The sequence below is a fragment of the Lepus europaeus genome, chromosome 8, assembly GCF_033115175.1.
Source record: "Lepus europaeus isolate LE1 chromosome 8, mLepTim1.pri, whole genome shotgun sequence".
NCBI classification, from domain to species: Eukaryota; Metazoa; Chordata; class Mammalia; order Lagomorpha; family Leporidae; genus Lepus; species Lepus europaeus.
Window position 1 is genome coordinate 123,868,985 of NC_084834.1, and position 71,564 is coordinate 123,940,548.

The window sequence follows — 71,564 nt, forward strand, 5'->3', positions numbered from 1 at the left end:
CCCCACCACACACTGCCCCAGGACCCAGGCCTCTTGGCTTCAGCCTCAGCTCCCTAGAAAGTGCCTTCCATGTCTCTCCTGCTGCCCCAGGCCCACCGACTGACCCAAAGTGGGAAGCAGGCGCTCCCCATAGGTTGTGGCTGGGGGGGGGGTCCTCCTGCGGGGGTGCTATCAGCCTGGCCTGCTCCCAGGGAGCCCCAGCCCCCAGAACAGACTCAGCTCCTACCTGGCCCGGGGACATTGGCCAGGCTGTCTCCTGACCCCTGGCACCGGCCGGTGCCCCTCTCCCTCCCCTGTCCCACCCAACCCTTGCACTTGGTGGCTCCCACCCCTGCTCCACCTCTGGCTGAGCTTTGCATGTTCCACTAACTTGAGCTGGTGGCAGGTGGAGACACCAGGGTCATAGTTCCCCCCAAATTTACTAAATCCTTGGGTTGAGACTTGTGCCCATTTCCACAAGTGCTATTGTTGCTGAGTCTGCCCCACCACTGGAACTCCCTGCTTTTCCTTGGGTGACACCTAACTTGTGGATATGGCACAGTCATCACCATTACATGTCTCGAGATGGAGGGAAACACTTCCTCTTTCATTCAATTGCTCCTAATCCTTCACAGAGTGACACCTCCCTCTTCCAAAAAACATATGGTGGTCCTGAGACTCTGCTTTGTGCCCTTGGATGATGTGAGCATCCTCCTGACCACACTGACTGGCTAGATAGCACATCTGTACCATTATATTGAAAGTTACCCTGTTCCATTCTGTTTTCACCCAAAGCCATATTATTTACCTCTCCTTGAGGAGGTAGAAGATAGAGAAGAGAGGCACATTTCAACAGGTGAACTGGTGGCCATGAGACTTCCTATTCAGTTAATTTAGGGAGAGATATGTGATGTGAAGCCTGATATCCCTGGCACGTGGTATTCACACCTGTCACGTTCAGTATAGGTTCAATTGTTAGTCTATTCAGCACTGATTTGCAGAGCTCTCACTCTGGAAGTCTTCCTGAGGAACTTGCTGGATATTTTAAGTCTCATTCACCGATCTCACAGGTCCTTACTAGGCAATATTTATTGCCAGCTCATCTATTACTGAAGTTAGATAACACTCATTCCTTCTGGGGTACAACACACACTTGATACATCCATAGTTTAGACTCCAGCAAAAGTGTGCCACATAGCCACAGATTTCTTCTCCAGTGCACAATCTACCTAGTGTTTTCCAACTTCCTCACCCCGCACAATGAGCAGACCTCAGGTCTTCAGGAGGTTGGACAATCAGATTCCAAATTCTCTGAGTGTGCATTGGTGTTTTCACCCTGCTCCCTTAACAAAGAATATACTACAAAGAGTGAGACCATGGTTTCCAGTAGACTTTGATATTTTCTTGATCCAAAAGATTCAGCCTAGGCCAATGGCCTAGGCATCACAAGAAAAATAGTGATTGCTGCCTAGGCATGCACAAGGCTGACCAATACAGACAAGAAGTCCTCTGCTGAGCCCCGTTTTAACTCAGTTTCCTGAAAAACTGCCGAATGGTCCTGTCCCCAGAGTTGCTTAAATTGCCCAATAGGAAGTAAACTTAAGAAATCTTGAGAAAACATCTCGCTCCAGGAGATTCTTAAATAGAAGTCCTGTGCTGCATATGTGAGGTAGCTGCTGCTCCTGGAGACCTGGGTCAGAGGACTGCTTGCTGCGTGCCTCTCTCTGATCATCCCACAAAGCCTGAGGATCTGTAAGTACTGAAAAGCTATCGGCTCTCACTTGGTGGTTGTGCCATTGAATCAGCAGTAATCTGACCCTAAAGGTGAGTCTACCCAAGAGGAACCCAGGCATGTACTCCCTGCTTCAGCTCATCTGAAGGGCTCTCGTGGCTACTGGGGACAAGAGCTGCCCTGTGAGTTAATAGAGAAAGGTGAAATGATTTGTTCGAAACACAAATATCCTACTAAACACGTCCAGTGAAGACAATAACGGCTTCTTCAGGTGTGCTTCTATTTTGCCAATTGTTGATCCAGAACCTTTGTATTTTCTAATCAGGTAATTTATTTTACGCTATTCAGATGTTTGCTGTGATGCTATTATTTGGATATTAACCCTTATCAGATATTCCTTGCTGTTTATTAGTTTGCTCCTTCTGCTGCTGATTGTTTCCTTTGCTCTGTAGAAGCTTCACAATTCAATGCAACACCACTGTCCATATGCAAGAAGATCCACATCAAGAAGTTTAATCTCTATCTGATCATTGAGTAGTTTTATGGTTTCAAGGCTTGAATCCACTTTAGTTTAATTTTCCTGTATGATTTGAGATGAGGGTACAATTTTGGATAAATACATCAGATCATCAGATTGGGCACTTTCTTTACACGCAATTTTAAATTGTCACTGCTGCTTCAATAAAACAGGAAAAAATAAACACTCCTCTATCCTTTGACCACTTATTTCTGTAGTACCAACTAAGTTCACTTCCACTACCAGCAGCAGGAACCTACCTACCCCATAACCTTAAATTCCTCCTTCACGACAATAGAAAGCCCTAAGCACTGCAGTGATCAACTCTCTACTCACAGGGTCCAGGACTGGGAACAGGTTTCAGACCTTCAGAGAGCAGCAGGAGCCATCTCCCAAAAATAAGAGGCATTTGCTACTTGATCTTATTAAATGAGAGCACTGCTTCTTCTCCATCTTGAATATTAAAGGCATATGCTCGAACAAGTTGAAATAGGAAAATTTAGCAGAGTCGGTATAAAAACTTTGAGCCCCAGCCCAAAGGAGTCAGTAAACACACAGACTTGTGTTCACTGGGGCTGCCAGAGCAGAGCAGCATCATGAGGATTTGAGGGCAATGGCAGCTCTCTCCCTCCCTATCAAGGCACACCTTCCCTTCCAGCTGCAGGGTTGTGTCTGAGCCTCCTCTAACAGACCCACAAAAACAGACTGATGCCTCACTGCTCACACTGTCCTGCTCTCCCATCCTGCAGGTGCCTCCCAGCCATGAGGACCCTCATCCTCCTTGCTGCCATTCTCCTGGCAGCCCTGCACGCCCAGGCTGAGCTCTTCTCAGTAAATGTTGATGAGGTTCTAGACCAACAGCAGCCAGGGTCAGACCAGGACCTCGTCATCCACTTTACAGGGGAGGAAAGCTCTGCTCTTCAAGTTCCAGGTGAGAGATGCAACATAGCTGAGCTGGTAGAGACTCTAGGGAACGAACAGGACATGGACTCTGGAATTGCCTGGGAGAGTAACTGAGATGATTTTTATTTAACCTCCCAGGCTGGTGATAGTCAAATCTGTAAATTGAATACTGAAAGCCAAATGAATCTGAGAGTATCTTTTGCAAAGACTTTTGAATCAGATTTGTGTGTGCTATTCTCAGGTTTTAAGACATGGAGAGGCACATGGACTAGTTAATCTTATCTAAATAAGTACAATTAATTATAAGGTGAATATTGAACTCTAACAATAAGAGGTTTAGAAACTGGAATCAGAAGTAAGGTTGCATTCATGTCTGTGTGTGATGGGGTCAGAGCACATAGAAGTGAACACAGTGAGAACTGGTCTCAGGCTCCACATGTCCAGCACTTGCTTATATATTTATTCTTACTGCTGAGAGTTGGCCAGGCTGCTGACTATACTGGAGCCAATTTGATGATCCCACACAGTCTACATGCAACTTCTCCAGCATGCCTTTTGGCACCCACCTGTGACTCAGTGCCTAATGCTTTCCTTGTGTCCTCAGATATAAAGGGCATCTGTGCTTGCAGAAGATACCATTGTCCGAATTTTGAACGCTTTTCGGGGTACTGCAGAGTTAATGGAGTCCGCTATAGACGCTGCTGCAGCAGAAGATGAAGAACAGAAAAACGGGTTCCTTATTTGCTTTTACAATTCAAGGGAAACTGTTTTTACTCCTCTGCTATGTCCTTTGCTTTCCTACCCCAAATAAAATTCTTGAAGAGAATGCTCTGCATGTGCTCCTATGATGCTCGCATGTATCCTAGTCTGATCTCTTTGAAAAGCAAGACCCAGAATCTTAAATTCTTTTAAACAAAAGTCTGGCTCCAAATTCCACACATCTGACTTGGACTCAGGCTTCATGCAAAAGTGATATGAAAGCTCCAGTCACAGGTCTGATCTACCAACCATCTTCTACAGTCCCTTTCCTCACTGAGATGAGATACACTTTCTTTTTCTTAATATTTATTTATCTGCTTGAGAAACAGAGTTACAGACAGAGAGAGGGGGATTCAGAGAAAAGACAGGTCTTCCATCTGCTGGTTCACTTCCTGAATGGCTGCAATGGCCAGAACCGGGCCAATCTGAAGCCAGGAGCCGGAAGCCAGAAGCTTCCTCCGGGTCTCCCACATGAGTGCAAGGGCCCAAACACATGGGCCATCTTCTGCTGCTTTCCCATGCCATCAGCAGAAAGGAGCAGCTGGGAATCTCATCCAGGCCTATATGGGATGCCGGCAGTGCAGGCAGAGGCATAACCTACTATGCCACAGTGCCTGCACCAAGATGTACTTTCAAAGTTTTAAAGACAATTCTCACATTTCCCACAAGTAATGCAAGGGCTCACTGTCAGCTTCAGTGGAAGCAATCATGAAAGCTGCTTTGCTAACTTCTCTTGTACCCATGTGGATGTTTATGGATGGTTTTAAGAGTACTGGAAATATCCATAAACCATCTGTTCAACATGGGCTGGAAGGTTGGAAGCCTCTTATAATGCCAGTGCATCTAAGAAATGTCCTGGGCAATGGGTCTCCTCCCCTGAGTGAATGAGCATCTGCCCATCACTACAGACTGGTGTGAGGGTGGAGGGGTGCAAAGAGGGAGAAAGGCTTCCCCTCCTGCTATGCTTGTATCCCTTGAAAAACAAATACACTCCAAGCCTATGGCAGTTTTCACTTGCCGGTAGATACTGCTGCCATTGAGGAGGGAGGCAGAGGGGCGCTGACAAATGAGGGCATCGGGCATGGCCTTGAATAGACAAATACTCAGACTGCAATCCATAGGAGAAAGAGGAATGAAAGGAGAAGGAAAGCTTTTATTTCCCCCTAGACTCCTCAAAACACTTTAAGAGCAGCCAGTGCTGTGATGTAGGGAAAGCCACAGCCTTCAGTGCCATCATCCCATATAGGTGACAGTTCGAGTCCCAGCTGTTCCACTTCTGATCCAGCTCTTTGCTGTAGCCTTGGAAAGCTATAGATGATGGTCCAAGTACTTGGGCTCCTGTACCCACATGGGAGATCCAGAAGAAGCTCCTGTCTCCTGGCTTTGGATTGGTGCAGGTCCAGCCATTGTGGCCAATTGGGGAGTGAACCAGTGGATGGAAGACCTCTCTCTCTCTCTCTGCCTCTCCTTCACTCTCTGTGTAACTGTGACTTTCAAATAAATAAATATATCTTAAAAAAAAGAAATACAAGTAAATTAAAGAACTTATGTTGGGAGATCAATAGTAGATGGGAACTGGCAGAGGAAAGTGTTAACAAACTGAAGGACACAGTAATAGGTATCATGCAACCCAACGAATAATGTGGGAAAAAGACTAAAGTTTCTGAGAAAAGTGGGGTACCACGAAGCACACTGGCTGGGTGTAACAGGGTACAGAGAGTAGTGGAGAATGGACCAGAGACAGAGAGACTCACAGAGCACCTGAGGCAAGGACGTGGAATCCTGCATTTGTGAACCTGAATGGTGACGGCAGAGACCTGAGTCAGCCAGTACACTATGCTGAGCCCTGAAACTGGTTTCCGGGAGCAGGACTTTTAAGCACACCTCAGACATGGCCAAGAAGAGAGCCGCCATGGGCAAGGAGGCATCTCCTGTACCTTAAGGAGGCACAAGCTTTATGTCTGAGGTTCACTGAGAGTAACTGCTTCTCCCCCTTTCAGATCACACACCCTGTGGGAATGTGTGTGGGAGGCAGTGCACCTGCTTAGTCATTGATGACGTCTGTGACCTGCTACCAGGTCCTCCTCAGTTTTCAGTGAGGTATTCTCTAATTTTCAACGTGATTGATGACCACACATAAACCAGCGTTGTTTTAAACTGGCCCAGGGTATGTACTCACCCCATCAGAAAAGTATAAAACCTGAACCAAACTCAGGAAGGGAGAACAACCATCCGAATAAACTTCAAGTTTGATTTTTTTTCAAGCAGTCTAAATTCTGAGTTAACACATTAGAAAAGGAACTTAAGAGCAGATCAGAGTTCTTCTGGGTGAGTCTGGGCATGGGGCTAGTCAGAGCTTTCCAAGGCAAAGATAGGTATGAAAGCCTCCTTATGATACTGAGTAACTAGGAGGAGGCAGAGCTCAGGGAGAGGCCTGGGAGTGAAGTCGGAACATGGCCCCCTAAAAGTCCCATCTGGGGTGCCACATGATATCGGACTTTGGGATGCCATACAATATCACTATGTGCTTATTTATAAATTCCCAACATTAATAAACCTGTGTGGGTTCTTGCCTAATATTCAGAGAAGAATTCTGAATATCGGCATAAATGAGCAAGGCAGCATGATACATTTTAAGCTTTTAGTCAGTGAGAAAGATGCACAGGAGAGTGAGGGCCCTACCTAAAAGAGAGATAAATCTGGGTTCATACAGAATACCAGGAGATAACCATGCGGAGGAGCATGCAGGGCAGGAAGCATGGGGTGAGTGACCCAAAGGCCACATGCCCTGGAGGCACTGGGCCACAGGGGCCCACACTGGCAAAAGGACAGAAAGCCAAAAGAAGAGGGCAAGCCCACCGTGTCCCAGGCTTTTAATCCACCTCCAAAGGGGAGTGGTTAATTAACCTGATTGGCCCTTGGGCACACAGGTGTGGTCAGGTAGGGGCATGAGGTCACACAGGGGCATGGTTAAGGAGTGTCTTCCAGCTCACAAACCTGATCGATTTTATTCTAGATGCCTGCCTACAACAGAAGGACGGGGGTGAGGTTAGGGACCAGGAGCTCTGGACTGGATCTTCATAGAGGGAGAATTCCAGGAGACGGCAAGACTCAGGGTGAGGCTAAAGAGTGGGAGCCAGAACAAAGAGAATCAAAGGTCATTATCCCAAATAGCGTTAAAGGACTGAGAGTTTTGGGGGCTGGGCTGTCAGTCATGAGAGGATCAGATTTTTTTTTTTATGAATTCTGAGGTTTTGATGGCAATGGGGGGGAAAAAAGAGCCCAGAATGAGAAAAAATGACTGTTTTAAAAAATCCCCTCCATTCTACTCTGGTTGTCAGCAGAGTTTGAAAATCAAAAAGTCGAGGTTTGCTATCGTGAAAAAATTGCACCAATTTTTGAAAAGAGCAGAAAAAGCTTCTTCAGAACTGTTGTCAAGGGGGCCAAGATATTGCAACAGGGTGAGCAGTTGAACTGAACTCTTTTGAAGCAAACAGCAGGAGAATTTCTAATCCCTGAGCCAGTTGGTGGGAAGTTCCCCAGAGGTTAGTTGGGAGGTTAGGAAAGGCGATTACACCATCTGTGTTCCTTAACGTGCACTAACTGAAGTGAGACTCCAACCTGCCCACAGAGACGGCAGTGCTAAGGCCCTGGGCAATTACAGCTTCAACAGATGGCTCCTTGTAACTTACCCTCCATCTCCTTGTCTTAGCACAGGAGCAGCTGATCTAAGGTAGAATGTGTCTTGTGGGTCTGCAGATGATGCTTAGTGTGTGTGTGTGTGCATCCTACTAAAAAGATTTGCATCATAAGTGAGGTTCAGCAGGTGCCGTGGTTGTGGTAGCCTCCTACACATCATGCCACCATCTCTGCCCCTAGGTTTGCGTCTGCCATTGCCCAGCCTGGATTGTAGCAGCCACAAGCAAATTTGATGCTCCCTATGTTCCATCATCCACACAGTAGACAGGGATGTCCCTTCCCTCAGTTGTCCCTTTAATTGGTAGGCAATTCTGAGTATTCTGAGTACATTTACATTGATCTCTGTCTAATCTTTCTCTCTTGTAACATCAAATTCTAAGGGCATATTCCATGACCCTGCATTTGTCTTGTCCTTATATAATTCTATCTACCTACAATTCTACTCTATCCATTCTTTTAATCAATACCTGTGATGTTTAAGCTTAGGATTCACAATGAAATCCCTCGTGTATACTCTAAATCATAATGGTTTCCTCTTTCATTCTAAATCAGAAGGCATCTTTTTAAAAAAAAGTATTTATTCACTAGAGACGTAGAGTTATGGACATAGGGAGAGACAGAGACCTTCCATCTGATGGTTCACTCCCCAAATGGCTGCAATGGACAGACCTGGCCTGATCTGAAGCCAGGATCCAGGAGCTTCCTGCGAGTCTTCCTTGTGGGTGTAGGGGCCCAAGGACTTGGGTCATCTTCCACTGCTTTCCCAGGCACATTAGCAGAAAGCTGGAATGGAAGAGGAGCAGCTGGAACATGAACAGACACCCATAAGGAATGCCGGCGCCAGAGGCAGAGGCTTAACCTATTACATCACAGTGCCAGCTCCTCAGAAGCCATCTTGAAGTCACATTTCCTGTTACATTCACCTGTCTTTCAGACTTAAGTTACCCTTCAGGTGTTTAAAGGTCTATTCTCACATAATATATATATATATATATATATATATATATATATATATATATACATATTTGAGAGGCAGAGTAACACAGAGAGAGAGAGAGAGAGAGTGCTTCTGCCTGCTGGCTACTCTCCAAATGGCTGCAATAGCCCAAAGCCAGGGACCTGAAAATCCATCCAGTTTTGCCAAGTGGATAGCAGGGGCCTGTGTATTGAGCTCGTTAGCATGAAGCTGGATCTGAAGAACTGCCAGGTTGTGGAAGTCAGTATCCATTTGTTCTTCCAGATCATAGAAGAAATATTCTTGATTTTTTTTTCCTTTTCAATACAATTGATGTTGGCTGTGATTTTGTCATATATAGGCTTTACTGGGTTGAGTTACACTCCTTAATACCCAATTTGTTGGGGGTTTTCATGAGAGAATGTTGAATTTCATTGAGTGTTTTCTGCATCTATTGAGATGATTCTGTGAATTTTTGCTGGATTATTTGCTTCTGTTGAACCATCCCTGAATCCCTAGGATGAAGCCTCCTCCATCAGTTCAGTGTGTTAGTATTTTGTGGAAAATTTTCATTTGTGTTTATCAATGATATTGGTCTGTAATTTTCTTTGTGGTTGCATCTTTACCTGGCTTTGATAGCAAGGTAGTACTAGAAATGTTGGCTTCATACAAGTTTGCAACAGTTCTCTCCCTTTCAACTCCTTGGAAACATTTGAGAATTATTAGTGTTAGTTTTCCTTTAAAAGATTCTATAATTCAGCATCACTTGTGGACTTCCCTTTGCTAATTTTGAAGTTTACTGACTTAATCTCACTACCTATTATTGCTCTTTTCAGGTTGTTTTTCATGTCTTCACGGTTCAATTTTGGTGAGCTTTATGTGCCTATAAATTCACTCTATTCTTCTAGGCATTCCAGGAGATTGGGATGTAGTTGTTCATAATACTTTTAATGAGGCTTTTTATTCTTTTATTATCAGTTATAATGCCTCATTTTTAGGCTCAGATTTTAGTTATTTAGATCTTCTCTTTTCTGCACTTCTAGTTAGCAATTTATTGAATTTATCTTTCCATAAAAAGGAGCTCTGTCTTGTTGATCTTCTTGTTCTTTTCTAATTTTAATTTTTTATTTATATAAGGTGAACAAATTTCATGTATTTCATATCTACAGATTTCAGAGCATAATAATATTTCTCATGCTACCCTCCCTCCTGTCTATGCTCCCACTCTCCTTCCCCTCCTTTCTTTCATATTTTTTCTTTTAAATTTTATAATGACCTTCTTTGTTTATTTTATAATCACAAGCTTAACCCTTCACCAAATAAAAAATTCAACAAGTACTTAGTAGAGAAAGTGTTGTTCCTCTATAGACAAGTGCTGTAAACAATAATCAAATCTCAAAACGTCAATTTCACTCACATAATTACATTTTTGTGTTCTGTACATTAATGACCACAAATCAGGGAAAACATATGATATTGGTCTTTTGGGGAATGAGTTATTTAACTAAGCATAATGGCTTCCCATTACATCAATTTTATTGCAAAAGACAAGATTCCATTCTTTTTTGTGTGAATAGTATTCCATAGTGTATATATACCACAATTTTTTTCATCCTGTCATCAGTTGATGAACATCTGGGTTGATTCCAATCTTAGCTATTAATTAAGCTGCAATTATTCTCTATCAATTCCATCCTTCTCTTTTTTTATTTCTTTCCTACAAAGTTAAGTTTGGTTTTTCTGGTTCTTTGCATTTCATTGGTAAGTTGCTTATTGAAATCATTCCAATTTTATGATGTGGGAATTCACTCTTTTTTTAACTTTTATTTAATGAATATAAATTTCCAAAGTACAGCTTATGGATTGCAATGGCTTCCCCCTCCTATAACTTCCCTCCCACTCGCAACCCTCCCCTCTCCCGCTCCCTCTCCCCTTCTGTTCACATCAAGATGCATTTTCAATTCTCTTTATATACAGAAGATCAATTTAGTATATATTAAGTAAAGATTTCAACAGTTTGCACCCACATAGAAACAAAAAGTGAAACATACTGTTTGAGTACTAGTTATAGCATTAAATCACAATGTACAGCACATTAAGGACAGAGATCCCACATGAGGAGCAAGTGCACAGTGACTCCTGTTGTTGACCCAACAAATTGACACTCTAGTTTATGGCGCCAGTAACCACCTTAGGCTCTTGTCATGAGTTGCCAAGGCTATGGAAGCCTTCCAAGTTTGCCGACTCTGATCATATTTAGACAAGGTCATAAAAGACAGGGTGAGGATAGTAACCAATGATCCTAAGAGTGGCATTAACCAGGTCTGAATAATTATACAGCATTAAGTGGGGAAGAAGACCATCAGTACACACAGGTTGGGAGTAAAGCCATTGGTGGTAGAGTAGAGGTTATGATTATGAAGGAATGAGGCCCAAGTGCACTAGACAGGGTCTAGAACAAAGGTCATTATTAGAGGAGCTAAGAAAGGCGCTGTCTAAGCTACAATTAAGTTTTCTGATTTAGAAGCAAATAGAACCTGGCAGAAGGGGCTTGATAATAATCTGGTGGTCTTTAGGCCTTGTAAGTTAAGAGGCTCAGACCTATCTATCTCTTCGCATGGGGGACATCCTAAGGGAGCTGTGAACCTCCTAGGGGAAGGCACTCTGCTGACTTTCATTACTTGGCTGGCCTGGGAGGAGAGCTGGCCAGGTAAAGGCAGGTGGCATCTCTAACAAGAAATTTACAGTTCTGCCTGCAATGTTGCTGACCCTACTTGGCCGTCCCCTCAGCTGCAGTGGTCACTTTGGAAGTTGGGCTGAGTGAAGGGCTTTTCAGCTTAGAGCCAATAAGATCTGTGACTCTGACCTGGGCGTCCTTCGACTCCAGGGCAGGTCCATTTCCAGTGATCCAACTCTTGGCAGAGCTGCCAGGGCTCTTCACAAGCTGACTTCTGCTGAAGCCCAGGCTTACCACATTGAAAGCCACTGCAGTGGACTGGCCTGTTGGGTCTCCTTGAGGGCGGGAATACACTCTTAAACTTCCCTCTCAGTACTTATTTGCTTAATCACATAAGTTTCTGACTTGTGATTACATTTTCATTTGATTCAAGAAATACTTAATTTCTCTTGTGATTTTTCCAGTGATCCGTTGCATTCAAAAGTATACCATCTAATTCCCTCATATTTGTATAATTTCTAAAGTTCCCTTTGTATCGACTTCTAGTTTTATCACACTATAGTGAGGGTAGACATGTGATATGATTTTGGCATTTTAAATTTGTTGAGACTTGTTTTGTGGCCAGCACATAGTCTATCCTGGGAAATGTTGCATGCACAGATGAGAAGACTGCTCATTCTGCATCTATTGGGTGAAATGTTCCATAAATGTCTTTAAGTGTCCATTTGATCAATGGCATCAATTAACTTCAAATTTCCTTGTTGAATGAACTGCTTACTAAGGAAATTATGATGAGGTCCTTAAATATTACTGTTTAGAAAAAAAAAAACCCTTGGTGTTAAATTGGAAATTACATAGAAAAGTAATCATTCTTTTTTAAAAAATATCATGCAGGATCTCTGTCATTAATGTGATGTACACTGTTATTTAATGCTATAACTAGTACTCCAACAGTATTTTTTCACTTTGTGTTGCTATGTGAGGGCAAACTGTTGAAATCTTTATATATACTAAACTGATTTTCTGTATATAAAGAGAATTGAAAATGAATCTTGATGGGAATGGAAGGGGAGAGTGAGTGGGAAAGGGGAGGGTTGCGGGTGGGGGGGGAGTTGTGGGGGGGGGAAGCCTTTGTAATTCATAAGCTGTACTTTGGAAATTTATATTCATTAAATAAAAAAAAAAAGATGTACTCTCAAAAAAAAGAAATCTGTATCTTCCCTTATAGAAAATATTTATCTCATATATGTGACCCATTTTTGAGTACATATATATTCACAATTGTTATTTCCCCTTCTTGAATTGACTCCTTTATCATTTTAGTAGCTTTCCTTGTGTATTTTTGGTTTCTTATTTTGTGTATATTTTACTTGATGTAAATAAAGCTACTCTTCCTTATTAGTTTCTATTATACTGAATAACTTTTTCTACATATTCAGTTTTAATATTTTTGCATCTTTAATAGTTTTTCACTTATGAAAAGTGAAATCGGTTTGTTACAGGCAGAAGGGAATTATATCTTTTTTTTTTTTAATTTTTGGTATCCATTCATTCATACTATATCTTCTAATTGTGGAACTGAATCTCTTTACATTTGATGTTATATTTTTCCAGAAGCTGTTGTTATTTTTCAAGTAGTTCAATGACCACACTAAATTAAATTTTTTAGCATTTTGCCAATTTCATTTCATGTGTGAATAGGATATAAACACCATGAAAATATTTTTCCTGAAGCTGTTAATATCACATAACCTGAGATTCCTGGCCAAGATTAAAAAGGGAGGAAAGTATGGTATATTATTATTTAGTAGAGATAACATTTATGAATATCTATAAACCAAATAATACAGAATGTATATTACATATGATATATATATGTGATATATTGTTATGTATTATTTGTTATGTCTTTTAATTCCATTCTTTTGCAATCATTTTGAGGACATTCATGATTATGCATTAGTGTATTAGCTGCTTCGACTAACTTAGGGGGTTGCTGAAAGACCTTCTCCTGGAATTGTACACTGTGGGGTCAGTTTGGCACCCTCTGTTGGCATTGGTTTCAGGTGCATATGGCAGTATAGTCTCTGCATCATTTATGAGATGTAATCAACACTGAGAGTGCCTGAAAATACAGACATTCCCCTGATCCCAGTAACTGGGTTTCTGTGTTTCATCTTTCAACTGTAAGCATTTATATAGAAATTGCTTATGTACCAGAATATTCAGAGGTTTATTGGCAATGATAAAAGTGTGGAAACACAGGCCGGCGCCGCGGCTCACTAGGCTAATCCTCCGCCTTGCAGCGCTGGCACACCTGGTTCTAGTCCCGGTCGGGGCACCGATCCTGTCCCGGTTGCCCCTCTTCCAGGCCAGCTCTCTGCTGTGGCCAGGGAGTGCAGTGGAGGATGGCCCAAGTGCTTGGGCCCTGCACCCCATGGGAGACCAGGAGAAGCACCTGGCTCCTGCCATCGGATCAGCGCGGTGCGCCGGCCGCAGCACGCCTACCGCGGCGGCCATTGGAGGGTGAACCAACGGCAAAGGAAGACCTTTCTCTCTGTCTCTCTCTCTCTCACTGTCCACTCTGCCTGTCAAAAATAAATAAATAAATAAATAAAAAGTGTGGAAACACATAGGCTATTTTATTTACCAATATTTAATCAATAAATGTAGTTCAATATGGGACAGGTGTTTGGAGTAGCAGTTCAGGTGCTATGTAGGATGCCCACATCCCACATCAGAGTAGCTGAGTTCAAGTCCCAGCTTCACTCCCTGTTCAGCTCCCCGCTAATGCTCACTCTGGGAGGCAGCAGAAAACAGCTCATGTAATTGTGTCCCTGCCTGAGTTCTGGTCCCCCAGTTTCAGCCTAGTCCAGTGAGTCCTGTGGTAGAATTTAGAGATTGAACCAGAAGATGGAATCTCTCTCTCTCTCTCTCTCTCTCTCTATCTCTATCTCTCTCTCTCTTTCCCTACCTCTTTCTCTTTTCTCTTTCTTTGAAATAAGTGAAAATATATGAGTAAACATTTTACAAAAAAGGATTATAATATATTTCCTAAAATTAAAACTACCTTTTAGAATATCATATTCAGATTTCTGTCCATATTTTTATCAGTTGATTTGTTTTTTAGTATTAAATGGCTTGAGTTCCTGACATATTTTCAATATTCATACCACATCTTTCACTAATCATATTTAGTAATGCATGAAACATAACTGTTAGTATAACACTCCGCATCTAATGATTTTGCTAACAAATTTATCAATTATACTGTTGCTGATAGTTTTGAATTTTCTTTAAAAAGATGCCATCTGTGATTAAAATCATTTTAGCTCATTCTTTTGACGGAACATTAATCCTTGCATATATGTTAGGTGGCCTGAACACTAACTGAGTGTTTCCCTTGCTGCATGGCAGTTTCACATTTCAGTGCAATCCCATTTGTTCACTGGCCTTTTGTTACCTGTGCCTTTGCCTTCATGCATCATTAATTTCCCAAAGCCAAGCAGGCCAAGTGAAAGGCCACAGTGCCTAGTTTGAGAAACATAAGAAAAACTGCCTTGAAGAAGATAGGGAACAGTTGCCATGTCACATCTGCGGGGCTCCCAGTAGACCAGTGTGAGAGGGAATGGAAATAAAGTCGAGACCCTAAGCCTGAGACCCAGTACCACGCCCATTGTGATGAAACTTAGGGGACACTTCCCCAAGCCAGTACCTGCAGACTGAGCCATGAGATCCTCTTGGCCAGGTGACTAAGGAGCTGCCTCTAACAGCCCTCCACCAACCTCCAGTACGGAGCTGAGGAAGACTCCAGCCACGTAGAAGAGGTTGGAACAGAGAACACAGCACTTTACCTGAAGTTCAGTCCCTGCCTCAGGTGGACACCTGTGTCTCAGGGGGACAGACTGGCTTTGACCTGCATCACCACCAACAGCATGCAGGCCTAGCACACACCCTGCATCTGTGCAGCAATGGGTAATTATAACACTTAGAGTGATTCAGCTTAGTGTAAGTCTGGGCTGGGATTAGCCTGTCCATCTCTCTCAAAACTCTGGCAGACAGCAGAATAAACTCCAGCAACTGGGAAGTAGAGCAGGACAGTGAGCTTAGAGCTCTGCCTGGACACAGAGCTGGGCCTACTGTGCAGAAATCCAGCACCAGGAAAACCCTACAGGTCGCTATACTCCAGCCAGTGCTCAGAGGCACGGTTCCCAAACCTGCCCCAGCACCAGGCAGAGACCTGCACCATGGTGAATCCAATGACTGTCCCTGGCTGCACCACCCCCAGCCTACCTAGATCTGCTGTGCCTCTACAAGACAATAAGAGCCTCATAGCTGTGAGAATCCAAAGCACCCAGCTTTACTGTCAGCCTGGGAGGCCAAGGGACTGCCTATATCACCCTCTCCCAGCAATGCAAAAATAGATAAATGGGATTATTTCAAACTAAGAGGGATCTGCACAGCAAGTGATACAACCAACAGTGTAAACAGAAAGTGACAGAAAGGGAGAAATATGTTCAAACTACACACTGACATGAGGTTAATATCCAGAAAATATAAGAAAATAAAAAAAAAACTTCAACAACAAAAAGCAAAGAATCCAGTTATAAATGGGCAAAGATTCTGAATAGACAGTTCTCAGAACAAGAAATACACAAGACCAACAGTACATAAAACTGCAAAATTTAATCATCAGAGAAACACAAACCACAACTACAATGAAGCATAACTTCATTCCCGATAAATGGGGTATTATCGAAAAAACAAAAAATAATGGATTCTGGCAAGAGTGTGGTGGGAGTTCAATTATTATGATCACTGTGATGAACAGAATTGAAGTGTCTTGAAAAACTAAAATTAGATCTATCATATAACCCAGGAATCTCTCTATTGGGTACATTCCCAAAAGAAATGAAATCAGCATGTAAGATAGCTACCCTTTCATGTTAATCACAGCATTATTTACAAAAACCAACTTACAGCATGTATCTAAAAGTCCTTTTTGGGAGAATTGATAGAGGAAATTTGGTATACAAACATAATGAAATATTATTCTGCCATCAAACGATTGAAATCATGACATTTACAGCAAATTAGTTTGAGCTGGAGATCATTATGTCAGGTGAATTAGGACAAAGGTGGAAACAAAATACTGTATATCTCTCTGATATGTGTAAGTTCAAACAAGAGCCAAGCAGAGTTTATAACACAGACTAGCGGAGGCCTGGAGGTCGAGGAAGGGAATAGAGAAAGGTTGTAAGTGGGTGTCCAAACCCAGGGGACAGCAGTCCCAAGAGGCAAATACAATGGGTCGATGATGATTCACAGTAATGCTTTATACACTGTAAAGGACTGAAAGGAAAGACCTGGCAGGCAAACATGTAAGGAAAGGGAGACGCCTACTGGCCTGGTTTGGTTGGTTCTTGCAGTGTAGAAGTGTTGAGATATTGAACTTTGCCCCATGAAATGTACAAGTATTGTATGTTAATCAAAAGCTTTTAAAATAAAACAATTGTAAGGGCTCAAGCTTAATGTTTAGGTCATCATTCTTTATGAGTTGATTTTCCTTTATAATATAAGGTATGTATACATATTTATATACATATGTATATATATCAAGCTTGATATAATGTATTTGAGATAAATAACATTTATTAATTATCCTTAATATATCAGTAAGGCTGGAAACAAACTTGCTTTAATTTACATGAATTCATTATCTCTTTGATCATAGCCCAGTACATTTGTTATCCACTCCATCCTTGCTCCAGCAAGAGACTACTCATTCTACAATCTGAAGCCATTAAGGGGGCCAGTATTCATGAATTCCATGAAGAATTAACTCTCTACTCCCCTGAAGTCAATGTGTTGACTCAGTTTATACACACCAGAGAGTAGCTTTGCATAGAATAAAAAATAGGAGGTGCCATGACTTACTAAATAAAAGCACTGCTTCTATTTTTTTAATATTCAAAATAAACTTTGAAGCACATAGAAATAAGAAAATACACAGGGTGTTCAGCATTATCAACTTAAAGTGATGAGACACAAAATGTGCTGTGATGATTTCTGGGAAAACAGAAGAACATTGAGAACATCCAAGGGACCTGAGGACAATGGCAGCCCTCCCCCTCCCCCATCGTGGGAACCTCTTCTCTACCTGCATCCTTTGTCTCTAAGCCTCTTCCAACAGCCCCATGAACACAGACTGACGCTTGACTTCCTATATGCTCTCACCTGTTCTGCTCATCTGAATGAAGGCAGAGGGAAGAGGCAATAGAGGTCAGTAGAGAGATCAGAACCAGCTTGGAGTTTTCTGATCACATTCTGCCTGGAGCCTGAGTTCAACATAGGTCAACCTAGAATCTAGATGGAGAGTTTTCTGTAAAAGGGTTTAATATTTTAGAGCTTGCTAACCAAAGAGTCAGGACTATGATACACATGAACTTCAAAGGAACACAAGCACAGAATATCCGCTACAAGCTTTTATTTGGGTAGGAAAGGAAAGGATGGGGCACAGAAGTCATAACATTTTCCCTCAAGGTCTCCAAGCAAATAAGGAACTCTTTTTTTCTCTGTTTTTGATGCTCAGCGGCGGCAGCAGAGTGTGTGGCGGACTCCACGGATTGTGCAGTACCCAGAGGCGCGTTCACCAGACCCACAAAGGAATCCTCTGCAAGTACAGAATATGCCTGCCTTTGCACCTGCGGACACAGATAGAGCATAAGGCATTGAGCATGGGGTCAGACAGGGTGTACTGTGTGTTTAGTGGGTTCATTTAGTGGGCCTCAATACACAAGCACTTCAGCACAGCCTTGCTCCTCTCTCTAGTTTCTAAACCTTCTCTTATAGACAGAGTTCAAATTCTCTTTACAATGAATTCTACACATTTAGATACAGAAACAAAATACTGTGAATCTGTCTGTCCATGTGTTGAACCTGCAGAATAACACACACATCTCTCACATTCAAAAGTCTCTGCAGAACGTGTCAGATTCATTTGGCCTTCAGGGTTCTATTTACAGTGGGGTCTGGGAGGTTATGTAAAATCATCTACTTGCTCGCCCAGACTCCTGGACTCTCCTCCCCTGGAGTCTCTACAGCTCAGCTATGCTGCATCTCTCACCCAACACTTCAAGGGCTGAGGTTTCATCCTGTTTAATGTAGATGGCCACGTCCAGATCCTGTGCCCGGGGCTGTTGCTGGTCCACAAGGTCATCAGCCATCCCTGAGTGGAGCTCAGCCTGGGCCTGCAGGGCCACCAGGAGAATGGCAGCAAGCAGAGCGAGGGTCCTCATGGCTGGGAGGCACCTGGAGGAGGGGAGAGCAGGGTGTGGGTGTGGGCTGAGGAGTCAGCCTGTGTTCACAGGTCTGTTAGGGGAGCCTCGGAGACGAAGCCTGCATTAGGGAGGGTGTGCACTGATCTGGAGGGTGAAGGCTGCTGTCCTCTAGGTCCCATGATGCTTCTCTCTCTGGCAGCTGCACTGGATCACAGGTGTGGTCACTCACTGCCTTTCTTGGCGGATGCTAATAATTAGATGGGGACCCTGTCATCTATTCCTGCTTCTGTTGTTTGAATATTTACCTTTTCAAATTGAAGATGGAAAAGAAGCAGTGCTTCGATTCATTAAGATGAGGGAACAATGGTCCTCTCTCTGCAGATGGGCCCTGCTGCTCTGGGTGTCTGAGCTCAGCCCAGACTTGCACCCCAGTGAGTAGAGAGGTGGTGACAGCAGTGTTAGGGCTTGGCCATTGCTGTAAAGGAGGATTTTCAGGTTAAAGGGGTGAGGAGGCTCCTGCTGGCCAGAGTGTGTAAAGAACAATGACCTTATCAGGCTATAGGAAAATGATTTCAGAGGGTCTAGGCAAATTAGTGATCTAAGGCTATGAGAATTTGTTTGTGGCTTTATTGTACCTAAATTGACAATTTAAATTGTGTGTACCTATAGTACCCAAACTTCACATATTTATACAACTTGATCCTCAAATCAAATCATATTTTAAAAATTAAGTTAAACTACATTGAAGACCTGAGACCATAGACCTACTCGGCAACCACAGCACATAAACTCTAGATCTGGATTTGGGCAATGATTTCTGCGATATGGCAGCAGTACCTTTGGCAGTGAAGTTAAATTCATGAGGGTATTGTGAAGATCAGCAGAGCAAAGGAAACAATCAGCAAAGTGAGAAGCAAAGTAGGAAACAGGTGGAAATATTTGCAAAACATATATCTGATAAAAGCTAGCATCCAAAATACAGAAGCAGCTAAAGAAAATTCAGTAACAAAAAACATGACCTGATTTTAAGTGAGCAAAAAAGGTCAGATATTTCACTCGGTGTTAAAAATATCAGTTGGGACGCCAGCCTCCTACATCAGAGTTCCAGAATTTGAGAACAACCTCCCCTAATTAGAGGTTCCAGCTACTCAAATCTCTGAAAACAGCACATAGTAATTTAGGAGTTTGAGGTCCCTGTCACCCATGTGAGAAAGAAAGAATGAGTTCCCAACTCCTTTCTTCAGCTTGACCTAATTCAAGCATTTAAAGGCATTTGACAGGTAATGAGTAGATGGGAGCTCTCTCTCTCTCTCTCTCTCTCTCTCTCTCTCATAATTTAAAAAAGTTTTGTTAATGGACCAAATATCTGAGTAGACATTTCTAAAAATAAAGCAATACCTTAAAAGGAGTTATTGTCTCCAATGGACATGCTGGCAGCACCTGTTGTTTTGACAAATCATTTTGAGTTTCTGTAATTACTGTCTCCAGCAGTCCCCAGCACTCACCAGAGGCACAGACAGAAGGGCCCAAAAGGGGTTCACAAGCATGGGCTCGTCCAGGGAAGACTCACCTTTAGGGGTCAGATTGATGCTGGCCTGCAATGACACAAACACAGAGTGAGAGTCAAAAGCATTTCAGTACTTACAGATCCAAAGGCTGTGTGGGATGAGCAGAGACAGGCAGGCAGCAGTCCTCTGACCCAGGCCTCCTGGACCAACAGCCACCACACACATGCAGCACAGGACTTCTCCTATTTAAGGATCTCCTGGGGCGAGATGTCCTAATTTCTCAGGATCACTTCCTATTGGGCAATTCAGACACTCTGGTGCAAGGACTGTTGGGCAGTTTTATGTGACACTGGGTAAAACAGGGATCTGTTAGGACTTTGCACTTGCTTTTTTTCAGCTTTGCCCAAGGCCAGGACACAACAACAGTTACTATTCTTTCTCCAGTACTCCTAGCATGGCTGATTCCATGATACCTAGGACATCCCCCAGGCTGAATCTTTAGGTCCAGAAAAGTATTATAGTCTGCCTGAAACCCTGGGCCTACCCTTTATAGTATATTCCTTGTTAAGGAGACTATGGTGAAACACCAATGCACACTCAGAGCACTTGCAATCCAGTTCTCCACCAACCTCTCTAGCACTTGGGGTCTACCCATGAAAGTGAATCAAATCTGCTGTGCAGAGTGGGGGTATTGGAGAACACTTGGGTTAATGTGCACTATCACTGCAAGTGTAGCTACATTTCACCATAGTCCTCCTCTTCCTGGTAAGGTGAGTAGCACAAGTTTTAGGAAGTAGAAAAATGCCTAAAGTCACTATCTGGACAATGTTACCAAGCGTGTTAGCCTGCCAGTCAGTGTGGTCAGGAGGATGCTCACACCATCTGCAGGCACAAAGGACAGTCTCAGGAGCAGTCTGAGGTCTACTTTGAAATGCTGGGTACATTGCCCTATGCAGTGGCAGAAATGGAGTATTAGGTGAAGTGTCTTCTGCCAACCTAAGGAGAGATCAGCTGTATCAAGACCTGTAATAGTGGTGACTAAGAGTGGTGCCCATACTGCATCTCTGAGCTAGGTTTTCTAGGGGAGCAGTGAGTTTGTTTCATGTGGCAGACTCATCGTCTTCAACATTGGAGGGAATGAGCACATCTCAGCCCAGCATATGAACAAATTTGGGCTTTTCGGGGGAAATTGAGTTCAAGGTGTCAGTGTTAGTTTCTATGGGTTTAGTAGTTGCTGTAAGGACCGTGTGTGTGTGTGTGTGTGTGTGTGGAGGTGGAAGGAGAAATGGTAGTGTGAGCATGCAGGGAAGGCTCTATGTTTGTGGTTTTCTGAGCTAGGAAAAAGAAGTGATGATGGGATCAACTTCTTTGCACACAGCACGTCCTGCGATCCATATTTATATTTCTGCACTTGGTAGGAGAGAGGGACTTTATGGGGAAACAAGTCCACATTTTTGTACAACGTCTTGAGCAGCCTCACAAACTGACTTGTCTTTGTTTCCTTACAATAGTGGAGTTAATCGACTACAAGTGAGACAAATAGCAATCTCAGCCAAGCACCTTTCTACAGGGTTATTTGAGGGACTTAGCAGAGCTTGAGCTAAGGGAAGCAGCACCACAAGGAGCAGTATGTTGAGCGTGATCTAGGGGCTAGCTAAGTCCATCTTCTTGGTAGAAGTAAGAGAGGAAGCTCAGCTGACTCTGTGGCCAAAGTCAGATTCGTTAATGTCTCCAATTCTTGGGAAGCCACTGTTTCCTTCAACGACTTCTTGGGTTGTGGTGCTGTGGTCTGAGATGTTGTCATCTATACCAACAATCTTTGCACCATGGATAGGGGGTCAGCCTCTCAGAGAGCCACCCATGAAGTGAAATAGAGTCTGGAGATTCTAATGATGACTGATGAAAGTCTGTGAGGCCCTTTGGAGAGTTGCCCCTTAGACCTTCTTTCCCCAGGTATGGCACAAGCCTACCAGCTCCTTTGAGTGCTCAGACAAAAGGGAGCTGGAATAGATGACTAAGGTATAACTATTGTCTCGTGGAGAAGACAAAAATCAGCTTTTGTAGAAGATAAAACCTGCAGCAAAGCTTTTAGGAAAGTTTATGGATTCTTTTCTGGGTGAAACAGTTGTTTCTATACACATGCTGTAAAACTGGAGGCTGTGTACATCCCTGGTGTGATGACAACTCTGAGCTTTCTCTGCCTTGAGGCTCACTCTGTATGTTGTGTGGATTTGTGCTGGATAGACCATTCACTTATTCGGAGGGATATCTGGACATCCACATACTTGGCTACCAACCTGTCATTACAGTGGGACCTGGGGTGTCGAGTGCTCGTGGTGGTTACACATTGGTGCCATTGGACCCATTTGGTTCAACAGGTGGAATTTCCTGACTTGAACTCAATCTGTCACCATTTGGAGTGCAGTCCTAACATGGTTGTCCAGCTTGGGCAATGATTTCTGACCAGAGTAGTTCTGTGCCAGCACATCTCTAGCCTGGTATCCAGCAGAAGCCCTGTAAATCCCACCACATATAAGACCCCAAGCAAGGCCAATTTTAAAGGGCAAGAATACCCTATAACTCAGCACTTTTTCATTGCTGCTCCTATAATGACACTGATCATAGTGCTGGCTCGGGCCATCTTTTGTGAGTGGTTTCCTCTACATTCAGTATAGGCCATTGCCTGATGCCATCCATGTCTACCAGTTCAAGGACTTCTGCTCACTTCTGCCTTCCATGGTACCTGGAGAAATAATCTCCAGTTCATATAAGTTTGTGGGAAATATCAATCAACCTCTAAAACTAGTAAAAACCTGAGCTTCTGCTGGAATTTTCTAATCAGTTAGCTATGTATGGTTTAGCACAGGCATTGTGGCCCTGTTCTTGATCCCTGTGTGGGGCTGTCAATCTTAAATAGAATATAGCCTACCTTGTCTACAATGGGGTCACCAAAAGATGTTTGATGGCAAAACCATCAATATCTTGTAGCAGGAAAGGCTGGTATCAAAACAGCTCTAGAAAGACCTGGAATGGCTAACTCCAGGAAATAACAGTCTTTTATAGGTACTAGAGGTCTTAGTACCCCAATCATCTTTATGGAATCAAAGGTTCCCTGTGTGTGTATGTGTACACACGTATGTGCTTGCATAAAAAAGAAGTTAAGGGTGACAGAAGGAGGAAACAGCCAATATTCAGACAGATAGAACAGGAAGGTTACAGTTGTCCTCATTTCCATTAATGTGACATGAGGGAGCTAGAGCTCTGTGATAGATGGAGTCACTGCAGCAGCAGATTGACAGAAGTAGCGTTTCCGAGGGCTCACCTTCTCAACACTCTCTGCCTCATCACAGCCAGCGACAGAAGGAGCTTTTGAGGTAGCAGCTCAGGAGGGACCTGGGACAGAGGACACAGGCAGTAACATTTCCTTTGTAGAAGATAAAAACGCAGCTCAAAAGGCTCCAGGTGTCAGCTGTCAACATCTGAGTGCTATATAGAACTGAGACACCTGTTTTCTGGCCTCAAGATTGGCTCAACCAATTATGTCAGCTTGAGCGCCTCATTGAATAACCCAGTGCCTCAGTGTCATCACCTGAAAGCTGAAAACACTGGCCTGTCTAGTCTCTTCGCAGTTACATTTTGTACAGATTTTGACTTCATGACAAGTGGAAAAGCCTCTGAGGCTGGAGGCAGCTAGGGATAACATGTGGTTGGGTAAGCTGGCAAAGTTCTAACAGGATTTAACATTTGGTGGGCAAACCTGACCCAAAAGTAGTAACAGTTTCTTATCGCAAAACTGATTCTAGTCTTTACTTAATGAGACATTTGGAGACAAGGCAAAATGTAGGAATCAGTGAATGTGTATCAAGGATGGAAGAGGGGGGACAATTATCCTAAAGCATGAAGCAAAGACAGGTGAGGGCCCAAGTCTTCTCTGACAGGCATCATTGAGTCACATCTTTTTCATTCTGATGGAAAGGAATATTACTATCACTGTAATTTTGTATATTTATATGGCTCCTCTAAATCAAAATATAACTTCTCCATGATTCTTCCTTCTTCCACTCGTTCTACACTCCCATCCCATTGTGCCCAAGATTCCCTCTTCCTCCAGGCACACTGAGCCTGCCCTGCTATGCAGACAAGGACGCTACAGCCTCAGGGGCATCCCTCTGGCACTAAAGTTCCTTACAGGCATTGCTGTCTTTTGGCTGCTTCAACCTAAATACAAAAATGTTCAAGAATCAATGTGAAGGCAAGGGACAAAGCATTGTCACTTTCTCTGCTTCTCCCTCATGTTTTTTTCCTAACTCCAAGTAAAATCTGTACCTGGAGATTTCTCTGATTCTGATTTTGTGATCTTTCATATGTGTGTTAGGTGGTACTAATTTAAATGCAAGCAACAACAATCTCACTAAACTGTAAAATCACAATATTGACTCTTTCACTTGAGGAATTCAGAGTAGTTCTGGGTTCAGACACAAAATGTTGTGAATGCATGAATAAGCTTTCTCTCTCTCTCTCTCTCTCTCTCTCTCTCTCCCTCCCTCCCTTTCTTTTTCTCTCTCTTCTCCCTTTCTCTCCCTCTCTCTTTCCACCCCTGTAACTTTGACTTTCAAAAAATAAACAAACCTTAAGAAATAGAGAATATATAAGGACGCCAAGTAACACAACTAAGAAACCACTGATTTTAAAAGTCGTCAAGGCACCTGAATAAACATTATTCAAAATAACACACTTTTAAGGGAATCTATTATAATCTTTGTTGGATATTTCAAATATGGTATGTGTCATTTTTTTCTCTCCATATTAACATTAATCTAAATTTCTGAAATATCCACATGAAACTGAATCAGTAATTAAAAAGTCTCCCATTAAAGAAAAGTCCAAGACCTCATGGCCTCATTGATGATTTTTGTCAAACATTTAAAAAAGAACTAACAATACAAAGAAAATCCAAACCTTCCTAAAAAATCAAAGAGGACAAAATTCTTGGAAACTCATCCCAGAGGGCTAGAAATCACCATGACATAAAACCAGATAGGACATGTGTGATCACGTGGGATTTCTCCCAGGGCTGCAAAAGTGTTTACAGATGAGCAAATCAAGAAACATGATACATCACATCAATAGAATCAAGACCAAAAATCATATGGTCATTTACATAGATACAGAAAAAAGCAAATGTGGTAAAATAGAGGGAAAGTACCTCAGTGCAGTAGAGGACACGTAAACAAAAGATGAGCTAACCTCATACTAAATGAAAAAAAGTTGAAAGTGCATTCTCTAAGTTCTGGAACAAAACAAGGATACCCACTCTATCTGTAAGATATTGCAAGTCCTAGATGGAGATGTTCGGCAAGAGAAAGAACATGGGCATCCCAGTTGAAATGGAGAAAGTCACATTGTCCTTGGTTATAGATTTGATCTTATGTAGTAAATTAACTCAGTAAAGTTACAGATACAAATACAGATCAGTAATACTTCTATAAAGCAACAGCAAATTATTTGAAAAGCAAATTAAGAAAGCAATCTTGTGAACATTAGCCATAAAAAATAAAATGCCTAGGTATAAATGTCACTTAGGAGGTTGAACATCTCCACAGTGAAGACAATACAACATTGTTAAAAGAAATTGAAGAGGACACAAATGAATGGACATTATTCATTATTCATGAATTGGAAGAATTAACATTATCAAAATGTCTATGCTACCCAAAGCAAAATACACATATAATGCAATTCCTTTCCAATATCGATGTGACATTTTGCTGCAGTAGTAATAACAATTCTCAGATTCATCTAGAACCACAAAAGACCTCAAAAAGCCAAAGCACTAATTGAGAAGAAGTACAACCTTGTAAGTATCACCACACCTGACTTCAAAATAAACTACAAAGCTGCAGTAACCAAGACAGCATGATATTGGCATAAAAACAGACACATGGACCAACAGAACAGAACATAAAACCCAGAAATAAACCTACACACTTACACTAAATGACTTTTGACATAGACAATAGGAACACAGGTTTGAGCGAAGATACTCTCTTCAATAAATCAGACACCCTCTTCAGTAAAAGGTGCTGAGAAAATGGACGTTCATACAAGAGGAATAATACTAGACTGCTATTTCCCACAATATACAAGAAAAGATCTAAAACAGTTAAAGATTAAAATGTAAAGCACAACTAACTATACTTGAAGAAAACATAGGGGAAAATGGCTCAGGACACTGATCTGAAGAAATATTTTTTGGATATGACCTCAAATACACATGAAATAAAGGCATAAATAGGCAAATGGGGTGACATAAAACTAAAACACTTCTGCATAGCAAAGGAAATAATTAAGTGCAGAGACAAATAATAGAATAGGAGAAAATATTGGGTTTTTAAAAATGATTTATTTGAAAGAGGTACAGAGAGAGAAAGGGAGAGACAGAGAGACATATTTCTTTTTTTGTTTGTTTTTAGCTTTTTTTAAAAATTTTTTATTTAATGAATATAAATTTCCAAAGTATAGCTTATGGGTTACAATGGCTTCCCCCCCATAACTTCCCTCCCACCCACAACCCTCCCCTTTCCTGCTCACTCTCTCCTTCCATTCACATCAAGATTCATTTTCAATTCTCTTTATATACAGAAAATCAGTTTAGTATATATAAAGATTTCAACAGTTTGCCCTCACATAGCAACACAAAGTGAAAAAATACTGTTGGAGTACTAGTTATAGCATTAAATAACAGTGTACAGCACATTAATGACAGAGATCCTACATGATATTTTTTTTAAAAATTGATTAATTTTCAGTACTAGTTATAGCATCACTTCACATTGGACAACACATTAAGGACAGATCCCACATGGGATGTAAGTACACAGTGACTCCTGTTGCTGACTTAACAATTTGACACTCCTGTTCATGGCGTCAGTAATCTCCCTAGGCTCTAGTCATGAGTTGCCAGGGCTATGGAAGCCTTTAGAGTTCGCTGACTTTGATCTTATTCCAATAGGGTCATAGTCAAAGTGGAAGTTCTCTCCTCCCTTCGGAGAAAGGTACCTCCTTCTTTGATGGCCCCGTTCTTTCCACTGGGATCTCACTCACAGAGATCTTTCATTTAGGTCTTCTTTTTTTTTTTTTTTTCCTTTCCCATGGTATCTTGGCTTTCCATGCCTACAATACTCTCATGGGCTCTTCAGCCAGATCCGAATGCCTTAAGGGCTGATTCTGAGGCCAGAGTGTTGTTTAGGACATCTGCCATTCTATGAGTCTGCTGTGTATCCCACTTCCCATGTTGGATCTTTCTCTCCCCTTTTGATTCTATCAGTTAGTATTAGCAGACACTTGTCTTGTTTGTGTGATCCCTTTGACTCAGACCTATCAGAGCCATCGGTTGTGAACTGAAATTGATCACTTGGACTAGTGAGATGGCATTGGTACATGCCACCTTGATGGGATTGTATTGGAATCCCCTGGCACATTTCTAAGTCCATCATTTGGGGCAAGTCAGTATTTTTACACTTTGTGTTTCTGCATGGGTACAATGATGAGATCTTTACTAATTATATACTGAATTGATCTTCTGTATATAAAGACAATTGGAAATGAAAAAAAAAACCTGGTGTTAATTGGAAATGGCATAGAAAATTAATTAATTTTTTAAAAAAATATTATGTAGGATCTCTGTCTTTAATGTGCTGTACACTCTTATTTAATACTATAACTAGTACTCCAACAGTATTTTTTTTCACTTTGTGTTGCTATATGGGGGCAAACTGTTGAAATCTTTACTTAATATATACTAAACTGATCTTCTGTAATAAAGAGAATTGAAAATGAATCATGATGTGATTGGAAGGGGAGAGGGAGCGGGAAAGGGGAGGGTTGTGGGTGGGAGGGAAGTTTTGGGAGGGGGAAGCCATTGTAATCCATAAGCTGTACTTTGGAAATTTATATTCATTAAATAAAAGTTTAATTTAAAAAAAAGAAAAAAATAGTTGTGTTCATAAACAAATGTGGTACATATAGCAAGTGGAATACTACAAGGTAATGAAAAGGAATCAAATTGTCACTTGTGGCAACATGGAGATGATAGCGTTGAGTGAAGTCAGCCAGACAGAAAGGCAAATATTCATGATTTTAGTCATGTGTGAAAGCTAAAGAAGCCAAGATCATCAAAGCAGAGTGTAAAATAAAGTACTACCAAGGGGTAGGGCGGGCAGGAAGCAGAGATGATGGGGAGAGGTTGGCTAATGGGTACAAAGGCACAATTAGGAGAAACACGTTCTGGTGTACTACTGCACAGAAGGCGGGGGGGGGGGGTATTTGAAATAGTGTTGTATTGCGGGACAAGCAGTTGGTCTGGGGGTTAAGATGTTTGTTAAGATGCTGATATCCCATATTAGGTACCTAACTTTAAGCCCCAGCTCTGGCTTCTGATTCCATCTTCCTGCCAATGCAGACTCGGAGGCAACAGTAATGGCTCAAGTTTGTGGGCTCCTGTCACCCACGCGGGAGCCATGGATTTCACCCTGAGTCAGATTCATCCCCAGATATTGTGGGCATTTTGGAGTGAACCAACAAATGGGAGAATTCTCTCTCTCTTTCTCTCTCAAAAATATTAATAAATTTATTTTAATGCATATATTGCATTGTGTATATCAAACAGCTACAAGTGAGGCCAGTGTGCTTGCATAGCATGCTAAGCCACCACTTTCTACAGCAGCATCTCAGAGCACCAGTTCAAGTTCTAGCTACTTCACTTCTGATCCAGTGTCCTGCTAATGTAATGGCCCAAGTGCTTGAACCCCTGCCACTTTTGTGGTAGACAGAAGCATTCCTTGCTCTTGGTATTGGCCTGGCCCAGCCCATTGTGGCCATTTGGGAATGAACCAGCAGATGGAATGGGAGCGTGCTCTCTCTCTCTCCCTTTCTCTCTTTCTTTCTCTCTTTCTCTCTCTCTGTGTGTATGTGTGTGTGTGTGTGTGTTTGACTATATCAAATAAATAAATAAGCCTTTTTTAAAAATCAGCTAGAAAAGGGGACTTTGAGTGTTGTCATAAGAAAAAGTAAGTGTTTGAATGATGGATAACTTAAATACCCTGAGTCAGTCATTGAACAATGTGCACATGTCCTGAAATAGCACACTAGACAACATGAAAAAGTGTAAGTGCTGTGTCAATTAAAAATAACAACAATAAACACAGCAGGAGGAAGTTGTGTTTTATTAACATTTTGATCAATCTCAATACACAAAGGTGAATGACTTGAATAATATGTGCAAGATCCAGAAAGACCACAGCATTTGGGAACTTCAAAAGCTTGTGGAAAAAGAGATCTAAAAGTTAAGTATAATATGCAAATAAACTTTCAACCAATGTGGTTTTTTCATAATAAATATTTGCCTGTACTTTTTGAAAATACGACTTCTTAATCTTCTTGTAACTTCTTAAGGCAATCTTTTATCTTAAAAATATTTATTCAGTTTTCTTACTCATTTTAAATCAAGTTATCTGCTTTCTCATTGTTGAGTTGTTTCAGCTCCTGGTTCATTTTGGATGCCCCCCCATCACATGTATGCTTTGCAGATACTGTCTTTAACCTCCTAGTTTGCCTTTTCTACTCTGTTGGTTGCTTCTTTGCTATGCAGAAGCTATTTATTTGGATGTCATCCCACTTGTTTATTTGTCTTTATGTTGGTTGTGCTTATAGTGTCATTTCCAAGGTCATTGCCCAGATCTATGCCAAAAACATTCAGTCTTGTTATGGTTTCAGGTCTTTATATGTAGGCCTTCATTACATTGAGAGTTAATTTACATACAGGCAGTAAGATAAGGATTCATGTATGTGCATATATCAAATCATTGGAATGCACACTGTAGGTATATACAACTTTCAGTTATCAATCATACCTCAAATATGAAAAAAAATTTTTCATTAACCTTAAATCAACTCTATTCCTAGTATCCTATGAGATAATTTCCCCTGTGGCCTCGTAGTCAGGGTCCTCTCATCTCCCTCCACAGGAGCTAACTCTTCCTGTTACCTGAAAACCCATTCAGGACCACGGTGATGCCCTTGAATCCTGTACAGTTATCTCTCTTCTGAGGACTGGGTCTGGCCCCAGGGTCTACAGATCTAGAGAGTGGCAGGGCCATATTCAGAAAGTAAGAAACATTTGTTCCTTGAACTTATTGAATGAAAGCACTGTTTCTATTTTCATCTTGAACTTTAAAAATAAATATTCAAGCACATGAGAAGCATGAAAATACAGAGTCCATCTCATCATTGTGAGGCTCAACCAAAAACCAACATTAAACTCACAAAACTCATGCCTGGATGGAAAAGAGAGGGAGCTCGAAGACAATGGTGGTACTCACCATCCCAAACTAAACCCACACCTTCTCTAAATGCAGCCTTTGTCTCTGAAACTCTCCTAACAGACCTATAAAGACAGGCTAACTCTTCACTCCTCCCACATTCAGGATCCTGCTTTCCCAGCCCCCAGGGGACTCCCAGCCATGAGGACCCACACTCTCCTCTCTGCCATTGTCCTGGTGGCCCTTCAGGCCCAGGCTGAGCCTTTCTCTCCAAGAACTCATGTGACTCCAGCCTAGGAACACCCAGAGGCAGAAGACAAGCTAGTGGCTGTCTGCTTTGTAAGAGGTGGGATCTCCTATGTGAACTCTGCATCTGAGAGATGCCGACATGGCAGAGCTATGGACAGTGGGGATGGGCTTTGGAATCAGGTCTAGAAATGTCTACTCAGTTAAGCAACTGCAGTTAAGTCTGTGGGCCTTGATTTTTTCACCTATAAATGGAAAAATGAAGGTCAGATGAATCTGAGAGATTTTATTTCTGCAAAGACTTTTGATTACAAGGCATGTCTGTGCATTTCACTAGGTTAACACAGGAGACATACTGTCTACTGTCTACTTCTTTCTGGAATCAAATGTATAAAATTAGCAACAGGGAATTGATTTTATGCTGTCTACTAGAGTGGGTTTTGGAAGCTGGAGCTTGGTGGAAGGCTGTGTTCAGATGTGCGTGTGGGGGGAGTGGGGGGAAGGAGCACCTGAATGTGAAGACACATGAGAATGGATCTCAGATCCTGAGTGACCAACACTTGCTACATGTGGTTCTTCCTGTTGGCTGGGGACCCCAACAGAAATCTAGGGAGGGCAGAGTGAGTGTGTGGGCATGATATAGAAATGGACCACTTGTCTTCCTTGTGTCTATAGTGAGGGTGAAAGATTGCAATTTAAAATGTATGGTCCGGCAGGATGATTTGGGTTATTCTACCTGCCCCTGACTTGACATTTTGTGATCTTTGATGTGACTCTCTATAATATTCCCAAACTCTTAATGGGATTGTTGTGACTGCATCGCAGGGTATCTAGGCTGAACCCAGAGACTATCTATCCCACTGGTGGGTCCCAGCCCCAGGTCTCTGCTAAAATTTCACCTTCTCTTTGAGGTCTGATTTCCATGTTTCCCCTGGTGACCTCAATCTCACTTTTCTTTAATATTCTCTGTACCAAATCAAACTGTCTCACTTTCTATCATCTTTATTACTTTCTTTCTGTGACATTTGTCTCCTTACACTAGAATTTAAGGTTCACATTTTGTTCCTAATTGTGCCCAGTGCCTAGATAAATGCCTAACACAATAGGTGATTTATAAATATACTGTGAGTAAATTTAATATTTGGATCCAACCTCACTTATTAGAATTAATACAATGTTCTTTTAAAGTATTCTCAAATTACCTTTTGCTAGTACTTAAATAATAGCCACAAGTGATAATAAAGTAATGATACATTGTTTTAATTTTAAAAATAAATAAAATCATATCATTGTTTCTAAACTGCAAGGAAGAAAACTGAAACCTACAGAGGTGAATCAATGCATTCATCCAGTTAATGTGAAAAGAGTAATTTAAGCTTGAAATATAGACTTAGGTAACAGGAAATGCAACTTTATGATGCTTTAGGATTGAAAATGAAAATAGGCCTGTGCCGTGGCTCAATAGGCTAATCTTCCGCCTTGCGGCGCCAGCACCCTGGGTTCTAGTCCTGGTCAGGGGGCCGGATTCTGTCCCGGTTGCCCCTCTTCCAGGCCAGCTGTCTGCTGTGGCCTGGTAGTGCAGTGGAGGATGGCCCAAGTGCTTGGGCCCTGCACCTGCAAGGGAGACCAGGAGAAGCACCTGGGTCCTGGCTTCGGATCAGCGCAGTGCACCCGCCGCAGCGCACCGCCCGCAGCAGCCATTGGATGGTGAACCAATGGTAAAGGAAGACCTTTCTCTCTCCCCCCCCCCCCCACTGTCCACTCTGTCAAAAAAAAAAAAGAAAGAAAATGAAAATAGACACTACTGTGGTTTGGAGTGGCGGGGAATGATTTCACTGTGAATGTGAAAGATAAACATTGCAGATATTTATTAAAAGAAAGGGTAGAGCAGAATTGTAGGGAAGGAGATGTGCAGGGTCAAGAGCTGTGCCCTTATGATTTGGTGTTGCAAGAGACATGGATTAACTGAAGTTCAGAGTAGATGTCCTCAGAATCACTTATCAATCAGAGGGACAAATGAGGGATGGGACATCCCTATCTATGCTCTGTGGATGAAGGAAGACAGGAAGCATGTCGTTCTTGTGGCTGCTGAAATCCAGTCTGGGAGATGACAGATGGAAGCCCAGAAGAGATGGGATGAAGAAATGTGAAAGGCTCCAGTAACCAGAGCACCTGCTCAACCTCACATATGATACAAATCTCATCAGTGGGATGCACACACACTGTATCTATTGAAAACCCACAAGACAAGTTCTAACATAAACTGGAGGCTCAAATTCAAGGATATGTAAATAAAGAATAAGTCACAAGCTACCATCTCTTTCAAATGCAGTTTTTCAAGATCACAGCACCCCTGTTGCTGTTGTAGTTGGAAGTCTCACTTCAGTTAGTGCAAAGTAACAGACCCAAATGGCGTAATCACCTTTGCCAACTTTGCCACTAACCTCCCCCGGAACTTTCCCACCAGTGGGCCTGTGCTTGGAGACGTTCCTGCCTTTTGTTTCAAGAGAGTTCAGTTCAGTTCTTCATTCCTCAATGTCTTGACCCCTGTAGCGACAGTTGTGCAAAATCTACTTGTCTTTTGCAAAAAGTGTCCTCTATAAGACAAGGCATCACCTTTTTTTTTTAACGTTTATTTAGCAAATATAAATTTCCAAAGTACAGCTAATGGATTACAATGGCTTCCCCCCCATAACTTCCCTCCCACCCACAACCCTCCCAACTCCCGCTCCCTCTCCCATTCCATTTACATCAAGATTCATTTTCAATTATCTTTATATACAGAAGATCAATTTAGTATATATTAAGTAAAGATTTCAACAGGTAAGGCATCACCTTTTTCCTTCTGCTTTTGTATTTGGTTTCCAAACTCTGCTGATACTCAGAACCAGAATGGAAGAAAATAGAAAAGCCATGTTTCTCTTTCTAGGCTTCTGAGAAATGTTTTTTGATTATGATAGAAGCCTGAAGGCTCATTTAAAAAGTTACAGAAAATGGGAAATGTTTACCCTCTTGTGGCCTCCTGCTCACCCTACAAGCTCTCAGTGCCTTGACCTCCTTGGGGACAGTGTCCCTCCCTTCTCTAATTCAACTCTCCTCCCCACAGCCAAACTCCAGTGCTTACCATCACATGGAATTCCTTCCTGCCTGAATATCCCATCCAGAGCTCCTAATCTCACTGTGGGTCCTTCCAGGCCTGCTCTGAGCTCTCTTTCCTCCTGGTTACTCATCATCACAAGGAATCTCTCATACTTTCCCCTGCCTTAGAAGCTGTCAGGAAGCCTAATGGCCAGGATCACCCAGAAGCTCATCAACCTGTTCTGAATTTCCTTTTCTAAGCAACCCAGCCATGGCTTTGCATCAAGCTCTCTGTGTGTCCAAGAGGTTCTCCCCTGTCTTGTAGACCCTGTTACACTTGGCTACTGCGCTTTATTGTATCCTGCTTTTGTGTGGCTTAACTCACTTTAATTCATACTCTCCCTCATCTTTTGGATTGTGTAACATCCATCCATGTAACCTCCACTTTGCTCATTCTTTCCTCAGCTATTCCCATGTACTACTGATCCCCTACAGCAAACTCTTTCATTCTGCTGTGTTTCTCAAATAAATAATTTCATGGTCTTCCCTAACTTTGGTATTTTTTTATGTTCTCTATTTGATGAGAAATATAGTACTTTATACTTTGTGTATCTGTGTGGGTGCAGACTGTTGAAATCTTTACTTAGTATATACCAAGTTGATCTTCTGTTTATAAAGATAATTGAAAATGAATCTTGATGAAGAATGGGATGGGAGAGGGAGTGGGAGATGGGATGGTTATGGGTGGGAGGGAGATTATGGGGGAAAAGCTGCTGTAATCCAAAAGTTGTACTTTCGGAATTTATATTTATTAAATAAAAGTTTTTTAAAAAGTAAAACAAAACCTGCATTTAAATTAAGCCTGAAAGGATGAGCAATAACTGAGATTTCTGGAAATAGTCAGCTTTGAGGAAGAATAAAATTCCCACTGAACTAAGAAAGAAAGAAAGAAAGAAAGAAAGAAAGAAAGAAAGAAATTGTCACTGTAGTACTTTTTCAAAGATAATTTCCTTTAGTTCTTCAAACATAAGAGTATGTAATACACATATAAGAATGCGTGGTTAGTGATTAACCTATTATTACACAGGGCAGGTACAATGCTCACTATGTTACCAAGGAATGGCTTTATATCTATATAGCAAGGGAAAACTTATCTAAAAGATTTTATTTGTCCAGTCAAATATTATCTATTATAATTTGTCTATTGGATAAACATTGTGCAACAGATCATCTCCTACGTAACTGGTCTAACATCTGTAGCCTCAGGGTCAAAAAGCCACTCACAGTTTTGCAAACCAGGTGATCAGGGGAGAAATGTTATCTGGTAGTGAACAGATAAATGGAAAAGAGGAAAGGAGCAAAACGACTTATGTTAAGCAGCCCTGCGTCTCTCACAAAGATGACAGGTCAGATGCCATTCTGAGGATTCCAGACCTGGGAGATGTGAGAGTGAGTCCACGTGTTTGGAGGCCCAGCACGTCTCATTCTAACTATACTACAATTAAACGTATTTTCCTTTTAACTTTTTCAGTCCTAGCCTAGTATGCTCTTCCCTTGAAGTCTGAGACTTCAAGTTTGAGACCTAGGGCATCACAGGCTGCACAGTAGCACAGGAGCATATCCTGTGAGTGCCTTTATCTCATTGAGGGTGTATGTGTAGGGAACACTGGCCTTTCTTGGAGAATAGCAAGCCAGGTCACCTGTAGTCGCTGTGTCCGGAGCCATAAATAATCCCGTGGGCTATCCTTGGTCCATCGGCTCCAGGAGGCATGATGGACAGTAGAAAGGGTCTCCAGAGAAATCTTCAAGCCTGATCGGATCAGGGTCATTTCCAAGGAGATGGGATGTGGAGCCGACTGTATCTGGATCCTGGTGTGCTGCCCAAGTGCACATGCAGCACACTCTCCTGGTGGCACAGGTGAGTCTTAGCAACATGGACCAAAGGGTGTGTTTTTTTTCCCAAAGGCAGACGGTTCCTATAAACATATGTTGGGCTTGCTGCAAAGTGGCTGGAGGCCTGATGGTCAAGATTTTAAGGTCTGATATCTGCAAGGGATGGCCTGCTGAGGTTCAGATGCTACTCAGGAACATATGAGGGTGGTTTAGCCCTGAACTTTGTGTGGGGGTGTGGCCTAGCCATAGTCTTGGAAGAAATCACTACAGTGCTCAATGGTATTTGACATCACAGTTTCCCAAGTAGCATTGACTTATTTCTCCAAGTGGCTACTAAGAAATGTGTGATTGGGACAAAGGCACATAGAAAAGAGGTCCAGATTAAACCATATAATTTCAGGTAGCACAACTTATGGATGAAACCAAGATATTGTGTTAGGCCATGGCAAAGTGATAAATATGCATTCATGTCATGCAAAAATTAAAACTAATGGACTAGAACTCTTCCATTATGGAATTTAAAGGAACACAGTGAACAAGTCAATCACAGATAGTCACTGACTTACCGTGCTTTGACTTAGGATTTTTCAACTTTAAGATGACACAGAAAGGTACCCATTCAAAAACTCTGGTTATCACTTTCAGTAATGTATTCAATAAATTAATGGAGATGTTGAACATTTTATTATAAAATAGGTTTGTGTCCATATTATAAATTTCATTACCAAAATGACATAACTGAAGCTGATTTTTCACACATGTATAGTTGAATTCACAAAGAATATCTATGTGAATCTCAACATTCAGAAAGACACCTGACCCATAATTTAGGAATTCATATTCCAGGGAAGCTGTGTGTGTGAGCCTGTGTAGGGATGAGAAATTACAATTCTAGAAGAAACACAGATATGTCCTATATGTTATGATCTCCAGTGGCCCTAGCAGATGTGGTTGTTTGGGCATTAAGCATGACCTGAGTGTATGGTCTGACAAGGTGTAGAAGGCTTGGGGAGGGACTCTAGTGGGCACCTTGGGATGGAGGCAAGGATGGGAGCTCCATGTGGGGAGCAGGTGAGGCAGTGAGAGTTCACTCTGAAGCTTTTTTTCGGAGTGTACTGCTACTGTCCTATCCTGTAGACGCATTGTTCTGACTTCAAACATGGATGTTCCTGGAGCCAATTCTATTAAACAGGGACACATGGCCCCAAGGAGCCAACATGGAAAGCCAGGGAGCCTACGGGCTACTCCCATTTTTCCATCTTCCCACATGTAATTTTATATTGCTAGTTTTCAGCATTTCTTAAATAAATGAAAAGAACATAAACTAGCTTCAGCAGTCTAAAACATAGTCAAATATTTGACATTCTCCTAGAGAAAAACAGTTTATTCCTCTTCTTTTTTTGTAAAGTTTTATTTTATTTATTAAAAAAGCCAGAGTTACAGAGAAAGGTCACTTCACTTCATGGGTGGCCCTCTGAGAGGCTGACCCCCTATCCATGGTGCAAAGAATGTTGGAATAGATGACAACATCTCAGACCACAGCACCACAACCCAAGAAGTCGTTAAAGGAAACAGTGGCTTCCCAAGAATTGGAGACATTAACGAATCTGACTTTAGCCACAGAGTCCGCTGAGCTTCCTCTCTTACTTCTACCAAGAAGATGGGCTTAGCTAGCCCCTAGATCACGCTCAACATACTGCTCCTTGTGGTGCTGCTTCCCTTAGCTCAAGCTCTGCTAAGTCCCTCAAATAACCCTGTAGAAAGGTGCTTGGCTGAGATTGCTATTTGTCTTACTTGTAGTCGATTAACTCCACTATTGTAAGGAAACAAAGACAAGTCAGTTTGTGAGGCTGCTCAAGACGTTGTACAAAAATGTGGACTTTTTCCCCCATAAAGTCCCTCTCTCCTACCAAGTGCAGAAATATAAATATGGATCGCAGGACGTGCTGTGTGCAAAGAAGTTGATCCCATCATCACTTCTTTTTCCTAGCTCAGAAAACCACAAACATAGAGCCTTCCCTGCATGCTCACACTACCATTTCTCCTTCCACCTCCACATACACACACACACACACACACCAACTGGGTCCTTACAGCAACTACTAAACCCATAGAAACTAACACTGACACGTGGAACTCAATTTCCCCCAAAAAGCCCAGATTTGTTCATATGCTGGGCTGAGATGTGCCCACTCCCTCTAATGTTGAAGACGAGGAGTCTGCCACATGAAACAAACTCACTGCTCCCCTAGAAAACCTAGCTCAGAGATGTAATATGGGCACCACTCTTAGTCACCACTATTACAAGTCTTGATACAGCTGATCTCTCCTCAGGTTGGCAGAAGACACTTCACCTATCACTCAATAAGAGAGGGAGGAGATGTACAATTTGGGACATGCTCAATTGGACTTGCCCCAAATGGTGGAGTTAGAAATGTGCCAGGGGATTCCAATACAATCCCATCAGGGTGGCATGTACCAATGCCATCTCACTAGTCCAAGTGATCAATTTCAGTTCACAACCGATGGCTCTGATAGGTCTAAGAGTCAAAGGGATCACACAAACAAAACTAGTGTCTGCTAATACTAACTGATAGAATCAAAAAGGGAGAGAACGATCCATCATGGGAAGCAGGATACACAGCAGACTCTTAGAATGGCAGATGTCCTAAATAGCACTCTGGCCTCAGAATCAGCCCTTAAGGCATTCGGATCTGGCTGAAGAGCCCATGAGAGTATTGTAGGCATGGAAAGCCAAGACACTCTGGAAAAAAAAAAAAGAAGAAGAAAAGGAGACCTAAATGAAAGATCTCTGTGAGTGAGATCCCAGTGGAAAGAACGGGGCCATCAAAGAAGCAGGTACCTTTCTCTGAAGGGAGGAGAGAACTTCCACTTTGACTATGACCCTATTGGAATAAGATCAAAGTCGGCGAACCCTAAAGGCTTCCACAGCCTTAGCAACTCATGACTAGAGCCTAGGGAGATTACTGACACCATAAATAAGAGTGTCAAATTGTTAAGTCAACAACAGGAGTCACTGTGTACTTACTTCTCATGTGAGATCTGTCCTTAATGTGTTGTCCAATGTGAAGTAATGCTATAACTAGTACTGAAACAGTATGTTACACTTTGTGTTTCTGTGTGGGTGCAAACTGATGAAATCTTTACTTAATATATACTAAATCAATCTTCTGTATATAAATATAATTGAAAATGAATCCTGATATGAATAGAATGGGAGAGGAAGCAGGAGATGGGAGGGGTGCGAGTGGGAGGGAAATTAATGGGGGGGGGAAGCCATTGTAATCCATACACTGTACTTTGGAAATTTATATTTACTCAATAAAAAAATAACTAGCAACTACTGCTATTTGTTGAGGGAATATTTTGTTCTAGACATTATGCTGCTTACTGTTTAAAAAATTATTCTAACATATGAAACAGGAATCTCTACTCCCTTTCTTTTTGTACACTTAAGATACAGGCAGGAAAAGATAATATAGCTAATACATATTCAAGATTCAACATGGTCTGTTTTACAGCCCTACTCTTCACCACCACAGCTCAATAATTCTTCATTAGAGATAGAGAGTAAAGAGATACAACTCACAAAATATGTAAATATCTGGTAAAAAATATATACAACTGCAGGATGTATGGATAAGTAAGTAGAAGCTTTCTGGAAAGCAATTTGGCAAAATGCAGCAAAAAACTTGAACTATGAACATCCTCTTGAAACAGTAAGTCCATCAGTATGAAATTATCCTACAGAAATGCATTTGGATACATTCACAAACTTAACCACAAAGATCTCAAGAGTAATATTGTCAGACTAACAACACAAATAGTTTGCATGTCAAGTAATAGAAAATTGATTATGTATATCATTGTCAATGAATAAAATGCAATGTTCTGTGGTCACTAACATGCTATAAAGGGTATTTAATGGCATGGAAATATGCTTACTCTTTAATTAAATAATTAATATATAGTGTTTCTGTTTTTATTGTTAAATCTATAACAATCTGTTATAACAACCTGTGTAACAGAGATTTTACATCAAATTGGTAACTATAATTATTTTTAGAAAAGGGATAAAATTTATTTTTGCTTCTTTTTGCTTGCCTATATTGTTTGATTTGGTCATATTCTCATTGTAAACAATGAAAATGTATTTTAAAATACAATCAATGTTAATGATAATAGTTTAACTGTCTTCTATTGCAAGCAAATAAATTGGGCTTCCCTAGTTTCAGCAAAAAAAAAGAAAAAAGAAAATGAGGACAATGGAGAAATGTGGCTACACATACAGTGATGCACATAACCCAAGTGTTCTCCAATAACCCAACTCTGCACAGCAGATTTGATTCACTTTCATGGGTAGACCCCAAGTGCTAGAGAGCTTGGTGGAGAACTGGATTGCAAGTGCTCTGAGTGTGCATTGGTGTTTCACCATAGTCTCCTTAACAAGGAATATACTATAAAGGGTAGGCCCAGGGTTTCAGGCAGACTATAATACTTTTCTGGACCTAAAGATTCAGCCTGGGGGATGTCCTAGGTATCATGGAATCAGCCATGCTAGGAGTACTGGAGAAAGAATAGTAACTGTTGTTGTGTCCTGGCCTTGGGCAAAGCTGAACAAAGCAAGTGCAAAGTCCTAACAGATCCCTGTTTTACCCAGTGTCACACAAAACTGCCCAACAGTCCTTGCACCAGAGTGTCTGAATTGCCCAATAGGAAGTAATCCTGAGAAATTAGGACATCTCGCCCCAGGAGATCCTTAAATAGGAGAAGTCCTGTGCTGCATGTGTGTGGTAGCTGTTGGTCCAGGAGGCCTGGGTCAGAGGACTGCTGCCTGCCTGTCTCTGCTCATCCCACACAGCCTTTGGATCTGTAAGTACTGAAATGCTTTTGACTCTCACTCTGTGTTTGTGTCATTGCAGGCCAGCATCAATCTGACCCCTAAAGGTGAGTCTTTCCTGGACGAGCCCATGCTTGTGAACCCCTTTTGGGCCCTTCTGTCTGTGCCTCTGGTGAGTGCTGGGGACTGCTGGAGACAGTAATTACAGAAACTCAAAATGATTTGTCAAAATAACAGGTGCTGCCAGCATGTCCATTGGAGACAATAACTCCTTTTAAGGTATTGCTTTATTTTTAGAAATGTCTACTCAGATATTTTGTCCATTAACAAAACTTTTTTAAATTATGAGAGAGAGAGAGAGAGAGAGAGAGAGAGAGAGACCTCTTTTCACCTGTCAAATACCATTAAATGCTTGAAATAGGTCAAGCCGAAGAAAGGAGTTGGGAACTTGTTCTATCACTCACATGGGTGATAGGGAACTCAAACTCTTAAATCACTATTTGTGGTTTTCAGAGATTTGAGTAGCTGGAACCAATAATTAGAGGAAGTGGATCTCAAACACTAGAACTCTGATGTAGGATGTTGGCATCCCAACTGATATTTTAAACACTGTGAGAAATATCTGACATTTTTGTCCACTTAAAATCAGGCCATATATTTTTTAGTATTGAATTTTCTTTAGCTGTTTCTGTATTTTGGATGCTAGCCTTTATCAGATGTATGTTTTGTAAATATTTCTACCTGTCCCTACTTGGCTTCTCACTTTGCTGATTGTTTCCTTTGCTCTGCAGAGCTTCACCTAGAACTTGCCTAGACCCTCTGAGCTTATTTCCCCTATATCCTGATAGTGTCATTGTCTTCTCCACACTCTCATAGCAGGAAAATCCTCCTTCATCGCAATGGCCAAGCCCTAACACAGCAGTGACCACATCTCTACTCAGTGAGGTACAAGTCTGGGCTAGAGCTCAGACCCCCAGAGAAGCAGGGCCCATCTGCAGAGAGAGGACCATTGTTCCCTCATCTTAATGAATCAAAGCACTGCTTCTTTTCCATCTTCAATTTGAAAAGGTAAATATTCAGACAGAAACAGGAAACGATGACAGGGTCCCCATCTAATTATTAGCATCCGCCAAGAAAGGCAGTGAGCGACCACACCTGTGATCCAGTGCAGCTGCCAGAGAGAGGAGCATCAAGGGACCTAGAGGACAGCAGCCCTCACCCTCCAGTGCACACCTTCCCTAATGCAGGCTTCGTCTCCGAGGCTCCCCTAACAGACCTGTGAACACAGGCTGACTCCTCAGCCCACACCCACACCCTGCTCTCCCCTCCTCCAGGTGCCTCCCAGCCATGAGGACCCTCGCTCTGCTTGCTGCCATTCTCCTGGTGACCCTGCAGGCCCAGGCTGAGCTCCACTCAGGGATGGCTGATGACCTTGTGGACAAGCAACAGCCCAGGGCACAGGATCTGGACGTGGCCATCTACATTAAACAGGATGAAACCTCCGCCCTTGAAGTTTTGGGTGAGAAATACAGCATAGCTGAGCTGTAGAGACTCCAGGGGAGGAGAGTCCAGGAGTCTGGGCGAGCAAGTAGATGATTTTAGGTAACCTCCCAGACCCCAGATTTTCTCCACTGCAAATAGAACCCTGAAAGTCCAATGAATCTGACACGTTCTGCAAAGACTATTGAATGTGAGACATGTGTGTTATTCTGCAGGTTCAACACATGGACAGATTCACAGATTTTTGGTTTTTTTTTTTTATCTAAATGTGTAGAATTCATTGTAAAGAGAATTAAATCCTCTATAAGAGAAGGTTTAGAAACTAGAGAGAGGAGCAAGGCTGTGCTGAGATGCTTGTGTGATGAGAGCAAAGCACATAGAAGTGAAGATACTGAAAATGGATCTCAGGCCCTGAGTGACCAGCACTTGCTGTGTGTATTTGTTCTTATTGGTGGGATTGTCCATGCTAATTGCTACAGCAATTACACTGCAGCCAACCTAACGAACACACTAGACACACAGCAAGCTTCTGCAGCGTGCCCTTTGCTACCCTGTAGGACCCCATGCTCAACGCCTAATGCTCTATGTCCACAGGTGCAAAGGCAGGCCTGACCTGTACTTGTAGACGATTCGGTTGTGGGTCTGGCGAACGCAACTCTGGATCCTGCACAATCCGTGGAGTCCGCCACACACTCTGCTGCCGCTGAGCATCAAAAACAAAGAAAAGTAGCTCCTTATTTGCTTGGAGACCTCGAGGGAAAATGTTATTACCCTTTGCCTCATCCTTTCCTTTCCTACCCTAAATAAAGAGCTTGTAGTCAACATTCTGTGCTAGTGCTTCTTTCATGCTCATGTATATCTTTGTCCTGGCTCATGGAAGTGCAAGTCCCAAAATGAAGCATTTTAAATAAAATTTTGGCTGCAGATTCTAGGCTGAAATGAGTTGAACTCAGGCTCCAGGCAGAGAGTGATCAGAAAGCTCCAAGCTGGTTCTGATCTGTCTACCTACCTCTATTGCCTCTTCCCTCTGGCTTCATTCAGATAAGCAAGAGAACAGGTGAGAGTATATTGGAAGTCAAGCATCAGCCTGTGTTCATGAGGCTGTTGGAAGAAGGCTTAGAGGCAAAGGATGCAGGTAGAGAAGAGGTTCCCATGATGAGGGAAGGTGAGGGCCGCCATTGTCCTTCAGGTCCCTTTGTTGATTTTGAAGTTCTTCTCTTTTCCCAGAAATAATCACAGCACATTTTGTGTAGCTCTTCACTGTAATTGATAATGCACACAGAGTAGACAGGGAAGTCCCCTCCCTCATCTGCCCACTACCCTTCAGGTGACAGGCACCTGTACACACTGAACTCCATGTGATCCTTAGCTCATTAATTATCTCACGTCTTGTGAGGGTAACCTGCTGACCCTGGATAACTCCTGCTTTTGGGCAACTCTGTCTGCCTCAGAGTCTTGTAACTCTTCCCTCCCCCACGTACCCGCTGACTCTTGGACAATCCCATATGTCAGTGCAACATAACCACAAAAACCTTGTGAGGAGTCCGGGGAGAGCACCAGACTCCTTACATCTATTCTGGACCAAGCTATTCTTGCCTGTCATTCTACAATAAGTGTCTGGAAAAGGAAAATGTCTGTTCCTTCCGTGCCTCTCTTGCTGTGGTAGACTGTCCCAGCAGCTCTGAGGGTGAATGAGGGGCTATGTTGTGCAGAGAAAGGCACAGTACTTCTGGTGGATCATTCACCATTCTTGACTAAAATAATCTGATGGGCACAGACACTGGTGTGACCGCCAGCACCAGCAACACATGTTGCGGCCTCCAGAGAAGGGACCAGGTCTCCCCCATGTCCACTCCCTCTGCCTCTGATGTAGATCACAGACCCAGACTGAGGGTGTGTCTATCTGAGGAGGCCAGCTCAGGGCACAAGGCACCTCGCTGAGACACTCCATGGCCAGGGATTCACAGCCAAGTCCCAGGGATTTCAGAGTGAGTCTGTGGGTCGGATGGAGATATGGTCCCAGTTCCTCTCCTGTGTACACAGCAAAGTCATAGGTGAGAACTCAGGGTATAAGCTCAGGGAGGCCTCTCAGTTCCTGTAACTGCAAAATACTTAAAGTTGTTTGTGCTTTTAAACTACTAGCTGTTGTGCACTTGAAATGTCCACTGGGCCAGACCAGCTCCACCATGGAGCATATGCACTGAACACAGAGGCAACAGGCTCCCACAGCTCCAGGTCTCAGCTAAAACTTCACCTTTTTTGAGAACTGTTTAGATCTCCCTCTTTTTAAATTGCAACATCTTTGCCATGGTGATCTAACCCCTTTCTTTTCTTTCTTGTTCCTTTATAGAAAACCAAATCATCTCACAATCTGTACATAATAGACTTTTTTCTCCCTTCACTAGAAAAGTAAGATTCACCTTTGGTGGTCATTGTACCCCAGGGCCTAGATAAGTGCCTAAGACAAGCAGGTGTTCACATGAAATAAAAATATATTATTGGACCAGGCATTGTGGCATAGCAGGCAAAGCCACCGCCTGCAATGCCAGAAGCCCATATGGGCACCACTTCGAGCCCCAGCTGCTCCACTTCCCATCCAACTCCCTGCTGATGGGCTAGGAACAGCAACGGAAGATGACACAAGTGTTTGTGCCCCTGCCACCCACATGCAAGACCAGAATGAAGCTCCTAGCTCCTGTTCCTGCCTTTGGTCTGGCTCAACCCTGGCTACTGTGGCCATCTGGGAAGTGAACCAGCAGATAGAAAATCTCTCTCTCTCTCTCTCTCTCTCTCTCTCTCTCTCTCACACACACACACACACTTTCTTTCTCTTTCTCTCTGTAACTCTGACTTTCAAATAAATGTTTAAAAATACATTATTTTTGCTGTCTTCACAGGATGAATCTGAAACTTAGAGTTCAATCAGTCCACTTATCCAGATAATGTGACAGGGAATCTTTCAAAATGATGTAAATCATTAAAGAATTGGGAATAAGAAATAGGGCAGAGAATGTTACGGCTTGTTGGTGTCAGGAACAGTTTCATGGAGATCTGAAACTTAAACACAACAAGTGTTAAAAATGTCAATTGATTAAAAGAAGAGATAGAGGGGCTGACATTGTGGCATAGTATGCTAAGGCTCTGCCTGTGGTGCCAGCATCCCAAATGGGCACCAGTTTGAGTCCCAGATGCTCCTCTTCTGATTCAGCTCTCTGCTAGGCCTGGGAAATCAGTAAAAGATGACCCAAGTGCTTGCATGGGAGACCTGGAAGAAACTCCTGGCTCCTGGCTTTGGATCAGCTCAGCTCTGGCCCTTTGCAGCCATTTGGGGAGTGAACCAGTGGGTGGAAGACCTCTCTCTCTCTCATCTCTCTCTATCTTTCTCTCCTGCTCTCTTCCCCTCTCTCTGTCTGTAACTCTGTCTCTCAAGTAAATAAATCTTTAAAAAAAAAAAAAAAGAGGTAGAGAAGAATTTTAGGCAGAGAGAATGGAATGAAAGAAAGAGAAATCCAGTGTCAGGAAGTGATGTTGCAAGACACAAGGGCAAAATCAATTTAAGCAGATGTGGTCAGAATCATCTGTCAGATAAATGAGACATTTCTGTCTACTGTGTGTGGGTGAAGGAACACAGATACATCACATTTGCTTGTGGCTGCTACAATCCAGGCTGGGGAACAACAGATGCAAACCAGAGAACAGACATGGTTGAAAGATGTGACCAAAGCCTCAGTAACAAGGCACATGCTGAGCCTCACATAAGACTTAAATCTTGCCGGCGCCGCGGCTCAATAGGCTAATCCTCCGCCTTGCGGCGCCAGCACACCGGGTTCTAGTCCCGGTCGGGGCACCGATCCTGTCCCGGTTGCCCCTCTTCCAGGCCAGCTCTCTGCTGTGGCCAGGGAGTGCAGTGGAGGATGGCCCAGGTGCTTGGGTCCTGCACCCCATGGGAGACCAGGAGAAGCACCTGGCTCCTGCCATCGGATCAGCGCGGTGCGCCGGCTGCAGCGCGCCTACCGCGGCGGCCATTGGAGGGTGAACCAACGGCAAAAAGGAAGACCTCTCTCTGTCTCTCTCTCTCACTGTCCACTCTGACTGTCAAAAAAAAAAAAAAAGACTTAAATCTCATTAGTTGGATGCACACACACTGTGTATCTACTGAACACCCCATAAGACAAGTTTTAGCTTGGATCAGCTGCTCATGTGCTAAGAGAGGGAAATGAAGAACAAGTCACAAGGAGACATCCACTGAAGACTCAGTTGCTCAAGGACTTAGCACCTCTGTCTCTGTGAGCAGTTACGAGTCTCACTTCAGTTACTGCAAATTAGGGAACACAGATGGTGCAATCACCTTTACCAACCTATTCACTAACCTCCTGGGGAACTTCCCATAGATCTGCTCAGGATTTAAACCCCTTTATGGTTTGCTTCAAAAGAGTTCAGTTCAACTCCTCTCCCTGTTGCAATATCTTGTCTTCCATGGCAACAGTCCTGAAGAATCTTCCCTGGTCTTTGGTGTAATGTATGCACAATAGCAGACCAGGCATTGTTGATGTTCAAAATCTGCTGACAACCAGACTAGAATGGAAGGGTTTTTAAAAACAGTTGTTTTTGTCTTTCTGGGCTTCTGGGTTTTTTTTCCCTCTTTGCAATAAAAACCCAGGACCAATAAAAAAATTAAAAAAAAAAACTTTCAGATGTTGGAAAAACCCTCACATGGCTGCCAGCTCAACTCACAAAACTCTCAGGACTTCGACATTCCTGGGGACAGTGACCCTCTTTCTCTTTGCTCCAGCTCCCACCCCAGATCCTCACCCTAACCCTTTCCATCATCTGTAATTCCTCCTCTTCTGAATACCCAGTCCAGAGCTCCTGGTCCCAAACGTCACTCCTCTCTTTCCAGGCCTCTTTCCTGGATACTCAGCATCACAAGGAGGCTCTCACACTTGTCCCTGCCTTAGAAGACCCTGGGCAGTTTCCAGGCCAGGATCACCAGAAGCCCTCCCATCTGCTCTAAATGTCCTTTTCTATGCAACCCTGCCCTGGCTTTACATCAAGTTCTCTGTGTGTCCTTGTATGGGTGGTTATTGTTCCCCTGTCCTCTGGACACCATTACACCTTTGCTAGTGTGCTTTGTGGTGCCTGACTTTTTCTTGGGCTTGATTATACTTTTAATTTTCATTTTTCCTTGTTCTTTGGATTGCATAATACCCATCCCTGTATCCTCCAGCTGCTTGTTCTTTCCTCTGCCACTTCCCATATACTTCTGATTCCTTACAGCAAATTATTTCATTCCTTTGTATTTTCCAATCATTAATTTCATGTTTACCCTGATTTTTATGTGGTTATTCAATATTATCAATTCAATGAGATATTGCCATCATGGTTTCTATTATTTTATTAAAGATGATTTCCTTTAGTTCTTTGAACAATGGAGTATATGAATGCCCATGTAAGTACAAGTAGTTAGTGATTAACCTGTTAGTGCAGGTACAACTCTCCCTCCCATGCCATGGAATGAAGTTATCTCTATTTAACAAGGACAAACTTATATGAAAGACTTTATTTGTTCAGCCAAACATTATCTATTATAATTTTCCCATTGGGAAAAAATTGTGCATCAAGTCACTTTTTTTTAAAGATTTTTATTTATTTATGTGACAAGTATAATTACAGATAGAGAGAGACAGAGAGAAAGGTCTTCTTTCTGTTGATTCACTCCCAAATGGCCGCAATGGCCAGAGCTATGCAGATCCAAAGCCTGGAGCCAGGTGACTCCTCCTGGTCTCCCATGCAGGTGCAGGGGCCCAAGCACTTGGGCTATCCTCCACTGCCTTCCCAGGCCACAGCAGAGAGCTGGACTGGAAGAGGAGCAACCGGGACTAGAACCCGGCGCCCACATGGGATGCTGGGTCTGCAGGCGGAGGATTAACCTAGTGTGCCACAGCGCTTGCCCTCTTAAGTCATTTCTTATACAACTGGCCTGAAATCTGAAGCCACGTTAAGGTCAAAAGCCCATTAGTCTTGCAAACCAACTGATCAGGAAGGAAATGTTACCTGGAGTGAAAAATACACATGCAGAAGAAAAAGAGGCGAAGTGAATTGGGCTTAAATGTCCTTCACCTCTCCGACAGATGACAGGTAAGATGCCAATCTGAGCGTTCCTGGCCAGGGAACTGTGAGAGTAAACACATATGTTTGGAGCCCAACACATCTCATGATAACTGTATTGTAGTTAAACACATTTTCATTAAAACTCTTTCAGTCCTAGCCTGGTGCACTCTGCCTCTGAAGTCTGTGGCCCAGCTTAGGAATGTCAGCTGGCTGCATGATGGCCCAGGAGCATACCCTATGAGTGCCTTGGTGTCAATGAAGGCTTATGTAGAGGGAACACCTGCTTTTCTTTGGGGATAGCAAGCCTGGCCACCTGCAGTCCATGTGTCTGGAAGCCATATGTAGCTTCATGGTCATGTTTAGACCATAGGCTCAAGGAGGCATAATGAACAGTGGGGAGGGGCTCCACACAAATCTTCAAACCTGCTAGGAATAGGGGCATGGCCTGGGAGATGGCCTCTGTGGCCAGCAGTAGCTGGATCTTGGTGGAGGTCCAATAGTGTATCCAATGTGTGAACACAAATGAGCCTTAGCAACAGGAACCAACAGGGTGCAAGTTGTCTCCCAAAGGCAGGTGTTCCCATCAATATACAGTGGGTCTGCCACAAAGTGGCTGGAGGCCTGATGGTCAGGATTGAAGGGAATCCTGTGTCCTGCTGAACACCAAATGCTACTCAGAAATGTTACAATGATGTCCTGGCCTTGACCTTTGTGTAGGATGTGGCCAGGCCTCAGTGTTGGAGGAAAACCATTACAGCAGTTACTGTGGCTTTGAGTTCACAGTGGTGTGGACTTACTCCTGCAAGAGGCCACTAAGCAAACTGAAAGGGTAGTGCCACAGGTGCAGGAGACCAGATCAAACCCCACCAGCTTCAGGCAGCACAACTTATGGATGATAGCAGCTATTGAGACAGCTAAGCAGTCTGATACATGTGTGCTCATTCATTGCAAACGTTAAAACATATGGACTGGAATTCCTCGATTATTAAATTCAATACAACACATTGGACAGTTCTGCTCCAGACTGTCCCTGATTTACCATGCTTTTACTTAGAATTTCTCAACTTTGGGATGACACAAAGGACTGGTGTTGTGGCACAGTGAGTTAAGCCACAGCCTAGGAAGTCATATCCCATGAGAACACTGGGTCAAGTCCTAGCTACTTGGCTTCAGATCCAGCTCTCTGCTAGTGTGCCTGGGAAAGCAGTGAAAGATGACCTGAGTACTTGAGCCCCTGCCACTGGCATTGGAGACCGGATGGTGTCTTGACTCCTTGTCTTATCCTTCACAGCCCTGGCACTTGTGACCATTTGGGAGTAAATCAATGGAGGGAAGATTCTCTCTCTCTCTCTCTCTCTCTCTCTCTCTCTCTCACTCTGTGTGTAACTGTGGCTTTCAAATAATAAATAAATCTTTTCAAAAACATGTTTAAATGTACCCATGCAACAATTCTACTTTTCACTTTAGTGCACCATTCAGTAAGTTACCAAGGCTCCCTCCTGCACTGTGGAGCACCAGAACACATTACTGTCACTCACCTGCAGTGTGGTTCCCATAAGCCAATATCAACTCAGCTTACTCCCTTCCCAGACCCTGCTCTTGAGTATTTTAAGTTCATATAAAATATGTGTATTTCAAACTCACATATGAGAGAAAACATGCAGAGTTTTTCTTTCTGGGTTGGGCTTACTTCACTTAATGATCACCAGTCTACCCATTAACTTGTAATTGTCATTCTTTTTTATATCTGCCTAGTATGGTTATTTTTTCTTACAAGATTCACCAAGAAATTATTCTTTTCCCCTCCATGCCAATTCTTCCAAGAATTGTTCCTCAAGTTCCACTTATCTATTACATTCTCCTATGTCCAAACAAGTCGTGAAAAGGGATTTATTTGTCAATTTGTGTCTGAATGTTGCTTTTATTCTTGAAGTCATTATTTTGCTCCCTCTTATCTTACCTATAGGTCATGCTCACTGACAAACACAGTGACCCCTAGGGCCAGTCTGACACCTGTTGGTTGGGATGTGAGTCTGCTTCCTGCATGGCCTCTCCTTCCCTCTCCCGCATACCCACTGATTCTTGGTCACTCTCCCCCATGTCAGTGCAATGTAACCACAAAGTCCTGGTGAGAAGTGCAGCAAGAGCTTCAGACTCCTTAAATGCATTCTGGGTCAAGTAGTCCCAGTTTTTGATGCCACTACACTTGTCTGGAAAAAGAATGTGTCAGTTATTTCCATGGCTGCTCTTACTGAGCTGGTCACTGGTAGATTGGCACACCTCCTCTGAGAGTAAAGGAGAGGCTACAGTGTACAGAGAAAAGGACAGTGTTTCTATTAGGGGTGTTCACCACCTTGACTAAAACAGTCTGATCTGCACAGACACTGGTGGGACCACCAGAATCAACAACCAATGCCAAGGTCCCCAGGGAAAGAAACAGGTCTCCTCCATGTCCACTCCTTTCTGACCTTGAGTTGGGTCATAGTCCCAGACTGAGGGTACAGGTGTCTGAGGGGGCAAGCACAGGGGTCCAGGCACGACTCTGAGACCCTCCAAGGCTGAGGATTCACAGCCCAGATCCCTGGGAGTTCAGAGTGAGCTGTGAGTCTGAAAAAGATATTGCCCCGGTTCCTCTCCCGTGTATACAACAAGGTCATACCTGGGGACTCAGGATATGAAACTCAGTGAACTATATTGTTCCCGTAACTGCAAAGGACTTGACTTTTGGTGATTTTACAGCTCCCTGTCATATTCCTGAAATGTCCACCAATATAGTCCAACTCCATCTGCAGGTGTCTGCACTGAGCCTAAAGCCCCGTTGCTCCCACAGTGCCATGTCTCAACTAAAATTTTCCCTTGTTGGACAACTTTCCAGATGTAAGTTTCAACAGCTTCCTCCATGGTATTCGCTATTCCCCATCCTTACTTTCTTTCTCACTATAGAAAATCAAATTATATCACAATCTGTACATATTATTTGTATACCTGCTGTGACATTTCTGTCCCTTCTATAGAATGTAAGGTTCATATTTTGTTGATCATTGTATCCAGGGCCTAGACAGCTGCCCAAGGCAAGCAGGTTCTCATAGAACAGGAAAACACATTATTATTGCTCCACTTCATATACTAAATATAAATTGTAGAGTTCAGAAACTCTGTTTATCCAGAGAATATGACAGTGTAGCAATAAAAACAATTGATTTAAATGAATTTAAGCTGACATATACAAGATAATTTTTAAAATCTAACTTCAAGAAGCATTAGGAATTAGAAAGTAGGTGGAGAACATTATGTCTTGGAGTAGCAAGAACAGTTCATGGAGATCTGAAGCTAAAACACTAGATGCTGAAAACTTCAATAGATTAAAATAAAATTCAGGGCAGAATTTTAGGCAGAGAGAATGGAGTAAAGGAAAGAGAAACCCAGTGTCAGGTGCTAATTACAGGAAATGATGTGGAAAGACACAGAGTAAAATCAATTTAAGCAGATATGGTCAGATTTCATTTACCAGATAAACGGAAAGGGACAAATGGGAATGAGACACCTCTGCTGTATGTGGAAAAGGACACAGGGTGCATCACATTAGCCTGTGGCTGCTACAGCCCAGACTGGCAATGACTTGTGCAAACCCCATGACGAACATGGTGGGAAGATTCGTGAGAGGCTCTACCAACCTGGGCACCTTCTCAGCCTCACATATGGCGTAAATCTTATCAGTGGGAGGCACACAGACACGATGCATCAGGTGAACACCTAACAAGACACGTTATGCTTTAAATCAGCTGCTCGTGTGCTAAGATAAGGAGATGAAGAATAAGCCATCAAGAGCCATCCCCTTGAAGCTGTAATTGCCCAAGGACATAGCACAGCGGTCTCTGGGGGCAGTTAGAATCCCACTGCAGTTAGTGCAAAGTAAGGAACGCAGATGGGGTAATCACCTTTGTCAACCTCCCCACAAACCCCCTGGAGAACTTCCCACCAACTGATCCAGAGCTTAGAAATTCTCCTGCTGTTTGCTTAAAATTCAGTTCAACTCCTCTTCCTGTTGCAAATCTTGACCCCATGGCAACAGTCCTGAAGAAGTCTTCCCTACCCTTTCCAAAAAGAGTCTGATGCAATGCTTTCACAATAGTAGCCCCTGGCTTTTTTGATGTTCAAACTCTGCTGACTACCAAAACCAGAATGGAGGGGATTTTGAAAAGTCACTTTTCACTTTCTAGGCTTCCAGGTTTTTTCCCCCCACTGCCATCAAAACCCCATGACTCATTTTAAACACTTACAGATCATGGAAAAGGAACTGACTTTCACATGGCTCCCCTCACCCCACAATGCTCTTCAGTTTTCTTGGGGTCAATGATTCTCCCTTCCCTTTGCCCCAGCTCCTACACCATAGCCACACCCTACACCTTCCATACCTGCAATTTCCCCCTGTCTGAATCTCCAGTCCAGAGCTCCAGGTGTCTAATCTCATTCCTGTCCTTCCAGGCCACCCCTGAGCTCTCCCTCCTCCTGGTTACTCAGCATCACAGGGAGGCTCTCACACTTGTCCTGCCTTGGAAGGCTCTGGACGGTCCCATGGCCAGGCTCACCCAGAAGCCACCTGATATGCTCTAAATGTCCTTTTCTGTGCCACCCTGTCCTGGCTTTGCATCAAGTTCTCTGTGTGTCCATCTGTGAGTGCTCTGTGGTCTCCGGTCCTCTGGACTGTATTACAAACAGCTAGTGTGCTTTGTGGTACCCCCCCCCCTTTTCTCTGGGCTTTATTCTTTTTCTTCCATTATTCTTTGTTTACATAAATCCATACCTGTATCCTCAGGTTTTCTCACTCTTTCCTCTACCAGTTCTCGCATTCTACTGATGTCCTACAGTAAATTCTTTCATTCACCCGTGTTTCTCAGTTCATTATCTTCATGTTTTTCCTTAACTTCTGTTTATTTGATGTTCTGCACTTAAGGAGATGCTGTCGTCAGAGCTACCCTCGGTCTTCAGTGGTGATTTCCTTTCATTTTTTTAACATGACCTGGCATGCCTGTCATGAGTAGTTTGAATATGTAATCTATTAAATCTAACATATGCTTGTCCTTGTGGGAAGTTAATGCTGCCCTATTTTTTCTTTTATATTAGTTCTAATTTCCAATTTTTAAACATCTTTTTGAATTTTACTAGAAAGTGAGCATAGGGGCCGGCACCGAAACATAATAAGTTAATCCTCCACCTGCAGCGCCAGCATCCTATATGGGTGCCGGTTCTAGTCCTGGTTGCAGCTCTTCCAGTCCAGCCCTCTGCTGTGGCCTGGGAAATCAGTGGAGGATGGCCCAGGTGCTTCGGCCCCTGTACCCACATGGGAGACCAGGAAAAGGCACCCGGCTCCTGGCTTCGGATCAGCGTAGCTCCAGCCATTGTGGCCATTTGGGGAGCGAACATACGGAAGGAAGACCTTTCTCTCTTTTGCTTCAAAATTCAGCTCTCACTTTCTGTAACTCTACCTGTCAAATATATAATATAATCTTTAATAAAAAAAAAGAAAGTGAGCATTGAAGGTAGCATACCAACTGTGAATACTGTTCCTCCGCACTTCCCGTGTTGTGACGCTCTTGGCTTCTTCATTTGTGACTGGCTGGGTGATTCCTGGAGCTGATTTGATTCCCACAGTCAAGCCTCTGCTGCTGCGTCTAAGGGCACAGCTGTGAGGGCGCTCACAGTCACTGGGATGACAGTGCTCATGGCAGGGCTCACTTTGTTTCCTCCTAGTGGTTTTGTGCCTTCAAGTGTGGGAGTAGCTGTTAGAACATGGTATGAGATAAGCATCATCAGATTGTACACTTTATATATACTGGAATATATGAAATTGTCATTCATAGTTCAACAAATCAAGAAAAGTAAGTAATCTCATAGCCTTAGACCAATTGTTTTCCTAGTACCCACTGAGCTCATCTCCATTATAGATGATGAAGTCATCGTCCACCCCAGACTCATCCCAATAGGAACCCTCTCACCCCCATCAGAAAGGTAACGCCTTCAGCCCTGCACAGAATTAGCTTTTGTCTCCACGGAGGCCCACGTCTACCCTAGGACCTAACCTCCAGAGTGCCAGGGCCCTCTGCCAAAATAAGAAGCATTTTTCCTGAGCTTACTCAGTGAGCACACATTCACTTATTTTTGAACATGAGAAAGTATGTGTTCCAGCTGTAAGGAAAATATAGACGCATCCACTTCACAATTATCAACTGGAAGTAAGCACAGACCCTTCATTCACACAAACACTCTTGTTATAAAGGAAGTAGTGAAAACAGAAGAACAGTAGTGACCTTGAATGAAACACAGGTCCTCACCCTCCCTACCCACGCACACCTGCTCAGCTGCAGCCTCTGTCCCTGAGCCTCCCCTAATAGACCCACAAATGCAGGATGACCCCTACTGCTCACACACTCTAGCTCCTGTTCTCCCAGCCTCCAGGGGACTCCCAGCCATGAGGATCCTCGCCCTCCTCACTGTCATTCTCCTAGCTCATTTGGCCTCCTACTAGGAGCAGACAGGGCCAGAAGAGCAGAATGTGAACAGCTTCTTTGCAGGACCTGTAAACTCTGCTCCCCAAATCTCAGGTGAGAGATTTCACCAGGCCAGAGCTACAATTTCTAGGGAGTTAGGACTGAGACAGGATCAGACATTGGGTCAGGGACTGTCTGCCTCTCTTTGGTGACTTGAGTTAGCCTATCAAGGCCTTGCTTTCTCTTCTGTAAATTGAATAATGAGAACCAAAGAAAGCTAAGGGAGGAGGTTCTGATCACAAGGGATTCTCTGAATCACTGTTTTGATTACAGATACCTACCGACAAATGTCTTCCATGATAAAACATGTAATTAGTTACAGGGAGATTGTTTTAGCTTGTCTAGTAGGAGAGCCCTTAGAAACTGGCATGGGACTAAGGTTGAGTTTAGATGTGTGTGAGTGTGTGTGTGAGCTGGGGCAGGAGCACCTGCTAAAGGGCATAGTGAGAGCAAGTCTGCCATCTTGCATGTGCCCAATGCTTACCCTCCTGTGTGGGGCTGTAAGTGCTCCTGACTGCAGGGTAGCCCATGACAAACATGCCCAGTGCTGACAATGACCTTTCCAGGATGCTCTTCCTCACTCTCCACTGACACTAGAACTCAAGACTTTCAGCCTGTAAAGCTGCATCTGATGTCCCCTTCAGGTTCTGCTGGTATTGCTCATCTTCACTCTCAGGGATTAACAAGACATTATTTTGCCATGATTTGTACAAGGGAACTCACGTTATTCCTGCACCATGTCTTCAATTCCCTTCCTCATTCCAAATAAAGTCCTTGAAGCAAGCTTCCTGCTCTTCCTCACTGCTTCATTTGTGTCTGAGTTGAAATTCTCACAGATCCAAATTCCATGGGAGACACATCATGGCTGGAATCCACTGCGCAGACCTCACGGAGGTCAAGGCAACCCAGTGGGTCTGACAAAACAACTGTCCCTGCTCATACCTGAATGGTATGTTTGAAAGTCAGGGAGCTGTCTGGGTTCCTGTGATTTCAAAGGACTCCCTGTTTGAGTGGTGTTTTCTTTCTACTCTGTAGTGTTCCTGAGATGACCATTGAACCATACTGACTCCGTTTCACAACATATGCATTGAACTCTGAGACAATTTACTTTTACCATAAGGTGTGCCCTGATCTCCCTACTTTAAATTGCAGCATGCTCCCTATGGTGGTCACCTCTCCTCTCTTCTTCAGCTTTAAAATTTGAAGCCATCCCCATTAGAGCATTGGAACTCCTTGCTTTATGTGAATACTGTCCCCCTGCTAGATTATATGTCCACGTTTTGTTCAACTTTATATGTATGTGCTGTTTATGTCACTAACATAATAGATGATCAAGAACTTAAGTTTCAGCCAATGAATTCATTTTTTAAACTCCACATAGTGATATAAGAATACATTTTGCTGCAAAAGTGTTGAATTTTCTAATGAGACATAACAATATTACTTAGAAATTTTAAAAAATAATGAAATCCTATAATTTCAACAAAACGTATAGAATGGAGATCATTATGTTATGTGAAATAAGGCAGATCCAGAAAGATATGCATGGTTTCTGTTGTAATGCTAAGTGTATATATATACATGTATATGATATGAATAGAAAGTAGTGATTTGTGGAGGCCGAGAATGGTAGCAGTTGGGTTGAGATTGGATAATGGATACTAAAATATAGCTGGGTGAAGGTGTTCTACAAAAAAAGGTGGGTAGATATAGTCAAAACATAGATGGGGTAATAGCTTCTCATGATTGGTGTACACTGTATTTAATTGTTGTAATATTGTGCTATACATAATAAAATATAAAACTTCTCGTGTTAATCCAAAATTAAAGAAAAATGGAAAAGAAAACATGGATAGATTAAAAGAAGGGATAGAGCAGACTCTTGGGCAAAAGAATTCTCTAAGGGCAGAAGTAAGAGTCAGTATTAACACCATCAGATGTGAGGGAGCCATGTTGCAAGAGATAAAGGGTCACAGAGAGGTAAGTGTAGGTTAGTACACAGGTGTCTATCAGCTAAAGGGAAGGGGGCATATGAGAGCAGGAACATTTTGTCTACTATCCATGCAGGAAGGAATCATCACATTGCTTGTCACTGCTACAATTTAGGGATGGGCAATTACAGATACAAACCTCAAGGACAGAGATGGTGAGAAGATGTGTGAGGAGAGGCTCCTACAACCAGGGAACCTGCTCAACCTCACACGTGATGCAAACCTCTTCACTGGGATGTGCATGCACTATATATCTACTGTTAAGAATCTAGTTTCAGTGAATGCAAATTAGAGAACAGATTGCCTAATCACATTGACCAACTCCCCACTAATGTCCTCCATCCTTTTCCATAAGCTCAACCACTGTCCTCACAGCCTTCTCATTTCACTCTGCCTCGTTCCCTGCTAAGCAGCATCAGCAGGTGGTTCTCACACTGGCTGAGCATCACAACCTCCTGTGCAGTCTGAGGCCAGGCCACACCCAGGACATCTGTAATCTGTTCTCAACATCCTCCCCTCAAACAATATAGTGTCTTGTTGTCACATTCAATGAGTTTGGCATTTCAGATGTTTACCTTACCTATTAGTTTGGATCTTGAATTCAAATTTCAGAAACTGTCCCACTGAGGTAGCACACTTGCCTCCCACATCTATGAAAGTTAAGGCTTCACAAAGAACTTGACCCAAGAATTCAAAGGATGAGTCAAAGTATTGTCCACGTCATCTTGTCTCTACTATTTCTTGGGCTTTCTTAGAACTCTTCCCATGAGATAGTGAAGTTAGTCAAGGGTATCCCTATATAGTAGGGATAGTAGCTACATTACCTGGAGAAAGTATTTATTTCTTTCCCCAAGGTTCCAATAACTCCCAGTTACATGCCACCTTTGAATGTGTCCTGAAGCAGAGGAATGGGCCATTTAGTGCCCCTGCATTCCCACTAGAGAAATTTGGAGTAACAATGAGTAGAAGGCTCTTCATCTGTCATGCAAATCCTCCAATATCATAAGTACATTAACTGTGCAGTGACCTTTTAGGTACCTTGGAAATAAAGTGAGAAGATCAATCTCATATCACGAATATTATGGATAAGCTGAACTTTGCATATAAAAGATGTCATATTTTGACTCCTCCCCAAGGCTGTGGAAATGCCACGGTTGCCTATTGGTGTGTAATTAACCACCACAAAACACACTGGCTTAAAACAACACACATTTTACCTTTCTCCAACAGCACCAGTATAAGTGTTTCTGCTCCCCAGTGTATCTCACAGATTTTCATCATGTAGGGAAAAGTTTACAAAAGGGCCTTCAGTGAGACCATAGTCTTCTGAACATTAGGACCTGCTACAGCAGTATCGGCCAAAGCACCTTCAGTGAAGGCATACCTTCCTGTTCCAGGGTACAGCAGCAGAATTAAGAGTGTTACTTATTAATCTGGATAACTAGAATCAACAAATCAGTTTCAGACAACTTTAGCTGGATAAATCATGAGGTACCAAAATTATATTTGAAACACTGATCTTAGAGGATAACCTAACATTTACCTTGGAATCACAAGAAGTTTTGCTCACCTGCCTGTTACTCCTTTGCTATGATTAATGAAGATGTGGATCCCTGATTACCGTATTGCTAATAAAATAATAGAGTCCAATTAAAGGAGCTGACTGAGAGCTATTGGGCCACAATCTTCTGAGGAAGGCTCCCATGTTCCAGCTCATAATTTTTGGAATTCAAGAAGTGCCACCCAGAGAACGTTAGAACAATGTGCAAGGGACAGCTCACCTCACCCAGCAAGGGATACAGACTTGTTGCTCATCTCTTCAGGATCCTGGTAAGTCATTAATATGGAGAATTCTCTGTCCATTGTGCAAGGAAAACATAGGGCAGTATTGCATTATTTACTTAAACAAGTGGAACACTCCATCCCCGATAAGTGTGCATGAAGATTTCTGACATTCAGGACACTTCTATTCCTTTTATGCTATCAAACAAGATCCCACATAAAGTCATATGTTCTTTGTAGATAAATTACAAAAAGGTATTGGATGCCAGTATGATCATGAGGAATCCACTCAAGTTTTGTTAAAACAAATGGCTTACAAAAATGCAAATCAAGAATGTAAGAATGTTTTGAAAGCAGTTGCCTCCAAACCTGGAACAACCTTGGCAGGAATAATTAAATTATGTCAAAGGTAGGCACAACTCATAAAACTAATTTTTTGGCCACAGCCCTTAAGGATCCTGTGGAAAAATATTTTGGTTGTGGTAAAGCTGGACATTTTAAGTGAGATTCCTGATCCACACCTAAGGCTAAAGCTCACACCTCAGAAAAGTGTCCTAAATGTCAAAAAGGTTATCTTCGGGCTAATCAGTGTCATTCCAATCCATCAGGCACCTCCAAAACAGGCCAACCCCAGCCACTGCGCAACAGAAGTTGTGTCTGGCTCAACAACAAAGCCCTCCTGTGGTTCAACCCCACCAGCAATCTTCCAACAATCCTTTAATGCTACAACCTGCAGTGCCAGAGCAGACTTACATTTACAAGAGCCTATATCTCTACAAATACCTGAGACTATCTGCAAAGCCCCCACTCAACCAACGGGTCTGTTGCCTTTGACTTCTGTAGGATTAGTTCTCCCCCAATCTCATGCCTACCGAAAAGGAATTGTTGTGATTTCTGGAGTTATTGATGCTGACTATACTGGAATTATTTATGTACAAGTCTGATCCAATTTACCTTAAGAACTCCCCAGTACAAACTTCTGTTGCTCACTTTCTTGTTCTCCCGTATCTCTCCATCTCTAAGATCAGGACTTTAGATCTACCCTGATTGCCACCATTACCTCTATTTCTGATGATTGGCCTAAAATGACTTTACAAATTAACAGTAAATAGTTATCAAGATTACTGGATACTGGAGAGAACATCTCCATAATTCCTCTAATACAATGGCCTGCCTCTTGGCCCTTGGTCCCTGCTGACCCCTTGTGGGGAACTGGTGGTAATTCTCAAGCTCTACAAAGTAATACTTCACTGGCTTGTTATGATCTGGAGCCCAACGTCTTGCTGCCCATATTTGTCTTTATATTCTCCCTAATCCCTTTCCCATTTGGAGTAGGGACTTATTACAACAAGTCCAAGCTATCATCCACACGAATTTATAATAGGGCCCTCCACCAAACCAACGCCTACACAGCCTTACATCTATCTTGGCTGCCTGGAGAGCCAGTGTGCAGTGAACAACGGTCCCTTTCTAAAGAAATTTTACTTGTTTTGGAGACCTTGCTTCAAAAGCAAGACTGTGAAACCCCAGCACAGAAGCACTTTCCTTCTATGTGTGAAGTACCAAAGTCATTAGTTTACTACAAAGAACCTCCTGATCCTACAAAGAACCTCCTGATCCTAACGGGAAAGGCCCTGAACCTCTCATAACCTGGGGGAGAGGGTATGCTTCTGTTTTATCTCCTACAGGTGCTTCATGGATTCCTGCCAGGTGTGCACACCCTGTCATCAACTTTTCCTTAATGATGACTTGGAAAGCTCTTCAGGATCCAATTCCCTAACTTCAGTCAAAGTTAGAAGATAACAGTTCAGCCCCCCAGCTTCTCACCCTCACACTATTGCTCTCTGTGATACCAGAGGAACCTCTCTCAGTCACTCTCTCAGTGACACAGACGTTCCAGCAGACAGCCAGTCACCTGGGGAGATAGCAAGTCCTTAGTCCTGTGTGACCAGGAACAGCTGCTACAGGAAGATCAAGAAGAAACTCCAGAGACATTGCTGATTGCCATTTTTGCTCAATTGACTCATAATTCTTTACTGTTACTGTGTTGCTTACTAGTTTTTTCTCCCTACACTCATCATGGGCAAGTGTCCATTGATTGCTTGTTAACTACGAATGTCTGCTTTCTCTTATCTGAGGTTGACCACCTGATGCTGCACTGTATTTGGGTTTGTCCTGATCTGTGCCCCTAATAGTTTTGTAGTATAAAGATGGTCAACTTGTTGATTTGGGTAATAACTGGTATAATCTTACTGATCTTTCATAGTCCTTTAGAAATCAAGATTTCATAGTCAGCACCATGCAAGCTGGTCCTGATGATGGAGGACAATATATTGCAAAATTTTCCTTGGGGGGCCACTTCATACACCTCTATTTTTACAATCTGTAAACATCATGGTCCAGATCCGTGTAAACCATCTCTTTTGTTAATCACCTGAGCCAAGCTATGGTTACATTTAGCCCATTCTGTACTTTATCAGACTCCCTTTTACATGAAAGGGAATTTCCCCCTCTTAGGTTCTTGCCAATAACTTTATAAGTTTGGGCTCTTCAAAAACTTCTGGATACCCCCTCATTCAATTAATGGATAAGCTGGGTAAAGTAAAGGGCCCAGTCCCTTTATTGTCACTTTCCTTTTTCTCTGCATAAAAATAATTCATTTGCCTAATTTAATAGCTCTGCTCAACTCCTATTAGGGTGGTCTTTTCTCTGGAAATTATTCAAGCCTTGCCTCCTTCATTCTCAGGACTGTGCTCTGTGGGCCAAGTTGTGCCAACAACTTCCTCCTTTACCAAAACTGCTGAGGCAGGCAAAAGGTACATCTTTTTTGTCCCCCAACTGTGTGGATTCTCTTGATTTAATGAGTATGTCTACTGCAGTGGTTATGGCTGCCTTCATCCTGCCTGCCCTGGAATGGTTGTGGGAGTTCATAAAGAACTGGGACAGCTTGACTGTGTATTATCAAAGACTGCTACTGTTGCAGCCACTGCTTTCTTATATATTAACACAGAATTAAGCCAGGAGTGGGAAGTGGTGCTACAAAATAGAGCTGCTACTGATTACCTGTTGCTTAAGGAATATTATTGGCTGTCAAATGTTTCCTGGTTTTTATTGTTTTAATATTATTGATATTTCTAATTTGATTAAAAAAGAAATTGATAAAACTCGACCAGATGTATAAAACATGAATATTTCCCCAAAATGATGGCATCTTAAAGGCTCTTGGTTAGTTCAGATGCTGTCTTTCCTAAGGCTTATCATTATCCTGTTGGCTTGCTTGTTTGGACCATGCACTCTCTCTGGTATTTCTGCTCTGGTTGCTTGAGATTTCCTGGTCCTTCAAAAACAAATTAAAAAGGATTAGATGTAGGGGAAAGACTGCAAAAGGGTCTTCAGTGAGACCACAATATGCTGAACATGAGGCATGGCTGTAGCAGTTTCTGCCAAAACACTCAGTGAAGGCATACCTTCCTGCTCCATGGTGCACCAGCAGAAATAAGAGTTACTTATTAATCTGGAAACTAGAATGAACAAACTATTTCAGGCAACTTTAGCAGAATAAAAATAAGAAACACTGATTTAAGGCTAACCTAACTTTTACACTGCAGTCTCAAGATGGTTTGCTCACCTGCCTGTTTTTCCTTTGCTAGGATTAATGAAGATGTAGAATCCTGATTGCTGAGTTGCTATGTAAACTCTGAGTATAATAAAAGGTGCTGACTGAGAGCTATTTGGGGATGCTGTTCTGAGGAAGTTCTGTGTCCCAGCTCATCATTTGTGAAACTCAGCACATCAATCATCATAATGCCTAACCTGGAGCACATCACAGGTTTCCATTTGAGAAAGTGACCCTTACTTGGATGCCACTGCTTCTGATGAAACCAATTTAACCTACGAGGTTGTTGGTGTATATGACAACTTCTCAGACCACAGTGCTCAGCCCAGAAAGTCGTTAAGGGAAATGGTGGCCTCATTGCAACCAGGGACATCAATGAATCTCACTTTGACTTCACAATGAGTTACCTGCTCTTGCTGGTGCCAAGTAGATGTACCTTGGCAAGCCACTAACTCATGCATAGTACCTCTTCCCCTTGCCATGATGCTTCTACATCCCTCACAGATGATAAGAGATTGGTTCTTTCCTGAGATCCTAATTACCTTCCTTGTAGCCTAATTAACTCTAATCCCACTGCAAGGAAAACACAAGGTTAAATCGCAAAACTGGACTTGCTTACCCACAGTGTCCCTCTCTCCTGCCTGGTGGAGAAACACCTTTGGGTTTCAGCGAGTACTGCTGATGCAAAGAGGCTGTGCCCTTTACAGCTTCTGTTGTCTATTGGTGGTTACCATACCCATGGGGCCTTACCCACAGGCACACAACACGACTTCTCCTTGTACCTTCACACACTTTCACCAGGTCTCTACAGGTGACCACTAAATCCCTAGAGCCTAACAACATCACCTGATTCTTGCTGCACCCAAAATCCCCCAATTTGCCCATTTGCTGGGCTGAGACTATGTCCACTTCCTCTAAGGCTGAATTTGCTGAGTCCACCACATGGCATAAATTTACTGTTCCCCTGGCATAAGAGCTTACCCCAGAGATCCGGCACAGCCACCACTGTTACTAGCCTTGAGACTCCTCAAGTCTCTTTGGTTTGGAGGGGGCACTTTATTTCTCAAGAGTTACTCCCAATCCACAGATGATATCTCCTAGCTTCCATAAAGACCAGAGTCATCCTGAGTTTCTATCTTTTGTGCAGAAGATGGAGTGAGCAGTCTCATAACCAATTTGACTGATGAGACAGCACCTTTGGTACCATTGCTGTGGTCATGATCTATTCATTCCTCTTTTTCCAAAGCCTATGCTACTTCTTCACCATGAGGAGGAGGAAGATCTGACGTCTGGCACATTCTGAAAAGTGCACTGGTGTCCCTGGGACTTCTCTTCCAGATAACCCAGAGGGAATCTGATGTGGTGAAACCTGTGCATCCCAAGCACACAAGTTCATCCTAGTCCTGTTGGACACAGGCAGGTTGGCTGGTACTTGTTTGTTTATCAGGGTTTTGAGCTCTCACCCTGGCAGTCTGTCTGAGGAACCTCAGGGAAACATAAATTAGCATGGAGTAATCTCAGATGCCTTGGCACAAACGGTACTAGAAAACCTTCTAGCCCTCGCTCATCTTTTGGCCAAGCAAGATGTTTGTTCCTTCCAGGATGCTGCATGTTGTTTGATGTCAAAAACTCAATGAGAATTCAGCAATCTATTGCCATGTAGCCACAAATGCAGAGGTGCACAATATACCAGGGGTTCTCCAACATCCTCATCTTCCCAGCAGATTTGATTCACGTTCATGGGTACAATCTAGGTCCTGGTGAGGCTGATGGGAAACCGGATTGCAAATGCTCTGAGTGTGCACTGGCATTTTCAACCGAGTTCCCCTAACGAGGAATACACTATAAAGTGTAGGTCTGTATCTCGAGAGGAGTTGGGTGGGGTTCTTGTCTTCATGCAAGAAAGAATTCAGACATGAGAAAGAGAGCAAAATAGCAAGGTTTTATTGGGGATAGGGCATCCATCAGAATGGAAGGGACAGAGAGAGTGAGCAGTCACTCAGACTGGGGGAAGAGAGGTTACATGGTTACATGGAGAGAATACAGCTGGCAGGCCATGCAGGCTGCGCAGTGGAAAGCTTAGAAAGCTGAGCGGGCACTGCCTTTCTCAAACTGACATTTATAAGGGGAGGGTCCGGTCCATTCCTGCCATTTCTCTTTACGTCTCCACTTCCTCCTCCAGGATAAAGGGTTTGCTGAGTATAAATTAGGAAATTCCTTTCCCAGTTTGGGGAGCCCTCCTGGACTGGGGCAGAGGAGCTTCCCCTAGGGTGCCTGCCTTGAAAGAAAGAGGTAATGGTTTTATTGCTCCGTGTTATCAGGCCAGCTAACCTAGCTGGTCCTCAGAAGAGAGAATTCTCCTTGGGGAAAGCTAGAAAGTTATCAGGATATGGACAGGACTTTGAACTGTAGATGCTGGGCTGTTTCCAAAGTAAGCTTCTGCAGTTACTGGTTGCATTTCATTCAGGCCCTTCTCCCACACGTAGGCTAATATCTAACCTCCTACCTAATAGGTCAAGGGGCTCCAGCAGACTGTTATACTTCTTTGCTCTAAGAGATTCATCCTGGGCAATGGCCTAGGCATCACAGAATCAGTTGTGCTAGGAGTACTGAAGAAGCAATAGTGGTTGCTGCCTGGGCCTGAGAAAGGCTGATCAAGGCAGGTGCGAAGTTCTCTGCTAAGCCCTGTTTTACCCCAGCTTCAAATCAAACTGCCCAAATGTCCTTGCCCCAGAGTTGTTTGAATTGCCCAATAGGAAGTAATCCTGAGAAATTAGGACATCTCACCCCAGGACGTCCTTAAATAGAAGCCCTGTGCTCCATGTGTGTAGTGGTTGTTGCCCCAGTTGGCTTGGATCAGAGACTGCTGCCTGCCCCTCTCTGGTCATCCCACACAGTCGGAGGATCTGTAAGTACTGAAGAGCTCTTGACCCTCACTTTTTGGATGTGCCATTGCAGCCCAGCTTCAGTCTGACTCCTTAAAATGAGTTTGCCCTGGAGGAACCCATGCATGTGGACGCCCTGCTGGGGCCTCTTCTGTCTGGGCCTGTGGTGGCTGCCGGGGACTGCTGGTGAGTTAAAAGAGAAATTGGGACGCGAGTTAATAGAGAAGCTTGAAATGATTTGTTCATACAAACACATGCTGCAGGCTGCCACTGTGGCATAGCAGGTAAAGCTGCTACCTGCATTGCCAGCATCTCATGAGTGGCAGTTTAAGTTCTGGCTGCTCCTCTTCTGATCCAGCTCTCTGCAATGGTTTGGGAAAGCAGTTGAAGATAGCTCAAGTCCTTGGACCCCTGTACCACATGGGAGACCCAGAGGAAGCTCCTGGCTCCTGGCTTCAGATTAGCAAGTCTTCAGATCAGCGCAGCTCCAGTCATTGAGGACATTGGGAGTCAACCAGCAGATAGAATATCTCTCTCTCCATCTATCTCTTTCTCTCTCTCTCCCTCTATCTATATCTCTCTTCCTCTCTCTCTCTCTGCCTCTGCCTCTCTATAATTCATTCAAACAAATAAAATATTTTTTAAAAAAAGAACCCATGCAATCAATGTTTCCATTGGAGATCATAATACCTTCTTCGGGCCTTCATTATCTATTTATTTATTTATTTTTAAAGATTTTATTTACTTGAGAGGCAGAGTTACAGACAGGGAGAGGGAGACTGACAGCGGTCTTCCATTTGCTGGTTCACTTCCCAAAAGGCTGCAGTGACCAGAGCTGGGCCTTTCCAAAGTCTGGAACCAGGAGTTTCTTGCAGGTCTCCCATGTGGGTGCATGGTCTCAAGCACTTAGAACATCTTCCACTGCTTTCCCAAGCCATTATCAGAGAGCTGGATCAGAAATGTAGCAACTGGGATACAAACTTGCACCCATATGGGACACTGGTGTGAGAGGCAGAAACAACGCACTATGCCACAGTGCTGGTCCCACCACTCTTTTACTTTAAAAGGTGTACACTCAGATACTTGGTCCACTAAAATACTTTTTATTTAATTATTTATGAGAGAGAAAGAGAGAGAGAGAGAAAGAGAAACCCTCCCAACCAATCATCACTCTTCAAAAGCCATGAAATGTTGGCATTGGGCTAGGCTGAGGACTGGAGTTGTGAACTCATTCTAAGTCTCTCATATGGATTTCTTGGACCCAGAACACTTAAACCATCATCTGTGGCTTCCTGGGGTTTGAGTAACAGGAGCCTGTAATCAGGGTAAGTGGATCTCAAAACTCAGCTCTTCAGTGTGGGATACTGGATTCCCAACCAAAATCTTAAACACTGGACCAAATGTCTGACCCTTGTTGCCCACTTAAAATCAGGTCATATGTTTTTCATTATTGAGTTTTACTTAGTTGTTTCTATATTTTGGTTGTTAGCCTTATCCTTGAATGGTTTGCTGATATTTCCAGTTGTTTCCTAGTTGGCTTCTCACTCTGCTGATTATTTGTTTGCTCCGCAGAAGCTTCACAATCCTATTCATCAATTTAACTTCACTGCTAGGCAAGAAATCATTGTCCAAATCCAGGTCAACAGCTTCAGCTCACTGAGGTTGTCTAGTAGGCCTATGGGCTCAGGCCTCCGATGTTCGTTAAGTAAATTTTTAAAATATGATTTGAGATGAGGATCTAGTATAAATATGTGAAGTCATCTGATTGGGACACGCTTTAGATATGCACAAAATAAATTATAACTCAAGGATCAAAAAAGGTGGGGAAAATGCTTGTAACCTTAGATTAAATATTGTGCTAGTACCCTCTACACTCTCTCTCCAGCAGGAGCTTCCTCACCTCTTTAACCTGAAAATCCTCATTCACAGCAATGGCCAAGCCCTAATACATCAGTGACCACATCTCTACTCAGTGAGGTACAAGTCTGGGCTGAGAGCTCAGACCCCCAGAGAAGCAGGGCCCATCTGCAGAGAGAGGACCATTGTTCCCTCATCTTAATGAATCGAAGCACTGCTTCTTTTCCATCTTCAATTTGAAAAGGTAAATATTCAAACAACAGAAACAGGAATAGATGACAGGGTCCCCATCTAATTATTAGCATCAGCCAAGAAAGGCAGTGAGCGACCACACCTGTGATATGGTGCAGCTGCCAGAGAGAGGAGCATCATGGGACCTAGAGGACAGCAGCCCTCACCCTCCAGTGCACACCTTCCCTAATGCAGGCTTCGTCTCCGAGGCTCCCCTAACAGACCTGTGAACACAGGCTGACTCCTCAGCCCACACCCACACCCTGCTCTCCCCTCCTCCAGGTGCCTCCCAGCCATGAGGACCCTCGCTCTGCTTGCTGCCATTCTCCTGGTGGCCCTGCAGGCCCAGGCTGAGCTCCACTCAGGGATGGCTGATGACGTTGTGGACCAGCAACAGCCCCGGGCACAAGATCTGGACGTGGCCATCTACATTAAACAGGATGAAACCTCAGCCCTTGAAGTTTTGGGTGAGAGATGCAGCATAGCTGAGCTGTAGAGACTCCAGGGGAGGAGACTCCAGGAGTCTGGGCGAGCAAGTAGATGATTTTACGTAACCTCCCAGACCCCAGATTTTCTCCACTGTAAATAGAACCCTGAAGGCCAAATGAATCTGACACGTTCTGCAGAGACTTTTGAATGTGAGAGATGTGTGTGTTATTCTGCAGGTTCAACACATGGACAGACAGATTCACAGTTTTTTGTTTTTTGTTTTTGTTGTTGTTTTTTTTTTTTAATCTAAATGTGTAGAACTCATTGTAAAGAGAATTTGAACCCTCTATAAGAGAAAGTTTAGAAACTGGAGACAGGAGCAAGGCTGTGCTGAAGTGCAGGTGTGATGAGGGCACAGCACATAGAAGTGAAGGCATGTGAATGGGTCTCAGGTTCTGTGTGACCAGCACTTGCTGTGTATTTGTTCTTATTGGCGGGATTGTCCATGCTAATTGCTACTCTGCAGCCAACCTAATGAACACACTAGACACACAGCAAGCTTCTGCAGGTTGACCTTTGCCACCCTGACTGACTCCATGCTCAATACTCAATGCCTGATGCTCCCTTTGTGTCCACAGGTGCAAAGGCAAGGGCCATGTGTTTTTGCAGACAATACCTTTGTGGGTCTGGGGAACTTTTCTCGGGGTACTGTACAATGCGTGGAATCCGCCTCTCACTCTGCTGCCGCCGCTGAGCATCAGAAACAGAGAAGAAAAGAGTTCCTTATTTGCTTGAGACCTCAAGGGAAAATGTTATAACTCCTGTGCCACGTCCTTTCCTTTCCTACCCAAATAAAGAGCTTATAGTGAATATTCGGTGCTGGTGCCCTTGATGCTCATGTGCATTTTAGTAATGGCTCTAGGAAGAGCAAGCTCTAAAATCATAAACCCTTTTAAGTAAGACACTGGCTCCAGAGTGTAGGTTGGATTGATTTGAACTCAGACTTCAGGCAAAAAATGATCAGAAAACCCCAACGTGGTTCTCATCTCTCTACTGACCTCTATTTCCTCTTCCCTCTGCCTTCATTCAAATAAGCTCCACTCCCAAAGACATTTCCCATGTGTATGATTGAGCAATTGTTACCAGCTATCCTTCATGAAAAACCACCATCCTCTTATCCAGGGTGTAGGAGTTCTATTGAAAAGACCTAGAGGGCCGGCGCCATGGCTCAACAGGCTAATCCTCCGCCTTGCGGCGCCGGCACACCAGGTAACCAGGTCGGGGCACCGGATTCTGTCCCGGTTGCCCCTCTTCCAGGCCAGCTCTCTGCTGTGGCCCAGGAGTGCAGTGGAGGATGGCCCAAGTGCTTGGGCCCTGCACCCCATGGGAGACCAGGATAAGCACCTGGCTCCTGCCATCGGATCAGCACGGTGCGCCGGCCGCGGCGGCCATTGGAGGGTGAACCAACGGCAAAGGAAGACCTTTCTCTTTGTCTCTCTCTCTCTCTCTCTCTCACTGTCCACTCTGCCTGTCAAAAATAAAAATAAATTTTAAAAAAGACCTAGATTAAATACAAGTCCCCAAGCAGGCACCGAGGCTCAGTAGGCTAATCCTCTGCCTGTGGCACCGGTCCCCGGATTCTAGTCCCAGTTGGGGCGCTGGATCCTGTCCCAGTTGCTCCTCTTCCAGTCCAGCTCTCTGCTGTGGCCTGGGAGAGCGGTGGAGGATGGCCCAAGTCCGTGGGCCCTGTACTGGCATGGGAGACCAGGAGGAAGCATCTGGCTCCTGGCTTCGGATCAGCGCAGTGCCGGCTGTAGCGTCCATTTCGGGGTGAACCAATGGAAGGAAGACCTTTCTCTCTGTCTCTCTCTCTCTCACACTTTCTAACTCTGCCTGTAAAAAAAAAAAAAAAAAAAAAAAAAAAAAAAAAAAAAACAAAAAACAAGTCCCTGAGGATCTTGATTTTACCAGCTTCTTTGAAATGACTTGAGTTCAGATTCAAATGGACTTTCAACACAGACCTAGTAAGTAGGAGCACCCCAAAGAGATAAACTCAGTAACACATGTGCAGTTGCAAAAGCTGGACTGTGTGCATAAAAAGTTGGTCTTCACACACAAAATGCACACTCTCCATTCTTTGGGTACTTTGAGATGTGTCTCCTTTTGAGTTAATGTATGCTTCCGTGAACTTGATGGTGTCTAAAAATACAGCTTCAGATGGGCATCCAGGAAAGTGAAGGGAAAGAAAGCGCTCTGCGCAAACTTGTTCCCTTGGAAGCTGCAGGGTACTGAGGTTCTGATACCAAACACCAAGCACATGAGTGAGTGAGGGCAGGAATCCAGGTCTGGACAAGCAGGTGTCATTGCTCTGGTACAACCATAGCGCCCCCTGCTGCTCTGTCCCAACTGTTGCTCACCACAGTGCACATACCACGTGTGAGACTTGTGTCCCTCCTGAGCCTTTCTTCCTCTTCCCTTCTGAGAAGTCACATTCATGGAAAAGCACAGGATCTTTAAAGGACCAATCTGAGACCTGATAGGGTAGGATGTGAGCCTCATATTCCCTCCCTTAGATACCCATTGGCCCTTGAACTTCAGTAGGTGTTTCTGTCAACTGTCAGGACGTGAGCACTGGCCCCTGGGAGGGGTCCAGTGTGTTCTCTCAACACCTTATTTCTATGCTGGACCTGGTAGTTTTGGTGGGTGATCCTAGTGCAAATGTCTGGAAATTGTGATGTCAGTTCTCAATGACAGCCCTTATTGGGGTGATCACTGGCAGGTTTCCAAAGTCCTCCCACAGAAGAGGGACTACACTGTGTAGAGAAAGACACTAGACAACCCGAGGGTCCCAAACACTGTTCTGACCACCAACACCAACAACACGTGAATAGAACCTAGGGAAGGAAACAGATCCTTTCCATGCCACTCTGTTGTAACAATGGCATGGGTCTTAGTCCCAGCTGTGTCTGTACGAGGAGGCAAGTGCAGGGGTCCAGGCACCCCACTGAGACTCACCATGCTGGGGACTCACAACCCAGGCTCAAGGAGATCAGAGTCCCCGCCTGCAGTTATGACACAGAACTGTGTTCTTACCCTTGTGTACCAGGTTAAGCTCAAACACTGGGATTTGGGGTTGAGATCTAGGAAGTTTGTTTCAAATTCCTCTAATTGCCACTGATATGAAGTTCTGCTCTTTGTATTGTTCCTTAGCTGTCCACTGGGTTTGTGGAACTCATCTCCGGGCACCTGTGCTGAACCCAGAGTGCATCTGGGTCACTTCTCTAGTTCCCAGGTCTCTTGCACACACTCACCCTGACATGGGGAGCTGTTCTGGTTTCCCTATGTCAAATTACACCAAGTTCCCCCTGGTGATCACAATCCTTTTTCTTTTCTTTATTATTCTCTGTAAAATTTGAAACAATTTCACATACTACACATTTTAATGATTTTCTTTATGAGGTATTGTTTCCATATACTAGAATATAAGCTCAGTTTTTGCTCATTGTTGTACTTTGGTGCCTAGATCACTGCTTAACAAGAAGATGATTGAAAAATTAATTGGGTGGCAGGGATCTGGTGCAGCAGTTGCATAACTGGTATCAAAATGACTATTTTCATTCCTGGCTCCTCTGCTTCTGAACTTGCTTTCTGCTAATGGATACTGCATGAAGGCAGCAGGTGAACTCTCCAGTACTTGAGTCCCTGTGTCCACGTGGGAGACTCAATGAGTTAATAGTTCTGCCTTTGACTGGGCACAGCCTGGGCTGTTGCAGGCATTTTCAGAGTCAACAAGTATATATAAGATATCTGTGTCTAATTAAAGAGTTCAACCAACGGTATTTGTGGCAAAAAAAAAAAAAAACAATGACCTAAATAAAAGATCTCTGTGAGTGAGATCCCAGCGGAAAGAACGGGCCATCAAAGAAGGCAGTGCCTTTCTCTGAAGGGAGGAGAGAACTTCCACTTTGAATACGGCCTTGTCTAAAGAAGATCAGAGTTGGTGAACTCAGGAGGCTCCCATAGCCTTGGCAGCTCATGACAAGAGCCTAGGGTGATTACTGACGTCATGAACAGGAGTGTCAAATTGTTAAATCAACAATGGGAGTCACTATGCACCTGCTTCCCATGTAGGACCTCTGTCCTTAATGTGTTGTACTATGCGAATTAATGATAAAACTACTACTCAAACAGTACTCTATACTTCGTGT

At 43.2% G+C, this 71,564-nt stretch overlaps 4 protein-coding genes across 4 annotated transcripts; 3 read left to right on the forward strand and 1 right to left on the reverse strand.

Moving 5' to 3' along the window:
- Positions 1 to 2,990: 2,990 nt before the first annotated feature.
- LOC133765740 (corticostatin 1) lies at positions 2,991 to 3,848 on the forward strand. Its single transcript, XM_062199302.1, has 2 exons — positions 2,991 to 3,159; positions 3,736 to 3,848. The coding sequence occupies exons 1-2, from the start codon at positions 2,991 to 2,993 to the stop codon at positions 3,846 to 3,848; spliced, it is 282 nt and encodes a 93-aa protein (XP_062055286.1).
- Positions 3,849 to 17,809: 13,961 nt separating this feature from the next.
- On the reverse strand, positions 17,810 to 20,217 carry LOC133765741 (neutrophil antibiotic peptide NP-5). Its single transcript, XM_062199303.1, has 3 exons — positions 20,147 to 20,217; positions 18,348 to 18,532; positions 17,810 to 17,925 (listed from the first exon to the last, which is right to left on the reverse strand). The coding sequence occupies exons 2-3, from the start codon at positions 18,517 to 18,519 to the stop codon at positions 17,810 to 17,812; spliced, it is 288 nt and encodes a 95-aa protein (XP_062055287.1). The 5' UTR covers positions 18,520 to 18,532; positions 20,147 to 20,217.
- A 21,536-nt stretch (positions 20,218 to 41,753) lies between these two features.
- Positions 41,754 to 42,613, forward strand: LOC133765742 (neutrophil antibiotic peptide NP-4). The gene is made up of 2 exons (XM_062199304.1): positions 41,754 to 41,925; positions 42,501 to 42,613. The coding sequence occupies exons 1-2, from the start codon at positions 41,754 to 41,756 to the stop codon at positions 42,611 to 42,613; spliced, it is 285 nt and encodes a 94-aa protein (XP_062055288.1).
- A 24,609-nt stretch (positions 42,614 to 67,222) lies between these two features.
- Positions 67,223 to 68,110, forward strand: LOC133765743 (neutrophil antibiotic peptide NP-5-like). The gene is made up of 2 exons (XM_062199306.1): positions 67,223 to 67,394; positions 67,995 to 68,110. Exons 1-2 carry the CDS (start codon positions 67,223 to 67,225, stop codon positions 68,108 to 68,110), a joined length of 288 nt encoding a protein of 95 aa, XP_062055290.1.
- The last annotated feature ends 3,454 nt before the right edge of the window (positions 68,111 to 71,564 follow it).

Excerpts from the sequence above, each read along its gene's own strand:
- LOC133765740 (XM_062199302.1), top strand. The coding sequence starts at position 2,991 with ATGAGGACCCTCATCCTCCTTGCTGCCATTCTCCTGGCAGCCCTGCAC. Across the intron at positions 3,160-3,735 it reads CTCTGCTCTTCAAGTTCCAG|ATATAAAGGGCATCTGTGCT; the intron begins GTGAGAGATGCA and ends TTGTGTCCTCAG.
- LOC133765741 (XM_062199303.1), bottom strand. The coding sequence starts at position 18,519 with ATGAGGACCCTCGCTCTGCTTGCTGCCATTCTCCTGGTGGCCCTGCAG. Across the intron at positions 17,926-18,347 it reads CTCAGCCCTTGAAGTGTTGG|GTGCAAAGGCAGGCATATTC; the intron begins GTGAGAGATGCA and ends CTGTGTCCGCAG.
- LOC133765742 (XM_062199304.1), top strand. The coding sequence starts at position 41,754 with ATGAGGACCCTCGCTCTGCTTGCTGCCATTCTCCTGGTGACCCTGCAG. Across the intron at positions 41,926-42,500 it reads CTCCGCCCTTGAAGTTTTGG|GTGCAAAGGCAGGCCTGACC; the intron begins GTGAGAAATACA and ends CTATGTCCACAG.
- LOC133765743 (XM_062199306.1), top strand. The coding sequence starts at position 67,223 with ATGAGGACCCTCGCTCTGCTTGCTGCCATTCTCCTGGTGGCCCTGCAG. Across the intron at positions 67,395-67,994 it reads CTCAGCCCTTGAAGTTTTGG|GTGCAAAGGCAAGGGCCATG; the intron begins GTGAGAGATGCA and ends TTGTGTCCACAG.